The 72,089-nt window shown below is 41.7% G+C and overlaps 1 protein-coding gene across 2 annotated transcripts; it reads left to right on the forward strand.

Moving 5' to 3' along the window:
• Positions 1-15,590: 15,590 nt before the first annotated feature.
• Tert (telomerase reverse transcriptase) lies at positions 15,591-21,107 on the forward strand. 2 transcript variants are annotated; one of them, XM_076781896.1, is made up of 10 exons: positions 15,591-15,840; positions 16,860-17,422; positions 17,499-17,824; positions 17,909-18,102; positions 18,174-18,433; positions 18,579-18,772; positions 19,193-19,399; positions 19,465-19,715; positions 19,795-19,935; positions 20,023-21,107. In XM_076781896.1, exons 1-9 carry the CDS (start codon positions 15,774-15,776, stop codon positions 19,920-19,922), a joined length of 2,190 nt encoding a protein of 729 aa, XP_076638011.1. In that variant the 5' UTR covers positions 15,591-15,773; the 3' UTR covers positions 19,923-19,935; positions 20,023-21,107. The 2 variants fall into 2 exon arrangements, with proteins under 2 accessions (XP_076638011.1, XP_076638012.1); XM_076781897.1 differs by lacking the exon at positions 16,860-17,422 and having other exon boundaries at positions 17,616-17,824.
• The last annotated feature ends 50,982 nt before the right edge of the window (positions 21,108-72,089 follow it).

A 72,089-nucleotide genomic window follows, 5' to 3' on the forward strand; every position in this document is an offset into this window, starting at 1 on the left:
AGTAAGTTTGTTTAAATATCGCGTTAATTCGACAATCGGCGTAATACGTTCCGGGAACAATACCGCATAGAAAAACTTCGAATTTACTTTCAATAACGGTCACGCGATCGGCCCAATAACGGTTCCTATAGAACAGGTGTTACTACGCCAAAACGAAGAAAGGATACAACGATAATAAGAGATAGACAAGAAAATCTGACAACGTCGCGAGACGACAATTTTCCCTCTCGTGGCCGCGATTAAGAATGTCTGTCTCTTCACTCACTCGCTATATGGTTCTCGACGAGAGCGGACCTCAAACGCCGACCTCGTCTGAAGACGGAGATCGATTCTCGACAGGTTAGTTTTGTCTAATTTGTCGTAGAATCATGTGAACGAAGTTGCACGGAATTGAGACTGCAACGGATTAGAAATAATCCTGCCTTGAGTCGAAATATTCCGGCCATACGTTCACGTGCAGAAATCGGTCACCGCGTCGAACGAACCATTTTGAAAAGTAATAAAATCAAACTGATTTTCTTTCCACTAAATTACAAAACAACCGATGGCTGAAAGTTACCAAGATTACACTCTTATAGTGATTGGTTACAGCCATCGGTGCTAAATAAATACGTACCGCCTCAGTCAGCGGTCGTGTAGAAGTGGAAAGGATTAAAATCAGACTGATTATCTTTCCAAAAAATTAAATAGCAACCGATGGCTAAAGATAACTGAGCTTACACTTTTATAGTGATTGGTTACAGCCATCGGTGCGGGGTAAACACGTAACGCTTTAGTAAGCGGTCGTGTAGGAGGTTTCGAGAAAATTTCTCGATCCTCCCTTGATTATTACACGGTGTTAAAATCATCCAATAGGGGCCTTCTGGCGTTTACCCTGGATGAAATCACCGTCCCCCGACCTGGAGACGGGATTACACCCACATAGGGGCCTTCTGGCGTATACCCTGGGTGAAATCACCGTCCTCCAAGGTGGAGGCCAGGATTACACCCACATAGGGGCCTTTTGGCGTATTCCCTGGGTAGTATCGCTGTCCTCCAGGGTCGAATCTGAGCTTGAGATAACACCCCCATAGGAGCCTTATGGGCACATTCCCTGGGTAAAATCCCAACTGTTTTCGACCTGCTCGAGCGTGGTTTCCTGATCGTCAGTGTGTACGGACACTCGACGTAGAGCGACGCTCAAAGGGCACCGTGGTGTAAGCACCTTAATAGTCAGTCGCTTCTGCGTAGTTAAGGGACTGCACCACACCGGTCCCGTACTGACCAGGGGAGGGTGAAGAGCCGCGGAGTGAACCATATTCGGTGCTTTACAACCTCCGTCTGTTGTCCACTCCAACAATAATCAAACCCTGTAGTCAAGGGAAAATCGAGATTGGAATCTCGCCTTCCCATATTGCAATCGAACGTTTCTCAATCATACGAGAAACGTTCATTAATACAATCCACTAACACAGTTGTGTATCGCTGTGTAAGAATCCCGCTCCTGTTTACCGTAAACGGAGTAAGGAGCGTGTGGATTAGAGCGAGTCAGACAACGCAACGAGCGTTGTCAGGTATTAACCGCCGGATTTCGGTATTTCTTTTGGTTACAGAAGACCGAGACGAGAGCCCTAGGGGCCGACGGCGACGCAGGTTTTTTTTCCCGAGCCATCAGCTCGGGGTTTTTCTCTGCATTTTTTAAAATACCAAAGATTATAAATAATTTCTTTCAAATTTCCTTCTTTTGTTTTATTTTGAATTTGAATTTTATTTTAAATAAACGGCCTAGTCCGAATTGGACTAAGTGAAGGAAATATTCAGTGTAGAACTCACTTTCCCACACAATTCCAGTCCCTCGAAATTCGGACTCCGCGTTAAAGGGTGAAAGATCAGGTCACGGGAGAAAAACCCCATTGACCGTCTCGCACCTATTTTAACAAAGTTGTTACGACGGTTATATTTTTAAGGGGTCATGCTCATGTAAATGATGTAAAACTTATCCATTTTTATTAATTTTTTTAAAGTAAACATTACAATTAACGTTATGACTCATTTTTGCGTTTACTTAACAATCTTTTGGGAATATAAAATGATTTTGTTAATAATTATTATTGACTTTTCATGTTGTTATCATGCCCGCAGTAAACATGTCTTTAAACACTAGCGTAAGTGATTGCAGCTCTCAAGGTTGACTAAACCAAAAAAATCAATAACATTCTTATTTGATAGGTTTACTGTTATCGCCTGAACGAAAATAATTAATTCCTGTTAAAAATTAGCCAAATGGCGAAAGTTTTAATTAAAAATTGCAAAATTTTATCATTTTTTTCGCACCTTTTTAATAAAAGAGTATGATAAATTCATTGTAAAAATATGATTTTGGTTCAGACGAGAGCCATTGATATGTGGAGCAACGTGTAAAAATTTTAGAGCAATCGAACGAATAGTTTTTGAAATTTTAACTACGTAAATTAAGAAAATTACATTTAGAGAGAAACGCATTTCAAGTCTACAAGATCCTATTAATGAATCCCAGCTCCATACAGAATTTCTTCTAGGGTATTGGCAACGAGATGACACAAACGCTACTTTTAAACACAGCAGATATCTCTTGACCCTGTCGTACACCTCTCGAAATAGCACTGTCTGGGCTGTACAAGGTAATCGCCCGTGAAAAATCTGGTAATTATCGTGAAAGTTATACAAAAAAGGTTCAATCCACAATATTTGAATTTTATCTCTCAAAATTTAACAGTACATTCTTAAATATACGGGGTGTTCGGCCATTTCTGGAAAGAAAATTTGTATGGGCGATTCTAAAGGCAAAATAAGACGAAATTCAAGAATAACAATTTGTTGAATGAGGCTTCGTTAAAAAGTTGTTAACGTTTTAAGTTCCGACTGTGTAAGACGGCAACCTGCGAACAGCTGCGTGTGCGCGGAAGATTTCGGCAGGACGGATCTAGTGATTCTCAAGCAGTATGAAAAATTCTACTTACAACAGCCTTAGATTTTTGTGTCCACTCATGAAAACGCAAACACCTTACGTTGAATGAGATTCAACCTATCTTATGCAAATCCAGAAGGGCATATCAAAACTCGCCCGACAAAATTTTCACAGAGAGAGGTTGAATGTCATTTCCAATACACAAGTTGTGCACAAAAATCATCCAGGCGCATGTAACTTAAAGTAGACACCTCGACTGGTCATCTATATTCCACGCACTCGTTTGGTTGTCCAGGCGGCAGGGGAGGTGAACCCCTACGTGGCGCGTCCCCAGGTGGCGGATAGGGGTAGCCGCTGGGATGGGGTGCGGGGATGGGGTTACCAACCTAAGAAGGCTGGTAGCCGCATCCTCGCATGGTATCCCGGAGGTCGCAGTGAAAGCTCCCGCGGACCAAACACCGGTATGAATGCTTTGCGTGTGTGAATGTGTGTGTGAGTGGCCCGGAGCATGGGATATTTGCCGCAGGTTTTACCTAAGGCTGCAGGTTGGCCAGTTGGCTGCGGATGAGTCCTGCGGCCAACGTAGCCACCCGGCCGGCAGCTTAGTCCCATGTCACGGGGCCGCGGGCGCTGGTGACCAGACACCTGTGGTTGAGTGGGATTACGATGGGAGGAGTGCCTCCCACCGAGAGGGGCCTGAAAAGGCACGACGAGGCGGGGGACTCTGTGATGTCTCACTACAGTTCCCGGTTCCATGCCAGGCGTCTGAGGATGGTCACCGTGAGGTTTTAGCCGGCAAGAGTCCGGCACTACCCGCCGGCCCGGCCTTCGGGTGGACCCGCGGGTGTCCATGAGGATTTCCCCACGTACAAAAAAAAAAAGTGTGACCAGATCTGGCATAATTGAGTACATCGACGTCGACATTAATAACGACGAACTTCCTTAGCGTCTAACGGAGTGGTGGGGATAGCAGGCATATACTACCGCACGAGCCACTTACACGTGAGCTTGCCACTTCGCACAACTTCGGCAAATCGATAGAGAACACGAGTGTAAGCCTTTCCTTCTTGCTCTTGTAACAGCTGAAATAATTATATCGCGATAATTGGCATTGGATTCCAAGTCTCGACTGCCCCAGCATTTTTACTTTCCGATCTATGTAGGTATAAGAAAAGTACCATGATGAAAGAAAAATTTCGAAAATTTTTTTTAGCGGAAATACACGTTTTAAGACCCCCCTGATCATATTGTGACTATTATAAAAAAGGAATTTTTTTTTGTTCCTACGCTATTAAGATGATTGCGTCTAAACGGCTGAATGGATTTCAATGAAACTTTATACTTAAATTTTATGTTCTCGTTTCAAGATCTGATTAGATTTTGAGCATGAGTTAAACATTATTTGTAACAAATTTTTAAAATGATTTATATAAATCTTAAGAACGATTAAAATCAAATAAACTTTTCTTCTATCTTTTTTAGAAGGGAAAAATTAAACGAAATCTTATACATTGTATATCTACTTAAACCACATTAAAAACGCATTCCACAAATATTTTAGAATAACATTGTTCAAAGCAGTCTCGCTCGTAAAGGGTTAATTAAAAAATAAATATTTAGAAATTGAAATAAGTAAAATTTATTAAAATGAAAAACCACTCTTAATCAATACCATGCACGCTGTAACAATCTTCAGTAACAAATATTTTCTAAAAATATGATCTAAATAGGAAAATTCATTGCTACAGAAATAGATTAATACTGACTTTTCCCGCTATGTTTTTCAATAACCGTATTAATTTGTTACACAGAATCAAATGTTATACAGGGTGTTCGGCCACCCCTGGGAAAAATTTTAAAGGGGGATTCTAGAGACCAAAATAAAACGAAAACAAAAATATCAATTTCTTGACTGAGGTTTCGTTAAAAAGTTATTAAAAAATTAAATTAAAAAATTTCAAATCATTCTGAAAACATTATTTTTGGTTGCGGGGGTCAATTATAATCATTTTTAGTGAATACATATACCGCTGAAATCCTACGCATTTTCGAGGAAAAAATTCAGAAAGCAGGTCAAATTTTTTAATGAAAACCAAAAAATTTTTTCTTTTTTAATAGTCACAATATGAACAGGAGGTCTTAAAACGTGTATTTCCGACAAAAAAAATTTTCGAAATTTTTCTTTCACTATGATACTTTTACTATGAAAGTAAAAATGCTGGGGCAGTCGAGACTTGGAATCGTATGCCGATTATCGCGAAGTCGTATTTCAGCTGTTACAAAAGCAAGAAGGAAAGGCTCACACTAGCGTTCTTTAGAAGTGCCGAGCTCACGTACACGTGATTCGTACGGTAGCATATGCCTGCTGTCCTCTCCACTCCATTAGACGATACCGACATACTGTTGTCGTCTAGTGGTGGTTCGTCGATCGAAGGGATCAGAGAACCCATTTGAGTCACCCGTCTAGTGTACCACATAAAGTACACCGACTGGTGGAGAGGAGGTTTCGACGACACGTTGAAGCTATACGGCGTAGGAGCAACCGGTAGGTAAATACTCAGGTACTGGTATCACCTCGTGGTGCTTTCCGTGCATCGGGCTTCGGAGAACCCGCTCCAGTGATCTCGTCGTGAAGTGACAAGGTTGAACACAAGCGAACGGTGGAGCAAAGGGTTCAAAGAGCCTTCCTTCCACCTCTACACCCACTACCAACTGAGTCGCCCACACTGGGCTGTGACCATAGGGTGGTTGGTGTTGCAGAGAACTTTGTCCTAATCCTGCAAGCCGCAGGATAGCTCTTCGTTCAATAGGAGCCACCGTCGAGGTACCCCTACCAGGACAAGAAGTCCTCTTGCGTCAGTGGCGTCCATACGCCACCCGCATGGTGAGCGTACACGCGGGATATAGCCTCTTAGAGCCTTACAACCTCAATTTGGTTTCCCGTCCGTGGCATTGCTAAGCGAACCTGGTAGATCGGAGGAAAACCTCGTCTACCCGGTTGTGTGCGTCGATGAGAACGTGTAAATCGAATATTACCGACCAGAAAGCAAATTAATACAGTCCACTTGTTACTGCGCCAAATTGGCAGTTAGCTCTCCCCTCCGAGTACACCAGACGGTCGCTTAGAGCGTGAAGTAAGCAGCTGACAAGCACGTTAACATGAAAGCTGTCCGCAAATACTTATACTTTGCTGTAAACTTGTGTTACAGAAAGCCTCCACCAAAGTAAAGCGGCAGACGAAAAGAGTAGACGAGGCCGAAAAGAGAGCTGTCATCATTTTTCTTTTAGTTTCTGTTTTTCATTATTTTGGCGTTCTTTAATAAATTGTATTTTTTTTTGTTATAATATTTTGTAATAAAAAATTTAATTGAAAACTTGTAACAATTTCTATACTTGTCTATTCCCTCATCCGGGCCCACGTTAGAGCCCCTCAATACTCTAACAGTATTCTTGATTTTCGTCTTATTTTAGTCTCTAGAATCTCCCATTAAAATTTTTCTTAGGAGTGGCCAAACACCCTGTATAACTATTCATTAATATCTATAACGCGACTATTGTTTAAAGATTGCATAATGCCGAGCGATTGTCCTCGGCCGCGATTACCGTTAATCCTGTTAGCGTACAATAATCAGGAGATTATCTCTAACAATAAGAGCAACCGCAGATCGATGGTTGGGCTGTTGCACTGCACTGCGTTTCGACGCATAGACTCAGTGGACAGACTCACAGGAAAAGTGCACTCCACTTGCAACCCCGTCCACTAGGTAATCGACTGCAAGCGGCGTAGATAAGAAATTAATTCTTTTTCTACACCAAAACAAAAACAGTCCACTAGCGAATTCGTATGTTACGAACAAGCGAAATTCTCCGCTCCTGTACGTTCAAATAACGAAGCCAGGAGCGTGAGGATACAAGCGTGGCATGGATACGTATAACGTGTTTACGTGTGTCTAACACATAGCCGTATTTTTCTGATTATAGGAATACAGGCCTACCTCAACCTTGCGAATTCGGCGACTGGCACAGGCAACGACGAGGAAGATAATCCTTGATTTTCGTTCATTCCTATTTTTCTCGTTATTTTTCATTTATATATTATAATTTATTTTGGTTTTCTTGTTGTTTTTGTTCATATTTTTATGTTTGTAATAAAAGGTCGGCATTAAAGGCCGACGAAAAGAAAACCATACGCTCGTAATCACTTTCCCTGATAACTCCTGTACCTCTATCCGGACTTCGTCGTTAGAAGCGTCAGCTTTTTAACAACTATTAATAATTATTTATCGACTTATCAAAACAATAATTGCTATACAAATATATAATCCCAATTAATATACATAAAATTTATTATTTATATACTAATAAATATATAAATATTTGTTAATATATGAATAAAACGACGCTCGAACAGGAGCTGGTACATTCAATAATACAGTATTAATTTGTGATCAACTACTTCAAATTACCAAGAAGAGGGGTTTTGAATTAACACAATGGTCATCGAATGATCTGCGGTTAATTCGTTCAATCACGAATCACACAGAAAATAATTACACAGGGTGTTCGGCCACCCCTGGGAAAAATTTACATGAGCGATTCTAGAGGCCAAAATAAGACGAAAATCAAGAATACCAATTAGTTGATGGAGGCTTCGTTACAAAGTTATTAACGTTTAAAGTTCCGCCTGTAGAATGGCAATTTGCGTACAGCTGCGTTCGCGCGGAAGGTTGCGGCAGGCCAGTGCTAGTGGTTCTCACGCAGCATGAAAAACTCTACTTACCGACGTTATTGACAGTCTTAGATTTTTGTCCACTTATGGAAATGCGAACACCTTACGTTGAATAAGATTCAACCTGTCTTATGAAAATCCAGAAGGGCATATCAAAACTCGCCCGACGAGATTTTCACAGAGAAAGGGTGAATGTCACTTACAATACCACAACGTTGTGCACAAAAATCACCCACACGCGATCATACACGCCCCACGATTGTCTACACTGTCCGCAAGTATCCACAAAATAATGCTTTCAGGCACTAACCATTATGCAATTAAATGAACACGCACCGCGATTATGTTATTCGTGAGTGGCTATATGTACGCGTACCACGATTGTTCCGAGTTACTTACGAATAGAAACGTTCTTAATTTTTCAAATACACTACAATTTAAAAATGTAAAAAGGAATCGTAGGATAAATGAAATTTTCGCATCGATTTGCGTTCACGTCGAAGAATGTAACGATACTAGCAGCTGACTGTGCCATCGATCGACGATGTTCTGAGAAACAAATGCCGAAAAGGACCCCGATTCTACGTCACTCGCCTCGCTTATCTCTCTCTCTCACACACACACATACACACAAACACATGCACTCTACACTCAGTGGAGACAAAGGGCAGCATCGGCACGTGTTCGGCTAACTAGTCAGTTGTAAAAAAGAATCAGTCAAGACAGTTCACGCGACACATTTTAGAGATATTTCATTCAGTTATGTATTATCGAGCATGTAAGAAATACAGTGATATAAACAATCGGCGAATACTTATTAAATTCCTTTTTACATTTTTAAATTAAAGTGTATTTGAAAAATTGATAACAGTTCTATTCGTAAGTAACTCGGAACAATCGTGGTACGCGTACACATAGCCACTCACGAATAACATAATCGCGGTGCGTGTTCATTTAATTGCATAATGGTTAGTGCCTGAAAGCATTATTTTGTGGATACTTGCGGACAGTGTAGACAATCGTGGGGCGTGTATGATCGCGTGTGAGTGATTTTTGTGCACAACGTTGTGGTATTGCAAGTGACATTCACCCTTTCTCTGTGAAAATCTCGTCGGGCGAGTTTTGAAATGCCCTTCTGGATTTTCATAAGACAGGTTGAATCTTATTCAACGTAAGGTGTTCGCATTTCCATAAGTGGACAAAAATCTAAGACTGTCAATAACGTCGGTAAGTAGAGTTTTTCATGCTGCGTGAGAACCACTAGCACTGGCCTGTCGCAACCTTCCGCGCGAACGCAGCTGTACGCAGATTGCCATTCTACAGGCGGAACTTTAAACGTTAATAACTTTGTAACGAAGCTTCCATCAACTAATTGGTATTCTTGATTTTCGTCTTATTTTGGCCTCTAGAATCGCTCATGTAAATTTTTCCCAGGGGTGGCCGAACACCCTATATAACAATTGTTCCAAACGAAGTGCAAAAGACACTCTTTAATGAAAAAGAAAGAAACTTTACTTTGGGGTCAAGTAAAGAACATACTTGGTTATACATTAAAAAATCATGAGCCTTTAAAACAGATAAGAAAATGTACAATTTTGTCTCGCGTCGTTAATTTGTTTGATCCTCTTAGGTTGCTGGGACCTACTATAGTAAAAGTCAAAATTTTCATACAAAAACTTTGACACCTCACAATTAATTAATGAATTAGGACGAATCATTACCAGAAACATTACATTTAGAATGGATAGAGCTTGAAGCACAATTGATTAAAATCAAAAACCGTCTATCCGTCGCAGAATCTGGCTATCCAGCCATCTCTCTACGGTACGTACTTGCGTACATAGGCACATTAAAAAGAAATTTCTTTTTTCAGTAGTCACAATATTGTTGCGACGGATTGAAGATGCATCGTTGCGGCAACGTGAAGGCTGTTCCGCAACGATGTGAAGCTGCCTCTTCGAACGAGCGGAAGCGAGGTCCCGTGTCTTCCGGTTGCTAGAGGAACCGGCAATGATTTGAAAGAGAGTATCGCGAGAGTCCTCGTAGAGAATGGTCGTTCTATTTGTGGGTTAATAAAGTTGTGGGTTTCTAGTTGTGTGTTACGTTGTATTTCTGGTGTTATTATGAGTTTATTGAGAAACGCCTCGCCCCGGCGCAACAATATGATCACGGAGTCTCGAAACGTATATTTCCGTCAAAAATATTTTGGTAATTTTTTTCATTATGGTACTTATATCTAAATAGGTTGGAAAGTAAAAATGTTCGTGCAGTCAAAACTTGAAATCATATACTGATTGTCGCAAGGTTGAATTTCACTTGTTGCAAGAGTGAAAAAGAAAGACTCACACTCGTCTTCTTTCTCGATTTCCCAAAATTGCGCGAAGTGCCAAGCTCACACACACGTAGTCCGTACAATAGTAGTATGTGTCTGTTTTTTCCACCACTTTGTTAAGGGGATAGACACGGGTAATGCAGCGCGCTGTATACCGACAAAATTTGGCCTGAAATATGGGTTTACGAAATAAGAGATTTTGCCCTTATATGAGCAGATTTTGGGTCGGATGAGGTCTCATTCGAAAGGGGAAGGCCCAATGCAGCGCGCTCTGGTCAGGATCGAATGAGATTGTGTTCACATTTATTAATATGAACGTCGAAAGTCGAGAAAAAAATTGACAAAATACAGCCACAGAATCGAAGTCTTTTTAGGTTACTAAAAGAGTTGTGCGACTCCAATACTGACCAGAGCGCGCTGCATTGGACCTTCCTCTTTCGAATGAGACCTCTTCCGACCCAAAATCTGCTCATATAAGGGCAAAATCTCTTATTTCGTAATTGCATTCCCAAAAGCGAGTTCCGCCATTACATGAGTAATAACAGAGCAAGTCACGTAACAAATTTAGTTCAGACAGTCGCTACGAGATGGCACCCAATCAGAAGGGCTGTGAAGGTGAAACCACCGACGAGGTATACGAGTAGACCTATCACCTAATGTATTTTTTCGGCCTGATTCTCTGGGGCTCTAGAGCCCCATTACCATTTCCGTGTCACTCGCAACGTTACCAACAGATTTAGAAATGAACAAAAGAGGAAGTGAGACAGAAAATAAAATTTCAGAAATTTTATTATTTTTTAACGAAATGAAACCTGTATGGTCCATAATTGGACATTAATCGATTAATTTCATTGGAGTAATCAATCGATTAAGGTTATTTAAAAATTTCAAGATTATTAAAATACCTAAGAATGTATCTCATTGATACGTACACCGCAAATCCTCTATTTTTTATTTTAAATTGTAATACATCATTTATTTAAAAAATAACTCAGCAAAAACGTATTTGCAACTCGAAATCAGTATTATCAAACCGCGCATCGGGGGCCCCAGGAACTCCTCATTCCACTTTCGCACACTATGCCCAATTGCGTATACGTGAGCTCGTAGAGTTTCGCAAGAGGCGAGAAGAACAGGCTGATACTCGCTTTCCTTCTCGCTCTTGCATCGCTGACGTCGCTTACATTTCCCGAAAGCAGGCCTGGCATCGCCAATCGCCACACGTTCGGATCGTCAGTAAACGGCAAAAGCCATCGTGACAGACCTTGACTTTCCATACGAAGCGACCACGCACTATATATATAAAGTTGTATAGCTTTCGCCGTATACCTACTTTCTAATAATATGGGAAAATTTTTAAATATAAAAAAATGTAAGAATACTGTAGAATTTTTGCAATGGAGAATTATTGAAGGAAAATGAATTGATTATATCCATATGTATATATCGGACACATCCCTCGCAAACACACCGCAAACAATGAGAAGAAAAATGCCAATCTGTCTTTTTTAAAAACCCTGCAACTGATCTTTGGCTTGCAACTCGTCCTCCTTATTTAGCAATTATTATAAACGTAGACTCATTAAAATTCGTAGAAGTAACAAAGTTATAGTCATTTAAAGGGAAGAGTACCCAGCGGTTAATAATCATATCAGAAATTTTAAATGCGTTTTTCTTGAAACCATATTTTCGAAACTGGCTGACATAATATCACAAATTCAAATTGATTAATGGATTTGAAATTTATAGAAACATGCCTGTAAATATAAATTAATTGGAAATAAAACAAGTTAATCTACATTCAAAGAAGAAAGGCTTGATGATGAATGAAGAAGACTGAAGATGATTTTTCAAGTGTTTGAAATAAATTTTACATAATACAGTTAACTACAATTTATCCCTATCTTCTGCAATATAGAAAAATTTTATATTGTATATTTAATTTTTATTTTGATTTTAATTTCAAACTTTAGCCTTTGGGTGACTATGTGGAGCAAACAAAACACGCATGCTGTTGTTAGGGGTCGTGTCTTTTTATTTCATACGGAACCTCGCGACTCTCTCCGTTATCCAACTAACGCGTTTCGCGTTTTCGATCGCCTCGCTCGCGTTTCTGGAAAACAAAAACCGATCCCCTATTTCGGAGGAACGTCCATGCGTCGTGTCCAACCATTGTTGCCGTCATAGATGCCAGATTCAGCACCCGGTGCGATACTCACACATGGCAGATCACGCGTACGTGAGCTCGTGGAATTTCGGAAAGTCGACAAAGGCAAACTGACACATGCCCTCTTTCTCGATTATTCCGAAGCTGCCCGAAGTAATTTCGGTCCGCCTCGTGGGAGTCGAGAGAGAAAGGCTCACATTTGCCTTCTCGCTCTTAACAACTGAAATCCGACCTCCCGTCTACGGCATACGATTTGGAATCTCGAGCCGTGATTTTCGACTGCCCAGGCATTTTTATTTTCCGACCTATTAGGCGCACATAAGCAAAGTACCCATAATGGAAAAAAAATTTTGTAAAATTTATTTTACGGAAATACACGTTTTAAGACCCCCTGATCATATTTTAATTATTGAAAAAAAAGAAATTTTTTTTTATTATTCCTATGTATGAGTGTACATATGTATATTATTAATACGATTGAGTATAAATGGCTGAATGAATTTAAATGGAACTTTACATTTAAGTTTTATGTTCTCATTTCAAAGTCCGATTAGTCTTTGACTATAATCAGCCCATGGATAATAATGATTATATCTCTTGTTTCATAGTTGTTCCGATACATAGGCGTAATTTATAAAAGATCTTTTAAGTGTTTCATATAAATCTTGGGAAGAATTCAATTTTATGTAAAAAAAATTAAATAAACTTTTCCTTTATCTTCTCTAGAGAAGAAAAACTTAAATGAAATCTTATACATTATATGCTTACTTAAATCACATTGAAAACGAATACCACAAATGTTTTAGAATAATGTGCAAAATGGTTTTACTCGCAAAGGGTTAATTGAGGAATAAATGCTTGGTAATTAAAAACAGCAGTAAGCAGCTTAACCGGCTGGGATTTTCGCTAAAACAAATTGAAAACTCGATTCTAATAAGGGAAAGTTGAAATGGTACCCGATTTTGGGTTAAGTTTTACTGCAAGATATTATTAAAGTTATTACAACTACTTATCTTCAAAAATAGAACCAAATTCACCAATAAGTAGTATGGTGTGAATGATGGGGTGTTTGGCTGTAAGTTCGAGCTTCTTTTGCTCTGCAGGTTCGAATCCTGCTAAAAGAAATCTTTTTTTTTTTAATTATATTTTAATCGTATACTAAATGTGACATTATATTTTTGTCTGATCTTCGAATATTTTTTTTTAAAGTTGAATTTACCAATTACATTTAACATGTGTTATTTTCAATATATGAAGTACATGAATCTGGATGGTATTTTTCGTAAAAACAGTCAAAACATAAAAATTTTAAACACCACGTACATCTAATGAAAATTCTGTTTTCACAGAAATTACAAAATTTTGTATTTAACTCTGATGGAAAGACCGCTTCATTTACATTGATATAATGTGAATGATTTTCGGATTTCGATTTACTTGTACCTCGTACTTTTTACCTTGTACTTCAGGTAAAAAGGGATATAACTGGCTAAAACAGTTTTATGATAGTACCTGCTAACTCATGTTACTGTTCTAAAATGAAACGCTATGTTTTGTACCTTTAAAAATATTCGACTATGTCCTTTTCAAATTTAAAATCCAACCCATACTTTGTATCATACTGGCAAACGGGATCACTATTCCTTTGTTTTTAAACGGTTTGATGGTGGGGATCTCGTGACTATTTCTCGTATGTACATTAATCAAAAATTAATGTATCTACGAGCTCTTTTTTCATTACATTAGTTTAAACATTTCAATATTGCACATTGCATAATTAAATAACAATTTTTTACATTTCCCTTCTGATGGAAGAGACCACCACTTTCCCGTGGTTACCATTGAACGGTATCGTGCACGTTATTAATTTTTATGGATCGATACAATCATTTTTTTATGCAAAATTAAGCCAAATCAAACATATAATATTTAGTTCGTCATAACAAATTGATACGGTTAACTCAAAATATATCGAGGAAAATCATTATTAATTAATTTCCGCAACTATTAATTCTACTTTTTTGTTTATGTTATAAAAATAAGAACTCTTATTGAAAAATGCCACAACGTGCACGATACTGGCAAAGAGTGGACTCTCATTTTAATTTATTAATTTTCAATCTTAAAGAATTTTGGTTTTGAAAAATCGTATTATTAATATGCATATGTACGCTCATACATGGGAATAATAAAAAAAAATTTCTTTATTTCCAATAATTAAAATATGATCAGGGGGTCTTAAAACGTGTATTTCCGTAAAATAAATTTTACAAAATTTTTTTTCCATTATGGGTACTTTGCTTATGTGCGCCTACATAGGTCGGAAAATAAAAATGCCTGGGCAGTCGAAAATCACGACTCGAGATTCCAAATCGTATGCCGTAGACAGGAGGTCGGATTTCAGTTGTTAAGAGCGAGAAGGCAAATGTGAACCTTTCTCTCTCGACTCCCACGAAGCGGACCGAAATTACTTCGGACAGCTTCGGAATAATCGAGAAAGAGGGCATGTGTCAGTTTGCCTTTGTCGACTTTCCGAAACTCCACGAGCTCACGTACGCGTGATCTGGCATAGTGTGAGAAAGCACCTTCGGTGCTTTTCTGGCATCTCTGGTTGCCATGGCGAAATCGACTTTTTCACCTTCGCCTTCGAAAAAGATTCAGTAAAAGAGTTTCCTTCATTGAAAGAAGAAAAATTTTCCAGTCTTTTATTTTAATATGATTGATTTTAACGAATCAGCGTTTTTTTAAATTGCTAAACAAAGAGGACAAATAGGACAGTATTTCCAAATTTTTCCAGATTTAAAAATTTAAAATTACATTGAAATTCATTTGGTTGTTTAGACTCAATCGCATAAATAGTATAAATATATGAACGCACGTCCATAAGCATAGTAAAAAAATGTCTTTTTTTTAATAGTTAAAATATGATTAGGGAGTCTTGAAACGTGTATTTCCGTAAAAAAAATTTTGAAATTTTTTTTACATTATGGTATTTTGCTTATATGCGCATATACATATAGGTGGGAAAATAAAAAATGCCTGGGCAGTCGAGATTCGATATCGCATGCCAGTGATGCTAGGTCGAATTTCAGTTGTGTTGAGAGCAAGAAGGGTAGACTCACATTCGCCGCCTTTCTCGAATCCTCGAAGTTATACGAAACGCCAGAACTCATATACAAGGTGGTTGTGCATTGTGTGTGTAAGTGGAGGGGCAGTTTCCTTTGGCCACAGGGGCTTGCCGTCTGATAATACTGCACTGTCAACTCACATGTATTTACGCACACACTACAGCTTTCTGCCCACCAATACTAATTCAGTGAATAGTTTCTCAACTGACCGCCATCCATGAGAAGAGGCCGCTAAAATCACCTCCAAATTTTCAGGTCGGTATGGCAGTCAGATTCGGCCGCGAAAGTCCATAAGGTGATTGGTCTACTCGTATACCTCGTCGGTGGTCACGTGCCGTGTCTACCCCCTTAAGCATCGTTACTAGAGTCTTTACAATCCAGTTCGTTAAGGCTACGAAAACAATATTGTGATTACTTTGAAATAATTTATTATTTTGTGAAGCATTTTGTGAAGCCTTTTAATAGTTTATTGATCGACGAAAATTTGGATAATGGCTGGAAATTGTGCTTTCTGGGGTAGTACCGTAAAAAAAAATGTCTTCAAACGACGGGCTCAAGGTAAGATTATATTTAAATAATTATTTTTATACTTTTATAATCTGGTAAATATTTTGAACTGTGTCTCTATTATCTGTAGAGTATAATTATCTCAAGTTCATTTTAGTTGTTTATTGCAAAGAAAAATATTATAGGATGGTCAAAGTATATTTATTTACTATTTAATTATTTCTTAATAAGTAATTAAAATATCAGTTTTTAAATTTATTTAATACATTTTAGAAAATCAAAATATCATGAACCATTGAAAAATGTTGCGACATTCAAGTTATTTCTTGAAAACAAATAAATTAAATGTAATGTGGTTATGTTTATTTTCTAGAGCAGTTTTTAGAAAAGTTAATATACATTAAAGCTCAAGTTATATATTTTTAGAAATTTCTCTTTTAATCTCTGGTTGAATCTCAGTATAGACAAGATATTAAATTCTCCCATACAAACTAATTAATGTTCCGTTACATAAAAATGCAGAACTTTAATTTACAATAAATTTTTTATTATGGTACTATTTACTTGTTATTTTGTTAACCTTTTAACGAAGTTACTCACATATATGTGCATATATGTAATCAGTACATATAACTATGTTAATAATAATTCGGTGGTTCACTTATTTTAGACATTCATTTCTACATCTCCCTTCATGATATTTTACACTAAAAAGTATAGAGTTTATTCTGATCATTTCTTACTTTGATTTTGATAAGGCAAGTGTTAGCATACTTAAAGAGTTAGCTGTACTGATTTTTGTGACAGCAAACATTTGTAATAAGGATATATGTGAGTTTAAAAATATATTTATGTTTTTTTAGTAAATAAAAATTAATTTTCATCATATTAAATGCATGACCAAATACTTTTTAGCTATAGTAGGATTATTTATATTTGAATAACAAAACCCTGTGATCTTGGTAGCATCAGCTATAAAAGTATTATTCTTTTGTATATTTATATTATAAAAACACAAATTAAATATAAAAATGTATGCAAAAATTATAATTACAAAATTATTATTTCAGAATCATATAGGAAATGTAAGACATATGGAAAAAAAGGACCAATGTTTTATAAAAAAACAACAGATAGTTCTTCCAATTTATTTCTTACCAATTTAGATTTACATATTTACTTACATAATACATCTGCAGTTTTACCTACTCATACAACTCATACAGTTTCAACAAATTACGTTCTAAACACAGCCAAAAATGGAAATGAAATGTTTAAATTTATTATACAGGAAACTTTGAAAAATAATGTCATTATTGATTATGAAACTTGTATTCCATCTATTTCTTCTCTCTTGGAACAGTTTCAGAAGCGACATAAAAGATTTCATTACTCTAGTGTTTTGAAACAGTTGACTAAGGAACAAAAATTTGATCAAAAACCAAAGTGTAATTATGCAATCAGTATAAAACAGTTAAAATTGTTCTTTAATCTTGTATTTACTAAAGTGGTTCCATTAAATATATTTGGCAAGTTAAAAAATTATAAAAAGATTAAGAAGGCTACATTTCACTTTTTAAATACACCACGTTTTAAGTCCTTCAATTTGATGCCACTTGTTGAAAAATTAAATGTATGTACAATGTGTAATTGGTAAAAAATGAATTGTGAAATAAATAAATATATATAATACAATTTATGCATTGTAGATCCCTAGCATTACATGGTTAAAAAATATACAAAGCACACACATACAATTGCTTGTTATAGCAAAATTTGTAAAGTGGTTTTTTACTGGATTTCTTATAAAAATATTACGTACTCAGTTTCATGTAACAACTTTCTCTTCAACCAATAATGAGAGATTATATATTACACGCTCAACATGGCACAGTATTCAAAAGAAATTTATCAGAAAAAAAATACATTCAAATTGTTTACAACCCAATATTATATTTAACAGATGGCAACCACCAATAGGTGTCTATAAATTATGTCCCAAACGTTCTAGCATACGGCCTTTATTTGTATCAGTGTAAGTAAAATACTTTTATGCTATAATAAATTATTGAAACTCAAAATTCATTGAAACTTTATTTTATAATTTCTTATTTGTTAGGCATCAACCAAGCGATCAACGTAATTTAAATATAATTTTTAAGTTTCTAAAACAATTACACAACACGGAATATGGATTAACTAATTTTAAAGAGGAATGGACATCAATTATTCGCCACAAAAATGATTCAAATATTGAAAAATTGCATATTGTGTCTAGTGATGTAGTGGATGCATTTGGTTCAATAATACAGAGTATGACTTTTTTAACATCAAGTATTTTTTGTGTATATCAATATATACAAAAATAATTATTTTATATTCAGGTCGCTTGTATGATATTATACAGTTGCTTTGTGAAAAACTTCCTAATCAGTTAATGCTAAAACAGTATGGAGTTAAAAGTAAAAATTATGTATACAATGGTAGTGTATGTTACATAGAATACTTTTCTGGTCCACATTTACAATTGCCTATAGCACTTGAGAGACTATTTGAGAGACCATATACAAATGATAGCAACTGTAAAGTCGTATTAAAAAGTTGGTTGCTAAACAAAATTAGAAATTACATATTTCATCAAAGGGTACAGAAAATTAATTGAAACAGATGTTATATAGAAACTATTAAATTTAAATAAAGTTCAATTCTTTATAACAACATTTACAACTAATTAAGCAAGCATTATTTAAAACATGATATGTTTAAAATATTGATATTTTAATTTGCAGGTCAAAATACGTACTAAAATTTATATTATAGGAAAAGGAGTTGTCCAAGGTGCCATATTATCACCTATTTTGTCAGACATTTATTATAATTTTATATTGCATAAACATATGTCAATATTCATAAACTGTGGTAAAATTATAAGATATGTAGATGATATTTTATATGTAACAGAGAATGAAAATTTTGCAGAACAGTAAGATATGAAACTATCTATTATTTCATCGAAAAAGGACTTTATTCAAAATCAATGAAATACCCCCCCCCCCCCCCCATCTTCGTGGACTAAAACATTTTACTCTTTATAAAAAAAATACTATTAACAGATTTTGAAAAAGCTATATCATATATGTATATGTTATCAGTGCTCTTGTAAATTACATAAGTTGTAAGATGTTGGTGTAATTTTTTTTGATGAGAATCATCAAAATATCATCGGGATGGTATATAGGAACCTATAGATTAAAATAACAAAGGAAATTGAGATCAACCACATAGATGTGCGAGTATGCAAAATTTAAAACAAAACCATGCTGTGAAAGATTTGTTGATTTTGAATCAAGTCCTTTGTCAAATGTTGTATAAGTTTAATTAATTTATTTATTTTATTCAATAGATTCTTACAACTAACAAAGACGGGTATACAACAATATAATTGTTACTTTCAAGAATCAAAAACTCAGTGTAACAAAACTACAAACAGTATTAGTTATATTGGTTATAGAATCAATTGTCACACTTTGGAAATAGTACCTAAATATCAGAATACAGATATAAGTTGCTCAATGTCACTGTCTTTAAAAAATAATAAAACTCTTATAGAGTAATTAATTTTTTTATACATATATGATGTATTCTTCATGAATTTTAATTATAAATTTTGTTTAGAGCTCTGAAACAACGATTACATAATACAGCAACCTTAAAATTATCGAAATTCGTTTTAAACAATGCAATTAACTCTAAAACTACTATTAAAAATATATTACACAAGGCATGCTTACGGCAAGCAAGTCGTGCTTGCATTTTAATAAAAGAAATACCTGTTTACAAACGAAAGAATGTTCAAGATATACGTAGAATCATTAAAAGTAGTAATTATAAAATTGCGAGAAATATTACAAAGTATTTTTTAACATGTAAGATATTTTACAATGAAAAATTATTTATTAATATGTTGTAATTTATGAAACAATGACTATTAATTTCTTATTTTAGTTGAGGGAAAGATGAGCACGTGGAACCTAAGTGCATGGAACACAGACATTCTTCGTATGTTGTGGAAATCTTACAAAAATGTTATTAAGAAGGACAAGGTTTTACGAAAATATTTCCATTTCAGTTAATATAAAATAAATGGTATTAATTATAATTACTTATTTACAAAGAAATAAATATATATTTACTTTATTAAATATTACTAACATATTTTAATGCTATTTTAAGCCACAGACATGGAGTTAAAGTTTCTCAGGGTCAGTACCGACCGAGGATTATCATATCACCGACGAGGTATACGAGTAGACCTATCATCTAATGTATTTTTTCGGCCCGATTCTCTGGGGCTCTAGAGCCCCATTACCATTTCCGTGTCACTTGCAACGTTACCAACAGATTTAAAAATGAACAAAAGAGGAAGTGAGACAGAAAATAAAATTTCAGAAATTGTATTATTTTTTAACGAAATGAAAGCTGTACGGTCCATAATTGGACATTAATCGATTAATTTCATTGAAGTAATCAATCGATTAAGGTTATTTAAAAATTTCAAGATTATTAAAATACCTAAGAATGTATCTCATTGATACGTACACCGCAAATCCTCTATTTTTTATTTTAAATTGTAATACATCATTTATTTAAAAAATAACTCGGCAAAAACGTATTTGTGACTCGAAATCAGTATTATCAAACCGCGCATCGGGGGCCCCAGGAACTCCTCATTCCACTTTCTCACACTATGCCCAATTGCGTGTACGTGAGCTCGTAAAGTTTCGGAAGAGGCGAGAAGAACAGACTGATACTCGCTTTCCTCCTCGCTCTTGCATCGCTGACGTCGCTTACATTTCTCGAAAGCAGGCCTGGCATCGCCAATCGCCACACGTTCGAATCGTCAGTAAATGGCAAAAGCCATCGTGACTGACAGACCTTACATTTCTCAAAATCGGACCTGGACGCTTTTTCAAGAATTATTGACTTTCCATACGAAGCGATCATGCACTATATACAGGGTGTTTCGCCACCCCTGGGAAAAATTTTAATAGAGGATTCCAGAGGCCAAAATAAGACGAAAATCAAGAATACCAATTTGTTAATGGAGGCTTCGTTAAAAAGTTATTAACAATTAAATTCAAAAATTTCAAATCGTTCTGGAAAAATTATTTTCGGCTGCGGGGGTCAATTACAATAATTTTTGGTGAATACACATGTCTTCGATATCCTATCCACTTCCGAGAAAAAAAATCGGATAGGTGCTGAAATTTTTCGGCGAAAAAAAGACTTTCGATTCGTCTTGGAAAAATTATTTTTAGTTGCAGGGGTCAATTGCAAACATTTTTGGTCAACAGACATACCCCCGAAATCCTACTCAGTTTCGAGAAAAAAATTCCTTACCGAAAATATAATTTCTGACCAGAAATGTCTGCCCGAATTTTCATGCGAATCTTTAAAACGTCATAACTTCTGAACGGATTGGACGATTTTAATGTTTACAAAAACAAACTACGGGTATTTTGATGGAGAATATGTACAAATTGCACAAATATTCGAAAAGTTGGTCCTTGACCCCGCAAAATGAGAAAAACCCCATAAAAATGGTCCAATTTTCAAACAGCCATAACTCCTACAATTGTGAATATATTTCAATGAAACTTTTTTCTGAAGTAGAGCTCATGGGTACCTACAAAAAAGTATTAGACAACTTTTCTGTAGGGCGTCAAACAAAAATACTAAAAATGAAAAAGGAATTTTTAAGAAAAATCGATAGGGGGTAGGTGCCTAAATTTTTCGACGAAAAAAAAAAATATCAAATCGTTCTGAAAAAATTATTGTCGGTTCCGGGGGTCAATTGCAATCATTTTTAGTGAATACACATACCCCCGAAATCTTGCGCATTTTTGAGAAAAAAATTCAGTACTGTCGGAACTTTAAATGTTAATAACTGTTTAACGAAACCTTCATCAATAAATTGATATTCTTGATTTTCGTCTTATTTTGGCCTCTAGAATCCGCCATTAAAATTTTTCCCAGGGGTGGCCGAACACCCTGTATACATATAAAGTTGTATAGCTTTCGCCGTATACCTACTTTCTAATAATATGGGAAAATTTTTAAATATAAAAAAATGTAAGAATACTGTAGAATTTTTGCAATGGAGAATTATTGAAGGAAAATGAATTGATTATATCCATATGTATATATCGGACACATCCCTCGCAAACACGCTGCAAACAATGAGAAGAAAAATGCCAATCTGTCTTTTTTAAAAACCCTGCAACTGATCTTTGGCTTGCAACTCGTCCTCCTTATTTAGCAATTATTATAAACGTAGACTCATTCAAATTCGTAGAAGTAACAAAGTTATAGTCATTTAAGGGGAAGAGTACCCAGCGGTTAATAATCATATCAGAAATTTTAAATGCGTTTTTCTTGAAACCATATTTTCGAAACTGGCTGACATAATATCACAAATTCAAATTGATTAATGGATTTGAAATTTATAGAAACATGCCTGTAAATATAAATTAATTGGAAATAAAACAAGTTAATCTACATTCAAAGAAGAAAGGCTTGATGATGAATGGAGAAGACTGAAGATGATTTTTCAAGTGCTTGAAATAAATTTTACATAATACAATTAACTATAATTTATCCCTATCTTCTGCAATATAGAAAAATTTTATATTGTATATTTAATTTTTATTTTGATTTTAATTTCAATCTGTTGCTAGGGGTCGTGTCTTTTTATTTCATACGGAACCTCGCGACTCTCTCCGTTATCCAACTAACGCGTTTCGCGTTTTCGATCGCCTCGCTCGCGTTTCTGGAAAACAAAAACCGATCCCCTATTTCGGGGGAACGTCCATGCATCGCGTCCAACCATTGTTGCCGTGGCGAAATCGACTTTTTCACCTTCGCCTTCGAAAAAGATTCAGTAAAAGAGTTTCCTTCATTGAAAGAAGAAAAATTTTCCAGTCTTTTATTTTAATATGATTGATTTTAACGAATCAGCGTTTTTTTAAATTGCTAAACAAAGAGGACAAATAGGACAGTATTTCCAAATTTTTCCAGATTTAAAAATTTAAAATTACATTGAAATTCATTTGGTTGTTTAGACTCAATCGCATAAATAGTATAAATATATGAACGCACGTCCATAAGCATAGTAAAAAAATGTCTTTTTTTTAATAGTTAAAATATGATTAGGGAGTCTTGAAACGTGTATTTCCGTAAAAAAAATTTTGAAATTTTTTTTACATTATGGTATTTTGCTTATATGCGCATATACATATAGGTGGGAAAATAAAAAATGCCTGGGCAGTCGAGATTCGATATCGCATGCCAGTGATGCTAGGTCGAATTTCAGTTGTGTTGAGAGCAAGAAGGGTAGACTCACATTCGCCGCCTTTCTCGAATCCTCGAAGTTATACGAAACGCCAGAACTCATATACAAGGTGGTTGTGCATTGTGTGTGTAAGTGGAGGGGCAGTTTCCTTTGGCCACAGGGGCTTGCCGTCTGATAATACTGCACTGTCAACTCACATGTATTTACGCACACACTACAGCTTTCTGCCCACCAATACTAATTCAGTGAATAGTTTCTCAACTGACCGCCATCCATGAGAAGAGGCCGCTAAAATCTCCGAATTTTCAGGTCGGTATGGCAGTCAGATTCGGCCGCAAAAGTCCATAAGGTGATAGGTCTACTCGTATACCTAGTCTGTGGTGATAGATCTACTTGTATACCTAGTCTGTGGTCATATAATAGGCATTGTTAAAGTACCAAGGGACTTTAACGTGGGTCCGGATGAGGAAACAGACAGGTAGAGAAATTGTTACAAGTTTTTCAATAAATTCTTTATTTTACAAAAATATAAATGAAAATTCAAGTACAAAATGTAAAAATAAACGGAAAACAGAAAACAAAAATCTTGGACGGTGGCTCTTCTTTGGTCAGGCGTCTTCTATTCTTTTTTGTCTCCAATTTCTTCTACTGCGGAGGCTTTCTGTAACAAAAGAATCCGCCTAATAAATACTTTTGCGGACAAGTCAACAATCGCGCGCTCGTCAGCTGTTTCTCGCGCTCCAGCGACAGTCTGGTGTGCTTGGAGGGGAGAGCTGGCTGGCTTATCTAGCGCTCTAGCTAGTGGACTGTATATTCTTCTCTTTCTGGTCGATGAGATTCGTTTCCTACGATCTCACTGACGCGCACAACCGGGTAGACGAGCTTTTCTCCGTTCTACCGGGTTCTCTTCGCAATGCCACGGACGGGAAACCAAATGGAAGTTGTAAGGCTCCAAGAGGCTATATCCCGCGAGCACGCTCCCCGTGCGGGTGGCGTTTCTACACCACCCACGCAAGAGGACGTCTTGTCCTGGTTCGGCTTCCTCGAGGGCTGCTCCTCAGGAGCAACCTGCGGTATGCTCACGTGGTTGCCAAGCCGGCGATTCCTTCATCAAAAGAACGCCCGGCAGCCAGCCGTGGCTACCTCGACGGAGCCTCCTATGTTCCGAGGAACTGGCCTGCGGCTCACCGGTTCAGGACTCAGTCCCCTGCAACTCCAACCACCCTACGTTCACAGCCCAGTGTGGTCGACTCACAGCTGGTAGTGGGTGTAGCGATGGAAGGAAGGCTCTTCGAACTCTTTGCTCCACCGTACGCTTAGGCTCTACTTATTGTCCCCTCACGACGGTATATTGGAGCGGTTTCTCCGACGCCCGATGCACGGAGAGCACCACGAAGTGATATCCTTCCTGAATACCTATCTTCCAGTTGCTCCTACGCCGTATAGCTCTAATCTGGTCGTTGAAACTTTCCACCCCACCGGTCGGTGTACTCTCAGTGGTACACAGGACGGGTGATTCCCGTGGGTTTCGTACGACCTCTACGAATGGTGAACTACCACTAGGTGATACCAGTATGTCGGTATCAGCCTTCCAGTAGCTCTAACCGGATAATTGGAAGAAGACTTAAGGCGATCCACACCCAATCTCCAGTCGCGTCCACGACCTGCAACGTTCAATCACAATCCTGCGTCTACGATCGCTTCACACCCAGCGTGCCGTGCGATCGCTACAACAGATTGTCCTGTCAGGCAGATTGTCCTATCTCTGGGAAAATCTCAAGTCACTATGACGAGATTTTCCAATAAATTGTTTGTCCGCAAACTGATTCTATTACGAGGAGTGAGATCGTCTCATCCTCCTCGGAGCTCGTAGGTAAATGGGAACGCGATCGTCACAAGGTCCGCTCTCGATCGCGGACGGCTCAAGAATGAACCGTGACGATCTGCAAGCAGCGACGGCCGCGGCCGGCTTCGTCGCGCAAGCGCAGAACCGGATAGCGACGCCTCGCGCTGCTGGGCCCGGGCTGCTACGCGCTGCGTGGCCACAGCGCGGCGCTGCCGCGTTTCGTCTATCGATCTTTCTCCGATAGATCCTTTTTCTCTCTCTTTCTCAACGCTAACAACACAATTCCTAGAATTTGTTCCAAAACTCGAGAATTTCAGTGAAGCTAGCTTGAAAAAACACGTAAATAGCCGCGGTATACTAATGTGAACGATGGAAAATTTCCATGTCAGCACAACCATCTAGAATTACGCGAATTCAATATAGGTACGGGCATCGCGGCCGAGTTTCTACGTCTCGGACTCACGCGATATTTAAACAGGCATTATTATCGCAATTTCTAACAGCACTCTTCGAATTTTTCTTATGATCTGGAAATATGACGACGATGTGAATTAAAAGAAAGATTGTCATTTTAATTTATTAGAAATGCGACGTTTTTGATTTATGAATTCAAACTCGATTGTGTATTTGAAAAAATTAACGTGACATAAGCGGAATATTTTTCTTAATTTCTACTTTTTGAAATATTGGAAGATTTGAAAAAATCATTTAAAGTATTGATTTAACGTTATCTAGAATCCAAAATTTGCGGAATTATAAAATTATACGACAAATGCAACTTTACAAGTTTTAAACATATATATATATTTTTTTTACGATTCGCGCATTACAGTTTCTTATACCTCACATAACTTTATACAGGGAGTTCGGCCACCCCTGGGAAGAATTTACATGAGCGATCCTAGAGGCCAAAATAAGATGAAAATCAAGAATATCAATTAGTTGATGGAGGCTTCGTTACAAAGTTATTAACGTTTAAAGTTCCGCCTGTAGAACGGCAATCTGCGAACAGCTGCATACGCGCGGAAGGTTGCGGCAGGCCAGTGTTAGTTGTTCTCACACAGCATGACAAATCCTACTTACCGATGTCATCAACAGCTTTAGATTTTTGTCCACCTTACGTTGAATGACATTCAATCTGTCTTATAAAAATCCAGGAGGAAATATTAAAATTCACCCGTCGAAATTTTCACTGAGAGAGGGTGAATGCCACTTCCAATACACAACGTTGTGTACACGACCCACGATCGTCCACAATGTCCGCAAGTATCCACAAACAATTCTTTCAGGCACTAACCACTATGCAATTAAATAAACACGCACTGCGATTATATTATTTGTGAGTGACTATGTGTACGTGTACCATGATTGTTCCGAGTTACTTACCAATAGAAATGTTCTTAATTTTTCAAATACACTACAATTTAAAAATGTAAAAACGAATCGTAGGATTTTCCTATCGATTTGCGTTCACGTCGAAGAATGTAACGATACTAGCAGCTGACTGTGCCATTGATCGACGAGGTTTTCAGAAACAAATGCCGAAAAGGACCCCGATTCTACGTCTCTCGCCTCGCTTACTCTCTCTTACACTCACACACACATACACATGCACTCTACACTCATTGTCAATTGAGACAAAGGGCAGCATCGGCACGTGTTCGGCCAGCTAGTCAGTCGTAAAAAGGAATCAGTTAAGACAGTTCACGCGACACATTTTAGACATATTCCATTCAGTTGTGTATTAAGTTGCATGTAAGAAATACAGTGATATAAACAATCAGTAAATACTTATTAAATTCCTTTTTACATTTTTAAATTAAAGTGTATTTGAAATACTGCTATGTACACGTATAACATAATCGCGGTGCATGTTCATTTAATTGCATAGTGATTAGTGCCTGAAAGGATTATTTGTGGATACTTGCGGACATTGTGGACGATCGAGGGGCGTGTATGATCGCGTGTACGAAAAACGATGCCTTTTTCACTTTTTTTGTCTTTCAATAATAAGTCTTAATTTTCCCTTCTTCATTTTATTGTTCATGTTATATGTTTTATGACTGCATAATGTTGAGCGATTATCCTCGGCCGCAATTATCATTAATTGTAGACAATCTGAGAGGTGACAAGAACTTGCTCTTCTCGGCGATCGGGGCCCTGGCTTATATACCCCTGGTCCCGATCGTCCTTTGGTTTTCCTTCGCACTGGGTGCAAAAGTTCTCGGCGCGTGCCGTGGAACATTCTCGGTCCTACGAGAACGATGTTCCGCGACACATGCAGTCTACCGATTTTGCACCCGGCCAGAATCAGTTGCACACGGCACCGCTTCTAATGGGCCTCAACATATGCGGAACATAAAATTTGGTACTCTAAGAATCTACACCCGTAGCGGGGTTTTTAAGTCTAGCGGTCTACATAAGCTTGTTTGCGTATGTGACAATCCTGAGATTCTCTCTAGGAGAGTTCGTACAGCGAGCAGTGATAGAAAAACGCGGTTGTTACTTGTTTTTTTGGCATCGGTAACGGTTCATTACCTTCGACTCGAGTGTTCCAATGGTGTTGATGACGAGAGAGTAGCGCGCAAATAATTAGACGGAGAAAGACTGCCGAAATATAAGACAGCGCTAACTTAGAGACTAAGACTAATTAGAGTAGAGAGAAGGAACTTTAACAAAGCAGACTGGACTGAATACAAAGACTTTCTTTGCACAGAAAACGCCGACCTAGTAATACCTAATGATAGAGACCTCTCAAGACAGGAAATAAATACATATCTAGAAACATTAAACAATAACGCGGTCCCTCTAAGTAACAATAGACAAAACTCCACAGATAAATATATTGCGCCCCGCATCAGGAAACTGAGAAAAATAAAAAGCCATATACTAACTCAATTGAACCATCTCTCTAGACAAATCAACCAAACAAATTTAGTTAAGCAACTAACCACCATACTCAAAAGACTGCTTAAGGGCATTAGGTATAACATAAAGGCTGCATTCCAGGAGTCGGTTAGTAATCACTGAAGGCAAAAAATATCAAGCATATCGATCCATAATTCTAAAGACATGTTCCCCAAAATAAATAATATTTTCAGACAGAAAGAATGCAAAGATGTAAAGACGCTAAAAATTCCCAATCATACAAATGATGTAATACATAAAGCCAACATAGACATCAATGCACTAAGAAAAGAAAACAACGACAACTTCATCATCAGTAACCCTATAAACAAACTAGACATCTTAGGTATCTACTTCCAGTCCATACACACTCAAAATGGTCACCTAGGCAAACCACAACTCACCAATATAATCAATCAAAAAATAGATGAACTAATGAACGAAATAGATACTGATAGACGTAGCGACGCTTTGATTTGCAATTTTTCAACGACAAACAGCAGATAACCCGGACAAAACCATTATACCGCCAATATACTTTACAAACCTAAATAAACTTGAGGGGGCTAGGGGGTCAAATAACAACCCAACAAGCTACCCCACAATTATTAAATGTTTTTATTCGCGAGTGATGTGGGTAACATGTAGCCACACGTAGGTTAATGTTATAACAATGATCTGAACTATAAACCCGTCTTTAACAGACTGACACTGAACGACGTCTTTACCAGACTGAGCTTTGACAACGTCTCTTACGGACTGCCTTTCTTTCTTAAAAGTCTCCTCCCTATACACATAACCTTACCCTAATAGTAATGGGAGAGAAAAAGAGATAGGACAGAAAGACGGAAAACGAAACTGGAAAATACTTAGTGTAGGGAAAATTTAGCTAGAGCGAAAGCGAGTAATAAAAGTCAAGAGGCTCGCCGGGCCCGGATCGGGGTGATCCGAGGCCCAGGCGAAACCTTGAAGGAAAATAGGCACCTCGTACGGCTCTGGTCGCCAAGCAGGACGACCAGGCTCGCACGAGACCCTGGGAAAATGGAAAAATAGAACGCTTAAAACTATCCTTACATTCCATTCCCATTCATACTCTGGCAAGGGCGTAGTGGCTATACCATGGCCGCTACAAACTCAAGACCATTTTCCAAAAATTAAACAATAAAAAATTAGCTAGCTTTGATAAAATTCCGAATATTTCCCTAAAAAAACTACCACCTTGCTATATTTATTTTCACACAATTCTATTTCATAATTGCCTAAACAGCATGTACTTTCCAACGAACTTTTTTTTTTTTTTTTGTACGTGGGGAAATCCTCATGGACACCCGCGGGCCCACCAAAAGGGCGAACCGGCGGGTAGTGTCGGACTCTTACCGACTAAAACCCCACGGTGACCATCCTCAGACGCCTGGCGAGGGACCGGGAACTCTAGTGAGACATCACAGAGTCCCCCGCCGCGTCGTGCCTTTTCAGGCCCATCCCGGTGAGAGGCACTCCTCCCACCGCATTCCCACTCAACCGCAGGCGCCTGGTCACCAGCGCCCACGGCCCCGTGACATAGGACTAAGCCGCCGACTGGGTGGCCACGTTGGCCGCTGGACTCATCCGCAGCCAACGGGCCAACCTGCAGCCTTAGGTAACACCCGCGGCAAATATCCCATGCCCCGGGCCCCCCCCCCCACACACACACATTCACCCACACAAAGCATTCATACCGGTGTTTGGTCCGCGGGAGCTTTCGCTCCAACCTCCGGGATGCCATGCGAGGATGCGGTCACCTGCCTCCTCAGGTTGGTGACCCCATCCCCGCATCCCATCCCAGCGGCTACCCCTATCCGCCACCTGGGAACGCGCCACGTAGGGGTTCACCTCCCCTGCCGCCTGGACAACCAAACGGGTGCGTGGACTTTCCGACGAACTGGAAAACGGCTAAGTTCGTAACAATAAAAAAAAAAGGATAAAGATGGGAGCAATCCAACCAGTTATCGCCCATCAGTCTGCTACCCAATATAAGCAAGATGTTCGAAGTACTAATTAACAAAGCAATTGTTAGGATAAGTAGGAGTAGTAGGCGCCAGAGGGCCAACGCCCCCCATGTCAACCCTGGCTGGGCTGGTGAGCGACACGGATGTAAACGTTTACATATAATAAAAGAGTGAGTGCTAATCAGGTGTTATCGAGACAATCGCACTCCCATCGCTGCTTCCTGAGAACCCGACACGACAGCAATACTATTCCATTGTGAAGAAAATAAAATAATCCCCGACTATCATATCGGATATTTGCTGGGCCAGGAACGCAGGTGACTGTGCTGGCGCTCGTTTTATTGACTTATTGTTAGAAAAGGCTTTTAACACGGTATGGCTCGACGGTTTATTTTTCAATTTAATAAGAAAAGGCTTCACAAAACTTCTGATCAAAATGATCTGAAATATGCTTAATGAGAAACGTTTTTACGTAACGGATCTAAACAGCAGATCTTCCAGATCATTTGAAATCGCAAACGGGTTGCAGCAAAGAACGGTAAACTCCCCCATTCTGTTTTTTATTTACACAAGTGACCTCCTCCAAATGTACGGGCTAAACTCCAGTCCAAATAAATCCTCCATAGCTTTCGTAGATGACTTCTTAGTGTACATAAGAGGCAATAAACCATTAGAAATAAAAACTGAACTACAAGAATTATTCAACAAAATACAGGACTACTTCAGAATATGGAAATTAAGAATTAATACACTCAAGTGTGAAACAATACTTTTCAGACCATATATTTTGTTAGAATCTAAGGGTTATAACCGGGGTCCGGACGAGGAAATTAACAGAGGAAGTCAATTAACAAGTTTTGTTAATAATTTTCGCTTGTCGCTTATTTAGAAAAATAAAAAAATTGAATATAAAAATATAAAAAAAAGAAATATATTCTGTAACAAAGGATCGACTGAATTAAATACGTGCGTACACGTATCGCAAATACACGCTCGTCAGCTGTTCGCCTCGCTCTCTTAGCGACTATCGGTGCGCTTGGAGGGAGAGATCAGCTGTGGTTTAGCGTAGTTAAGTGGACTGTATATATTTGTTGCTCGCTGATAGTTATTATTTAAACTATCAACGAGACTTTTGTCTTGGACAGAGGAGAATTCACTCGTATCTGTCGGGGACTCTGCTTCGTCACGGACGGGTCACCAAATGGAGGTTGTAAGGCTCCAAGTGGGTCGATCCCGTGAACACACTCACCGTGCAGGTTGACGTATGAACGTTGCGCAAGGAGATTTCCCCAACATTTTCTAGCTACTGCACAGCGACCGTTAATTCCGGGGACTGTGACAGTAAGTGTTTTTTGCAGAAAATCCCGAGCAGGTCCAACCGCACTATAAAGCCTACCCAGCGACCGTTTGCACGGGGACCGTATGTGGTAGGCAGCGTGACGGAAGGGAGGCACTTTGAACCCGAACTCCTCCGTTAGGTGTACGGTCGACTCGTACACCGACGGGTTTTCGGAGAGGGTTTGCAGTGGCCTTTGCACGGAGAGCACTCCACGAGGCGGTACCGATCTATCGGTCGGACCTTTGGGAGGTTCCAAAACCGTATAGCTTTAAAGGGATTCTGGGTGTGTGCACCCTGATTCTCTTACGTCGCGATCGCGGCAACGACTGCAACGTACAATCTATCCCTTACGTCCGCGGTAGCGTCACGCGCAGCATGCTTTACGACCACTTTTCGGTACGGGAGATAGAAATCTCGAATCGCAGCAACGATGAGAATTCTTTTCATATAGTCCAATATAATTTGCGCAGAGAAGCCTTTTTGCTTGCTTTGCGGGGCACGTACTTATGGAGTGAGATCATCTGGGATCCGCTGCCGATGGTAGTCGGCTTGTGAATATTACAAGATTCGTCGAGCATCGACAGGCGAAGACTCGGTCGCGCATTGTCGTTGTTACGAGCCAGGGCCGTGCAGCGCGCGTGGCTGGCGAGTGCGAGAGGGAGTATGGAATATGGTATCAATTTGTTAGTTAGGTACACGGACGAACCCGATGCGAAAACGGGGAGCCGCTAGGATAGTTAATAATGTAGGATTTAACGGAGAGAATATATTTGAGGAACAAATATACAAAGAATATAATTTTAATAAACGAATTAGGAACACACAAATTAGCAATTAATAATTAACAACACAAATTCAAATCACATTAATTGGCAACACAACTTATAATCACGTCTCTCTTTCACAATCACTCGTTTCCCACTCCTCGTTTTCTCGCTGTCCCTGGTTACCCATTCCTTCTCGAACAAAACACTCCCAAACCTTTTGCACATAAATTAACATTTAACAAAACTACAGCGTGGCACAAATATTCAATACAAATCTCCTACAATAACGAGGACGAACCTGATGCGAAATCAGGGAGCCTCTGGGATGGAGTCACGTACGGACGAACCTGGTGCGAAACCAGGGAGCCGTAGGAAGGTGAAACGTCGTGAACGAACCCGATGCGAAATCGGGGAGTAACTAGGATTGTTGATAACAACGTAGACGAACCCAATGCGAAATCGGGGAGCTGCTAGGAGGTTGGAACAAACGCAGACGAACTCGATGCGTAATCGAGGAGCTGCTGGGAGGTTGGATAAATCACAGACGAACCTGATGCGAAATCAGGGAGCTGTAGGATGCGGACGAACCTGATGCGTAATCAAGGAGCCGCTAGGATGGTAATAGATTGCGTGGACGAACTCGATGCGTAATCGAGGAGCCACTAGGTTGTAAGAATTTGTATTTGAATTTGGGATGTGTTAATTGAACTCGTAACTATGAATTATTAAATATAATATAACCCAAGCGGTAAGGTTATATTATTATGGGAACGTTTAACTAATAATAATCGCTTTATATAATTATGGGTTAAAGAAGTTGGGTAACTCTGATTTGATAATAAAAGTAGATATATTCTTAAATCAACAAGTAAAATACAAGTGTTTCGTGTATCTTATGTCGCGATCAAAGAATGATTATATTTACCTACAATGACCTTGCACGGTGTTGACGCACTGGCGATGCGGGGGTAAGTTGGTTGAATATAATGGCCGCAATAGAATTTATGCCGGTTCACGGATTCTATATGGTTTAATATTGATACGAAAGGGTACGGTAGCCCGATCTCACAAGATACAACTGACTATCAAACCGTATACGCGTGACGAGAGACGTGACGTTGACTCTAACGTGACGGTACGATTATGATCCCCCGAGTAAGAAAATCAAGGTTTATATACCCAAAAATCCGTGCGGGAGGATTCAAATGCACGTTAGACATTACCATATTTGGTAATCTCCGAATTGCGTTAGTCACCGAGCAGCTGCATCTCGTGAGAACTGACTCTACATTCCAAAGGGTAGATAAGTAGCAGGGCGTTTTCCTAATGCACGCAAGTGGTACAGAAAAATTGGGGAACGAAACGTTCGGCATACGTAACATCGTCGCGACGTGGCGCTGCCGAATCCAACCGTCGATTTGTTTTCAATAAATGATACGGTTATCTCTCTCGACGCTGACGTCACGATACCGTTTCAACCGGTGTTTGAAGCGAATCTTCGCGTGAGGTCTGCGTAGAAAAACACGTAAACAGCCGCAGTTTTAATTTGTCCGTACGCCGAACGAACTCGGCGCCAGCTTAACCCGTTGAAGTGTCACGTACACAAGCAGATACGGAAATCGCGGCCGAGATTTATTTTTCCGGGCGAACGAGATTTTTAAATAGATTTAACATATTTAAACATATTTCAAAAATCTCTGATGCAAATTGGGATGTACGACTCAAATCCAAACTCTTTAAATTGCACGTTTCAGACAACACAATATCAAAATACCACATAAACAAACAGTTCGATATCTAGGAATTTGCCAAAAGGTTTTCTGGTACACAAGAAGCTTTTCAACTGTAAAGGCCTCTACAGCTCAGTAAAAATTCTCTGCTACAAAACCCTGATTAGACCTATTATATCTTATGTCTGTCAAACATGGTTTAATATAGGGCCCCAACCAAGGAAAAGATTAGAGGTTTGAACGAAAGTGCATTATAGCATGTCTAGGCAAATACAGATCACCTCAATCAGGTTTTATCAAAATGATTAGTAACCATAAACTGTACGAGGAAGCTAAGATAATTCGCATAGATTTATTCATATTAAAGTTAATCAGAAATCACTGGGCCAATAGTGACAGAAGATCGACAAATTCATTGATGGCGCAATCTCTCTACCCAAACACCCTCTACTTCAAGCGGACAAGACACACAGGCTATACCCCTCCTGAGTCATTTACCTATATAGATGGAGAGGGTTTTATTCAAAACCAGAACAATGTTCCATTAATTTACCACGTCAATAGAAAAGCGTATGACAAAAAACTACTCTACGACTTAAACATAGTCCCTGATGACGAAAATTTAAGATTCATGTACAGATTATCTAGTTTTGATAAAAACGATAAACATAGAAAGAATGTTAAGAAGTATTGGTGGCTGCAATAAATAGTACAAAAAGAGGATCAAAGTTAGATTCCGTTATATGTTCACTATATTAATAGGCACAAATGTTACTAGTATAAATGTATAGGGTGTTCGGCCATTCCTGGGAAAAATTTTAATAGGAGATTCTAGAGGCCAAAATAAGACGAAAATCAAGAATACCAATTTGTTGATTGAGGCTTCGTTAAAAAGTTATTAACGTTTAAAGTTCCACCCGTATTAAATTTTTTTCTCGAAAAAGCGCAAGATTTCGATGGTATGTCTATTCACCAAAAATGATTGTAATTGACCCCCGCAATCGAAAATAATTTTTCCAAAACGATTTAAAATTTTTTTTCCCGTCGAAAAATTTCACACCTTCTCAATTTTTTTTTAAGAAAGTGGGTAGGATTTCGGGGGTATATTTATTCACCAAAAATAATTATAATTGTATAACGTCCGCGTAGCGCACGTCCCCCCACTCTGTCCCTTTCTCTTCATATTTTGTATAGTTAGTTACTAGATAGTAAGTAATTAGATCACGGAAACCGGTCGTAACATCACAAAACATTATAACTATATAGTTCATTCACTAGTAATTATTATATTCAAGCACTAGGTATGATATTTAATCCTATTCATGTATTAATCGTTATGTTACTCGTTGTTAGTTATTATATTCATTTCGGTCTTATAAAAAGCCATAAAAGTTAATTAATTAATGTTATGGAGTTGAACATGTGTAGGATTAAGAAATATATAATAGATTTTATACCTTCGAAGCGAGCTGTTAGCCAAACCCGATCAATAAATTAATGAATGTTATCTACATCTGGCGTAAGGTGATCGGAGGAATATGGGAATTTTATACCTTCGAAACGAGCTGTTAGCCGAGCGCGATCAATAAATTAATAAATGTTATCTGCATGCAGCGTAAGGTAACCGGGGGAATATGGGAACGCTTCTGGGCGCGAAGTCTCAGCCAGTGATATCGGGAATACCTGGTATCACAAAGAGTTCGGACCACCGGGAAGGGCTCCCACCCCTTTGTTTATAAGGAATAAAAGGAGCATCTTCTCCCGAGCGAGATTAGAGAGAAAGAGTGGAATGAGTGGACATAGTTGATATGATTGATAACTGAAGAATTCGAAATTAATAAGCCTGCTCGGCTAATGGGCCGTGGAGACCTCTTTCCGGCAATGTAAACCGTTATACATTAGAGCCGCGCAAAGGCTCCCATTTCGGAAATAATAAAGTACAGTGTTCAAATTCAGCCGTGAGTAGTTCATTCCTCTCCCTGAATCCGCCTCCTTCGCTTGTAAAATTGAAACGCCAAAAGAACCTGCTGCGCCGGCCAACGTTAACGGAAACGCCGCCCGGGCTCAGCCAGCCGGAATTGAAACTCTCGCAGCCAGCCCGCAACGTCGCCTTGCCGCAGAAGAAGCTACCTGACCCCACCAACATTTCCGGGAGCGATCCATGATGTCAGCGCAAGAGGGAAATTCACCGCCGGAGCGGCACGCCACCCCCGGAAGGAAAGCTAACTGGGTAAATCTGGGGGAATCTTTTCCTACCAATGCCGACGGAATTCCGACGTAACAATTAACCCCCACAACCGAAAATAAGTTTTCCAGAACGATTTGAAATTTTTTTTTTCGTCGAATTTAGACACCTAATTAGATTTTCGGTAAGGAATTTTTTCTCCAAAGTGCGTAGGATTTCGAGGTTATGTGTAATGATAAAAAATAATTGTAATTGACCCCCGCAACCGAAAATAATTTTTTTAGAATGATTTGAAAATTTTCTTTTTCACCGAAAAATTTCAGCGCCTACCCGATTTTTTTTCTTGAAAGTGGATAGGATTTCGAAAGTATGTGTATTCACCAAAAATGATTGTAATTAACTCCTGCAAACGAAAATAATTTTTCCAGAATGATTTGAAATTTCTGAACTTTATTGTTAATAACGTTTTAACGAAGCCTCCATCAACAAATTGGTATTCTTGATTTTCGTCTTATTTTGGCCTCTAGAATTCCCCATTAAAATTTTTATGTATATACAGAGTGTTCCGTAAATGGTGTAAGAACCGGAAATGTGGAGTAGCTGAGACGATTCTGAACAACAATTTCCTTTGCAAAAATGTCGGATAGGGCTTCGTTTTTGAATTATTAATGAAAAACACTGACGAATCACGGCGCGCGCTTTCCGCGCGCTCAGGATCGTCCGAACTAAAAAAGCTACCATGTTAAGTAGCAAGATGTGCATCGAAGATACGTCAAAGAACGAATACTGTTAGAATAAGGAGGAGTCGTTTTCTGACCGCCGAAGGGTACGGACGTGTTCGCTCGCTGCTCCGCTACCTGAACCGCTCGACCGAGGAGTCACCGCCGCGTGGGTTTTTCCCGCCTACCTGGCCGTAATTTCCAGAGTTTTTGAGGAGTTTACGTGTATTTTCGTGATATATTCGCGTTTTCTGTGCGTTCTCCGAAGTGAAATTTCAGACACTCTACGAGATTTGTAATTTCGGAATCTTCGGGGCGACCGTGCGGGTTCGTCGCCGAATATCTCAGCCGTCGGGCTAGGTATCGGGGTAAAATCGCGGCAGTGAGCTGTGTGCATTATTACGAATAGAACGTCGGCTTTAGATTTAGAATCGGACGATTTTCCGAATTTTGAGAGCACTTTACGTGCACGGGAGTGACGCGTCGGGGCGTCGCCGGCCGTGGGTTTTCCCCGGGGAATTCCGCTGACGCGACGGGATTTCCAGCGCCTACGGGGAATTTACGGGCGTTACCGCGCTGTATTCGCGTAATACAAGATAGTGCTGTGGATTATTCGCGTTGTGCAGCGGTTTACTGTGTGTTTCTCCGGGAGTGAAATTCAAAAACTCTACGAGATTTGCAGTTTCAAAATTTTCGGGGCGATCGTGCGGGATTGTCGCCGAATATCTCAGCCGTCAGGCTAGATATCGGGGTGAGATCGCGGCAGTGAATTGTAGACACTATTGCGAACAGAACGGCTGTTCGAAAATCGAAATCGGTACAGATTTCGATTTTTGAGAGCAGTTATAAGTGCACGAACGTCGACCGTGGGGGAAATCTGAGCGGGCTACGTCAGCACCGCCATTTTGGGTCGTCCGCGTGGCACGTAGCCAACGCCCAGAGACGTCAGCAACGCCATCTTGGATCGACCGCGTGGCGCGCGACCAACGCCCGGTGAAGCAAACACGGCCATCTTGAACCGAGCCGATGGGACCCAAGCGCCGAGGAGGAGTGGGGACGAGTCCCGAGTGCTGCAACCGGCCGACCGCACCCGAGCGGACCCGACGGGACCCGAGCACAGAAGAGGAGTGGGGGACGGTCCTCGTGTCAGAATGGCGCTGACCGTGCCAGCAAAGGGAGGCTCGCTGAGGCCAGTAGTGAGCTTGTTGGCGGTCACAACGACGCTGCCAAAGACCACCGGATGCGCGCAGCCGACCACGGCTACACGCAAGGCCAGCACAACGCCGGTCAAACCTACTGGCGTCACTAACGAGGCAGCCGTCAAGGATGCTGCGAAGAAAATAGAGGGCCGCATGCTAACCTACTGCATGGATCGTGACAAGAAGGTCACGAAGGGACAGGTAACGGCCATAATGCGTTTCTTCAAGGAAATGCGGGAGGTCGTGCAGGACGTGCTGCAGGAGAACAGCTTCTTACAAAGGAAGCTAGAACAGGCAACGACCGACCACAGGAAATCGGGGGCGACACTCAGCGGTGTCGTACAAAAATCCCTCCAGGCAACCAGGAGTCTGGAGAAGACAGTGGCGAAGAAAGCGGACTCAGGCCAGCCTCTCTCCTACGCGGAGAGAGTGAAGATGAGTGCGACGAAGGTGACCCCGACAGCGGTAAGACCACCCAGGAACCAGGAAGACCACCTAGTCTATCCGAACAAGGAGGAGGAAGAGATCAAGACCAGTGAAGAAGCCAGACAGGCCGTGTTTATGCTAGTGAACCCAAAGAAGAGAGGCCTCCAAGTGAAGGCCGTAAGGAAGATTCCCGGCAATGGAATCGCCATAGAGACATCAACCGCCGAGAGATTAAAAGCGCTCACCGAGAGTGAAAAATTAAAAGGAGCTGGACTGACCGTCAGGACGCCGGTCGCGAGGAACCCGAAAATACAGATTTTCGACGTCCCGAGGGAAACGCGAGCGTCTTCAGCGATGAATACGTCAGTTGAGTGAAGTTTTGCTTCAGGTCTGGAAGGAAGGACGGAGATGAGACCATCTGGGTGGTCGAGGTTTCTCCAAAACTCAGGGCGAAAATGATCGAGGCACACAAGCTGTTCCTCGGATGGAATGCTTGCAAAGTGCGGGACTACCTGACGGTCAGCCGGTGCTATAAGTGCCAAGGATTCGGGCACATAGCGAAGCACTGTCGTCAAAAGGACGAAGTATGCGGCCACTGCGCGCATACCGGACACGGCACGAAGACGTGTCTAAACAACAGCAAGCCTGCAGTCTACGTGAACTGCAAGCGAGCTGGCAAAAAGGGAGACCACGCCGTATCCAGCACGGCATGCTCAAGCTACAAAAAAGCAGTAGAGAGGTCGGTAAGTCGAACCGCTTATGAATAATAACGCGACTTTAGCCGGCCGTGGGCTCACGATCCTGCAGTTAAACATGCAGAGATCGAAGGTCGTGCCACACGAGGTCAGGCGACAAATGAAGAAACAAATGCAGACATCTTGCTTATGCAGAAACCGTATAGTTTCAAACGAGCTTTTCCGGGTTTCGGGAGTGGCACTACGATAGTTTTCCGAAACCACGTAGATGAACCGCCGCTGGCAGCCATATACGTGAGAAATAGAAAGTTTTCCGTGCTCGAAATCGCAAACCTGTGTACAACGCGATGCGTCTGTGTACAGCTTTTCCACGGTAGCACGGAAGTGTACATAGTAAGTCAATATTTTCCGACGTCGGAAAATATTGAACTCGGGCTCACCCATCTCGACATAGTACTAACAAGACTGCGGGGTAAAGTAGTCATAATAGGCGCGGACGCGAACGCGAAGTCGCACGATTGGCACAGCGGCCGTACCGACGAACGTGGGAAACTTTTACTAGATCTAGTTATTAGACACGACTTGTTAGTACTAAACAAGGCGGGACATCCCACCACGTTTGAGAATACGCGAGGATCGTCGAATATCGACGTCACTCTCGCGACCTGGAAAGCGATACCGTTCGTACACGGCTGGAAAGTGTACGAGGACGGAACCTCCAGCGATCATAGAATCCTGGAGACGCGCCTGAACCTCGGCACGCGAAGAGGACAACCGCCGCCGCCCCTACAGCCTTGGTACAATACCAAGAAGGCCGACTGGAACAAGCTCCAAAGGACTCTCATCCAGGAGAAGCGCTCCTTGACGAACGTCGACTTGAACAGTCGACAGGATGTCGAAGTAATGGCGGAAACCTTGGAGCGGGTAATATTGACCGCCTGCGAAGCGGCAATGTCCACAAAGAAATGGCACCAGAAATCTGTACCGTGGTGGACCGAGGAACTCACTAGAATGAAGAGGGAATCGTACAGAGCTCGAAGAGTCTACCAGGGGACACACGATTCCCCAACGAGGGAACATAGGAAACAGGAATACCAAAGGCTTAGGAAAGCCTACACGAAGAAGGTGACGAGCGAGAAGAACCGCTCATGGCGCCAGTTTGTCACCGAACAAGGAAACCGGGAGCCCTGGGGTATCGCGACGAAGATGTTACGTATGTCGAACGTTTCGTTCCTCAAATTTTTCTTGCCACTTGCGTGCATTATGAAATCGCCCTGCTACTTATCTAACCTTTGAAATGGGGGTCACTTCCGTCGCGATGCAGCAGCCCGTTAATTAATACAATTCGGAGAATAGAGCAGCCCGTTAATTAATACAATTCGGAGAATAGTGCACACGGTGATTTCTAACGTACTTTTGAATCCGCCCCACACAGATTTTTTGGTATATAAACCCTGTGATTTCATTACTCGGGGGATCATAATCGTACCGTCACGTTAGAGTCAACGTCACGTCTCTTGTCACGCGTATACGATTTGATAGTCAGTTGTATCTTGCAAGATCGGGCTACCGTACCCTTTAGTATCAAACCATATAGAATCCGTGAACCGGCATAAATTCTATTGCGGCCTTTATTTCCAACTGACATACCCCCGCATCGCCAGTGCGTCAACACCGTGCAAGGTCATTTTAGGTAAATATACTCATTCTTTGATCGCGACATAAGATACACGAAACAATTGTATTTTATTTGTTGATTTAAGAATATATCTACTTTTATTATCAAATCAGAGTTACCCAACTTCTTTAACCCACAATTATATAAAGCGATTATTATTAGTTAAACGTTCCCATAATAATATAACCTTACCGCTCGGGTTATATTATATTTAATAATTCACAGTTACGAGTTCAATTAACACATCCCCAAATCCAAATACAACCTCTTACAACCTAGTGGCTCCTCGATTACGCATCGAGTTCGTCCACGCAATCTATTACCATCCTAGCGGCTCCCTGATTTCGCATCAGGTTCGTCCGCATCCTACAGCTCCCTGATTTCGCATCAGGTTCGTCTGTGATTTATCCAACCTCCCAGCAGCTCCTCGATTTCGCATTGAGTTCGTCTGCGTTTCTTCCAACCTCCTAGCAGCTCCCCAATTTCGCATTGGGTTCGTCTGCGTCGTTATCAACAATCCTAGTGACTCCCCGATTTCGCATCGGGTTCGTTCACGACGTTTCACCCTCCTACGGCTCCCTGGTTTCGCACCGGGTTCGTCCGTACGTGACTCCATCCCAGAGGCTCCCTGATTTCGCATCAGGTTCGTCCTCGTTATCAACTATCCTAGCGGCTCCCCGATTTCGCATCGGGTTCGTCCGTGTACCTAACTAACAAATTGATACCATATTCCATATTCTTTCTCGCACTCGCAGGCCACGCGCGCTGCACGGCCCTGGCTCGTAACAAAGACAGCTTTAGGAAAACTCAGGAGAGAGGAAGCCACTTCCTCCATCAAGCTGCCACAAGGAAGTCATACGACCTCCTGGAGAACGACGGTAGAGGCAATGCTGACGGTACTCGTCCCGGAGAACGACGTTGGAGCCCATACCCCGGAACAAGGGAGGATACGAGAGGAAGTCCGGATCCAGCCAGCAACGGAGGGCAGCCCCCCATTCCGGTGGAAAGAACTGAGTGCCGCAGTAATGTGCCTCAGGAAAGGTAAATGTCCGGGACCGGACAGGATCGAGGTGGAAGTTATTCAGAAATCCTGGGGATGTCTCCACAAGGAGCTCCTCAGGCTCTGTAACGGATGCCTCGAATGGGGAGTATTCCCAGCTCATTGGAAGGTGGGTAATATTATTACAATACCCAAGGGACCGGACAAAGATAGGAGTAGCCCGAAGGCATATCGACCAATTTGCCTACTCTCGATGGTGGGAAAATTCCTCGAGCGACTGATAGCGAAAATACTCGCGAGTATTTTTCTGGATCATGTTTTAACCTCTGATCGACAATACGGGTTCTGACCCGGACGGTCGACGGAGGAAGCGATCATCAAGTTCCGTAGTATTCTTAGGGAAAGGGAATTCGCGGAGGCAAAATACGTGGTCGCAATAGCGTTCGATATTTCGGGCGCTTTCGACAACATATGGTGGCCAAATGTCCTGCACGAACTCAAGAGAAGGGACTGCCCACGAAACCTTTACAGACTAGTGGAAAGTTACTTCTCGGAGAGGGTAGTGCAGATCGTGGAAAAACAGGAATTAGTCCGGAAACCCGTTACCAGAGGTTGCCCGCAGGGCTCGACATTGGGTCCAAGTTTTTGGAATCTAATTTTCGATGACCTGCTGGCGGTTCTCACACCCGACGAGCTGGAGTGCGAACCGGTTGCCTACGCGGACGACGTCCTTGTCCTGATCTCCGGTAACTCGAGAGAGGAGCTGAGAAGGAAGGGCCAGGAGGTCGCAACCGCGATATCCGAGTGGTGCGGAAGGAGGAAACTGGAACTCTCAGCAGAGAAGTCGGAGATGCTTCTGGTTAAAGGATTGTTCGATGCCAAGCGTCCACCGACCATCCGCATCTCTGGCAGAGGCATAAGTATGAAGCCAGCAATCCGATACGTAGGAGTATATTTTGACAGAGGACTCCGGGTTAATACGCATATTACGAAAACCTCGGAGAAATGTAGGTACCTGTTCAATAGCATCGCGAAAGTCGCCAAAGCGAACTGGGGACTGGGGCACCGCGCTCTCCGTCTTTCATACGGGGGGCTCTTTGTATCTATAACCACGTACGCAGCGGCCGGCTGGAGCGACCTGTTGAACAAAACAACTAGAAAGATGCTGACTCGTACTCGGAGGCAGACTCTCCTTCGCGTCACCAAGACGTATAGTACGACGTCAACGGACGCACTGCCGATGATCGCGGGCGTACCCCCGATCGACTTGGTGGTGGACGAAAGAGCGAGAAGATACTGGATTCGGACTGAAGAAAGAAGAGGACCGAACAACAACGACAAGGGAGAAGAAGGCCGTGACTACGGCGAAGAAAGAAGACGGGCGGCGGAGGATACGCTGGACGCCTGGCAGGAGCGCTGGCAGGTTTTGACCCGGGGCCGGACGAGCTTCGAGTTCTTCGCAGACGGCCGGCAGAGAACCCGGGCCACTTGGATAGAACCGGACCTTCTCAATACCTTCGCGCTAAGTGAAACTGGAACGTGCGAATGTGGAACGGATGAAACGTCCAACCACATACTTTACGACTGCCCCAGGCACGAGGAGGCTAGGGCAATCCTGAAGACGGCACTGCAGCTTAACGGTTGCAAATGGCCGGTTACGGAAGCGGAGATGGTCTCTAAAGACAATTTTCGACACTTCCGTAATTTCACACGAGCCACGCTGAAAGCCAAAGAAAGGCCAGCCAACGAGGGACCACAACAAGAAGACTAGGAAGAAAGAAGAACGAAGAGGAAATTTAAGAATCAAGGACATGCAACGAAAAGAAGAGGAACATTCTGACGTGAAACCGCGAGACCGCGACACCCCGAAACCGAGGACCTCTTTTTTTTTCTTTTCTTTTCGACTTGCGACAACAACTGATGCGCGCGACCGCGATTACAGTGGCGAAAGTGTAAGTGCATCAGAAACATCAAGAAAGAAGAAGGAAACATCAAGAGGAAACAGGACAAAGATACACAATCATACATCCATACCTACGCACGCAAACATCTACACGAACAAATGAATCAACCAGGACTACAACGTAAGGACTGGGACACCGCTACAAGAAGAGGACAACATAGCATCGAGGGACAAACTGTAGGACGTATATCCTGTGATCACCGGTGCAGGAAGACTTCTGGACAGAAGGCTACGGTGGTTGCAGGTAACAATCGGCTCATGCCAACCTGCTGGAATCGAGCGAAAGCTGGCAGCTCCGCCTCCTCGCGGCCCCCGCTGGTAACGACGCTGCAGGTTGCTTCGCAGCCTGGAGGGTCAGTTAAGAGAGCTGCTTCCCGGAAGAGTAGATTCAACTTGTCCAAAGACCTGCAAGGCGAGGACAGGGTATTTCCAGCCCAGAGTGCGGTAAAACACCTACACCGTACGGTTCTCTTCGCGGTTGACATAGGAAGTAGATAGAAAACTGCTTGGTTCTGGGAGTATGCCCAGCCTTAGTGCAGGGTACAGGCACTCCAAGGCCCATTCAGGGCGAAGCGACAACACTTTGTAACGCGTATATCCCCACCCGGTGTCGCGAACCAAGCACCGTCGCGGCCGAGTCCCCGCGACCGGTGGTTCACCGCGCGAATATTAATACCGGGCCACCGGCCGAATTCGGGGACTCGTGTCTTGCTCATCAAAGTCAGATAAAGTAGCGAGAGATTGCGTACGAACCACTACGAATCTACACGAGCTCCGCTTTTTTAAACACGAGAGTGCGAGGGGTACCCAGGATACCCTGGATACTGGGTCGAACCTATCCTACATTTTCTACCCTGGTCCTACCGACATCGCGGCCTAGTAGCAGCGTAGGTAGGGTATTGCATGTCGTCTTCTCCCTCCGCCGAGCGCACGAACGCTCACCGCGCCGCTGCCGCCGAGCGACCAACAGCTCGCCGTACACGTAAGTTAACCGTTTAGTATTAAGCTGTAATTATCAACCGTTTAGTATTAAGCTGTAATTGTCAACCGTTTAGTATTAAGCTGTAATTGTCAACCGTTTAGTTTTAAGCTAGCAATAAAGCTACGTTAAACCACCAACACCGCCTCCGTCACTCACGGCGTCGAACCCTAGACAGCCGACTGGGTCAGCAAACACCACCTTCCTCCACGTCCCCCCCGAACCGAACCGTCCACGGGGGACGGTTATAACTTGTTAGAATAGGGAGGGTTCAAATATTTTATTTGAATACCTCGTCTAACGGAGGTCCGGATCACGAGGAAAAGGACGTCGGAAAAGTAATTATTGCACGATTAATGTATTTTTCGCTTCATCGAATTATCGACGAAGCCGTTTATTTCCGTTCAGTACAAACAAAAACATTGACTCTTAATATTATGTTCTTTCGAAGACCAAAACGTCTGGCCGGCGTCTGGCCGGAAAAACCCGTCCGCTCGGTCATCGGCTGGCGGTTCGCGTCACGCTGTACTAAAACAAGAGAGACGAAATTAGTGTTAAGAGCCAGGACCGCGCAGCACGCGTGGCCTGCGAGTGCGAAATCGGGGAGCCGCTGGGATAGTTGATAACGAGGACGAACCTGATGCGAAATCAGGAAACCTCTGAGATGGAGTCACGTACGGTCGAACCTGGTGCGAAACCAGGGAGTCATTGGAGGGTGAAACGTCATGAACGAACCCGATGCGAAATCGGGGAGTCACTAGAATTATTGATAACGATTCAGACGAACCTGATGCAAAATCAGGGAGCTGTAGGATGCGGATAAACCTGATACGTAATCAGGGAGCCGCTAGGATGGTAATAGATTGCGTAGACGAACTCGATGCGAAATCAAAGAACCACTAGGTTGTAAGAATTTGTATTTGGATTTAGGATATCTTAATTGACCTCCTAACTTTGAATTATTAAATATAATATAACCCAAGCGGTAAGGTTATATTATTGTGGGATCGTTTAACTAATAATAATCGCTTTATATAATTATAGGTTAAAGAAGTTGGATAACTCTGATTTAATAATGAAAGTAGATATATTCTTAAACCAACAAGTAAAATACAAGTGTTTCGTGTATCTTATGTCGCGTTCAAGGAATAATTATAAATACCTAAATAGTTCTTGCTCAGTGTTGACGCACTGGCGATGCGGGGGTATGTCAGTTGAAAATAAGGGCCGTAATAGAATTTACACCGATTCACGGATTCTATATTGTAAGCAGAGGTTTATAATGAATGAATGCAGTTACGATGTGTGAGAGTATTGATTGAGTGCATTGCCGACTGTGTGCGAGTGTTTCGTGTGAAGTGTACGTTTTAAAGTTGTTCATGTAATTTGTTAATCTTTTGTTATAAATAGTTCAATTAGTTACGGTTACGATCAGTTTAGTTTTTGGGATACAAAAATATACGGAAATATTTTACAATTATTAGCACAAAAATATCTTACAGTTATTATCAGAAGTGGGATAAAGAGGCCACGTGTGCGCTTTATCAGTTAGAGGAACTACGTGTTTAAGCCGGTTACTTTTTTAAAAAAAAAAAAAATTTTCCGCTCGTTGAGTGAATTTTATGTACTTCGGTTCATCCTTTAGAAGTACCGGTGCACGAGTCATTAATTCATTTATTGGAATTTAGTTATTTGCTTATTTGCATTTTGTGAAAAAATGAGCCAAAACAACATTACTGTGGCGCAATTAAGAAATGTCGCAAAGCATGTGGGCATTTCTGTCTCAGGCAACAAGGCTGAATTGTTGTTGAGATTAGAAGCTGCTTTTCCTAATAACGCATGGAAAGAGATGATGCCGGAAGTTGTTCCTGAGGTGCAAAATCTGAGGCTGGAGGAAAATCTGCCAGGATCGGGTGATGCACTGAATGAGGCTGAAGGACACTCGCTGGCCAGGGAAATGGAATTTATGCGGCGAGAAGCAGATTTGATGAGGAGGGAGCTTGCACTTGCCCATCGGGAAAACGAGATATTAAGGAGTTCTCCCCGGACTGTATCGCACGTTTCTGATAGGCCAAATGTGGGCATCAAAGCAATGAGTGACTTGTTGAGTAACTTCGATGGCTTAGAATACACATTTCCTTCCTGGGAAAAACAGGTGAGGCTATTACGCACTACTTATGATTTAGATGATAATACTACCAGGGTGTTGATTGGGACCAAATTACGGGGCAAAGCGTTGCAATGGTTCCATTCGAAAGCGGAACACATTCAAATGGATATTGAAACGCTGATGTTTGAGTTGAAAAAAATGTTTGATCACCCACCTAATAAATTGTTTTTGAGGAAAAAATTTGAGGAAAGAATGTGGAGAACGAGTGAAAATTACAGCGAATATCATCACGATAAGGTTATCATGGCCAACCGTATATTGATAGCAGAGGATGAGTTAATAGATTATCTGATAGATGGGATTCCCAATCCGTTATTGCGAAACCAGGCAAGAATGCAAAGTTTCAAGTCTCCTCCTGAATTGTTGACTGCATTTGAGAAGATTAGTTTATGGTCTGACGTCAAAAAGAATGCTGCCGTGAATTTGCAACCAAGAAGTAGGAATGGTTCCAGCGTTATGGAGAACGTCCGTGCAAAATCAACGAAATGCTTTAATTGTAATGAAGAAGGGCATTGGTCGTCGTCTTGTCCTAAACCGAGGCGAGAAAAAGGCTCCTGTTTTACGTGTGGAATATTGGGTCACACCTTCCAAAATTGTCCTAGAGCTGCAACTGGAACTCAGAAGAAACCGTCCAGCAGTGGAACAACCGCCCTTATCGATCTGCCCAATAGACCATCGTCTGAGAATTTGCCCTGTACCGCTGAGCAGAGTAGAGGACCACCAACCAGGACTCCGCTGACAAAAACCACCCATGGATGCTGTGTGTTGGTGACCGAAGCATCGGAACATGATTATTTTATTGAAGCTTTGGTAGATACCGGTAGTGCCATTAATATTGTTACAGAGAGTACCTATTTAGAATATTTTAGTAGTTATACGTTGTTGCGGGAAAAATGTGGAACTAATTATGGAGGGTTAAATAAGTCGCCGCTAGTAGTACATGGATACATTATTTTAGGAATTCGCATCAAATTAATACCTGATCATATTTTTACAGTAAAATTTGCTGTTGTGCCTGATTCGACTATGACATATGCTCTTTTGTTGGGCCGAGAGTTTCTATTCCAGCCAGGGTTGACGATTACTTTTAATGAGACAGATTCTTTGAAATTAGAATATGATGAATCCGTTGCTAATATTTTAAATATAGAAATTACCGAATACAATAACGAATTAGATCTAATTGCAGATAGTTTGGATTCTTCACTCTCCTATGAAACCAAAGATGAACTGTTGAGGTTATTAGATGCTTATATGCACGTTAAGGGTGGCACTGGTAATGTCGATTATGAATTTAATATCAATCTTGTAGATACAGGTAAGCCATTTTATTTCACTCCTAGGCGTCTGTCGTGGCATGAGAGAAGTGAGGTTAAGAAAATTATTGACGGGTTATTAAAAAAGGGAATAATCAGGCCAAGTAACTCTAATTTTAGCAGTCCAATAGTGTTAGTTAAGAAAAAAGATAATAGTTACCGATTGTGCGTCGATTATCGCACTTTGAATAAAATAACACTCAAAGATAGGTTTCCCCTCCCGTTGATTGAGGACCAAATTGCTCGTCTAGCCAATAGTTCCTATTATACTAGTCTCGATCTTAAAGATGGATTTCATCAGGTAACTATGGCTAAGGATTCTGTCAAATTTACTTCGTTTGTTACTCCGGATGGACAGTTTAAATATCTCAAGATGCCATTTGGATTGGCTAATGCGCCAGCCGCTTTTCAAAGATTCATTAGTTTAGTATTCAGACCTTTGCTTGATGTAGGCAAAATTCTTTTGTACATGGATGATATTTTAATTGCCACTGGCACTGTTGAGGAGAACTTAGATATTCTTCGCGATGTTTTAAAATTGTTATCGGAATACGACTTGAAACTCAATTTTCGGAAATGTCACTTCTTGAAACAAAATATCGAATATTTAGGCTACAATATTTCAAAAAATGGGGTGACACCGAATAAGGCCAACGTTGAAGCTATTCAATCTTTTCAGCAACCTACTACTGTTAGACAAGTACAACGTTTTCTTGGCTTAACTAGCTATTTTCGTAAATTCGTGCCAGGTTTTGCTTTAATTGCTAGACCTCTTTATAACCTAATTAAGACGGATGTACCTTTTAAATTTGGTGCGGCAGAGTTGAATGCGTTTGAAACACTTCGCAATCGATTAGTGAGTACACGGGTATTAGCTTTCTACAATCCAACGGCAAAAACTGAGTTGCATTCTGACGCGAGTTCTTGTGGCTACGGTGCCATTTTATTCCAACAACAGAAAGATTCACAAATGCATCCTATTATGTATTTTAGTCGACGAACAACGGAGACAGAAAGCCGGTACCATAGTTATGAGCTTGAGATGATGTCAATTGTCTATGCGTTAGAGAGATTTCGAGTTTATTTACAAGGAATAAACTTCACTATTGTGACCGATTGTAGTGCTGTTAAATTAGCGCTTAGCAAAAAAGATATTAATCCACGTATCAGTCGTTGGGCGATGATTTTGCACAACTATTCCTTCGAAATTGTACATCGAGCATCAGATCGTATGCGTCACGTGGATGCGCTGAGTAGAAATATATTATTTATTGAACCTTTGTCATTTGATCAAATTTTAGTCTATAAGCAACTACAAGACCCTGTAATAAAAACTATTCATAGAGAGTTAGAGATTTGGGAAGATGATAAATTTGAGTTGAGAAACGGCGTTGTATATAGAAAGTATGATAAAAATCTTTTATTTTATGTTCCCGAGTCAATGACTCGTGAGGTTATACAAAGATGTCATGATGATGTTGAACATGTAGGTTTGGAAAAGACCATCAGTTTAATTATTAAAAGCTATTGGTTTCCAGGCATGCGTGTGCAGGTGAAGGAACACATCGATAATTGTTTCAAATGTTTAACATATTCTGTTCCTACTGGAAAGCTTGAAGGTCAATTGCATATCTATGATAAAGGTATTCGACCTTTTGATACTATTCATGTAGACCATTACGGCCCACTGCAAAAAACAAGTCGAGGCTTTAAGTATATTTTTATTATCATAGATGCCTTCACCAAATTTGTAATAATGTACCCGGTTAAGTCCACTGCGGTTAAAGAACTTATCTCTTCTTTGAAACAGTATTTTCATCATTTTGGCTCTTGTAAACGAATTATCTCTGACAGAGGCAGCTCGTTCACATCCAGTGAATTTTCGGATTTGTTGTCGGAATTAAGAATTGAGCATGTTAAAGTAGCTAGCGCGACACCCAGAGCCAATGGCCAAGTTGAGAGAGTCAACCGATTTCTACGATCGATATTAGCTAAAATGAGTGCGGACGAGACCTGGGATCAGGCTTTGATTAAGGCTCAGTTTTCTATAAATAATACGTACCACAAAGCTATTGATACCACACCCAGTTCATTACTATTTGGCTGTGAACAGTATGGTTTCACTGATAATGATTTACGCGACTATTTGCAATCTGTCACTGACACAGAGATAAATCGTGATGAAATTAGAGATAATGCTATTTCACAAAACCGGCGCTTACAAGATTATAATAAATTTATGTACGACAAAAAGCGTAAAAAACCGCGAATTTATACTGTAGGTGATTATATAATGTTAAGAAATGTTGTAACTACTCCAGGTGTAAATCATAAGCTATTGCCTAAATTTAAAGGCCCGTATATAGTAAAGAAGGTACTCGATAGGGATAGATATATCGTTGGCGACATTCCGGGATTTCAATTGACTAATAAGCCTTTTACTGGAACCTTTAGCCCCGATCGAATGAGACCATGGATACAATGTGTTGATCTCGACTCGGAAACTGAATCTGAGAGTTTTGATAATGTGCATGGTCGAGCCGACCATGAGGTCAGGATGGCCGAAGCTGTAAGCAGAGGTTTATAATGAATGAATGCAGTTACGATGTGTGAGAGTATTGATTGAGTGCATTGCCGACTGTGTGCGAGTGTTTCGTGTGAAGTGTACGTTTTAAAGTTGCTCATGTAATTTGTTAATCTTTTGTTATAAATAGTTCAATTAGTTACGGTTACGATCAGTTTAGTTTTTGGGATACAAAAATATACGGAAATATTTTACAATTATTAGCACAAAAATATCTTACAATATGATTTAATATTGATACGACAGGGTACTGTAGCCCGATCTCATGAAATACAACTGACTATCAAAAACCGTATACGCGTAACGAGAGACGTGGAGTTGACACTAAACGTGACGGTACGATTATGATCTCCTGAGTAAGAAAATCAAGGGGTTTATATACCCAAAAATCCGTGGGGGAGGATTCAGATGCCCGTTAGACATTACCAGTATTATTTCCTGTCCACGTTTATGAATTCTTTGGTTCGAATTGTAAACAGGTTACGGAAGGATTCACGGTAAGGGATTGATTGACAATCCGTTCTCGTATTGATTCCTTTCCTCGTTTACGATTTCTTTGGTTTAAATTGTAAACGGGTTGCAGAAGCGTACACAGTAAGGGATTGTTTCACAACCCGTTCTCGTATTACTTCCTTTCCACATTTACAATTTCTCCGAAAGTTCGAATAATTCGTAACTATTTGGAAGTATTGAAATGTCCGTGGAGCGGTGACGTATGCCTATGTGCTCCCCGCCGGTTCCCGATTAAGAGTGACGGATGAGCACGGATAGTCAAAATGTTCGCTCGCGGGGTGAAACCTCCGAGGAGCAGTGCTGTAGACGTTTTTTGAATCCGTCTTTGTCTAATATAAAATTGACGTACCTTCTCTTGACGCGCGCGTCGAAATTTTTGTTCGAAATTGTGCGTTACGTGGTCGATCGCGTGATGTTTCGAAAAAACCCGAGAGCGACAGTTTTTCTATCCCATACTGTTTTCGCGTAGCGGACACGATGATCGAGGATCCTCTGGTCTGTTACATACGCCGAAAAACAATACCGGGTGGCAAATTTTATTCTATTTTAGGATACATCGAAATTACTCCGATATTTAAACAAATACAAATAATTAAAAATACTACCACTGCGAATGTTACCTTTGCGGATTGGATGAATCAGCCAGCTAAATCAAATTTATTAATTATGTTTAAATATCGCGTGAGTCCGAGACGTAGAAACTCGGCCGCGATGCCCGTATCTAGATAGTTGTGCTGGCGTTGAATTTTTTCATCGTTTAGATTAGTATACCGCGGCTATTTACGTGTTTTCTTAAGCTAGCTTCACTGGAATTCTCGGGTTTTGGGAGAAATTCTAGGAATTGTGTTGTTAGTGCCGAGAGAGAGAGAGAAAAGAGATCTATCGGAAAAAGATCGATAGGCGGAACGCGGCAGCGCCGGTTCTGCGCTTGCGCGACGGAGCCGGCCGCGGCCGTCGCTGCTTGCAGATCGTCACGGTTCATTCTTGAGCCGTCGGCGATCGAAAGCGGACCCTGTGACAGTCGCGTTCCCATTTACCTACGAGCTCCGAGGAGAATAAGTCGATCTCGCTCCTCATAATTGAATCAGTTTGCGGACAAATAATTTATTGGAAAATCTCGTCATAGTGACTGGAGATTTTCCCGAGAAAAAGGACAATCTGCCTGTTGTTGAAGCGATCGCAGTGCACGCAGCGCGTGACGCGATCATAGACACAGGATAGAGATTGAACGTTACAGTTCGTTAGGGATTCGGTGTGAAGCACTGAGAGTCTTTTCCGAATTAATACGGTTTGAGTCACTGGAAGGTTGATACTGGTATCGGCTCGTGGTGGTTCACCGTTCGAAGGGATCGGAAAACCCACTCGAATCACCCGTCTTGTGTACCATATAAGGGATACCGACCGGTGGAGTGGCAGTTTCGACCCGTTAGAGCTATACAGCGTAGGAGCAACCGGAAGGTAGATATTCAGGAAGGATATCACTTCGTGGTGCTCTCCGTGCATCGGGCTTCGGAAAACCCGCTCCAGTGATCCCGTCGTGAGGTAACAATAGGTTGAGCACAAGCGTACGGTGGAGCAAAGGGTTCGAAGAGCCTTCCTTCCACCTCTATACCCACTAACAGCTGTGAGTCGACCACACTGGGCTGTGACTGTAGGGTGGTTGGTATTGCATGCAGACCAGTTCCTCGTGCAATGGGAGCCTCCGTCGAGGTAGCCACGGCTGGCTGCCGGGCGTTCCTTTAAGGAAGGAATCGCTGGCGAGGCAACTGCGTGGGCAGGCCACAGGGCGCTCCTGAGGAGCCGCCGTCGAGGAAGCCAAACCAAAACAAGAAGTACTTTTGCATGGGTGGTGTTCATATGCCACCCGCACGGTGAGCGGGCTCGCGGGATATAACCTCTTGCAGCCTTACAACCTCTATTTGGTTTCCCGTCCGTGGCGTTGCGAAGAGAACCCGGTAGAACGGAGGAAAACCTCGTCTTCCCGGTTGTGCGCGTCGGTGAGATCGTAGAAAACGAATATCACCAACCAGAAAGCAAAAATACAGTCCACTTGTTATAGCGCTAAATAGCCAATTGGCTCTCCCCTCCAAGCACACCAGACTGACTCTGAAGCGCGAGATAAGCAGCTGACGAGCGTGCGATTGTTGACTTGTCCAAGAAAGTATTTATTTGCCGGAATCTTTTGTTTCAAAAAGCCTCCGCAGTAGAAACAGGAGACTGAAAAGAGAAGACGGGGCCGAAGAACGAGCCACCGTCTGGAATTCTTTTTTGTTTTCCTTTTTCTTTTGATTTTTACATTTTATACCTGAACTTTTCGTTGATACTTTTGTAAAATGAAAAATTTATTGAAAAACTTGTAACAATTTCTCTCCCTGTCTGTTCCCTCATCCGGACCCCCGTTAGAGTCCCTAAGTACTCTCTAACAAATTATTTGTATTCGCTGTTTCCAAGGAAGAAGGAATAAAATGTGGGAAGATGCTCTCGGAATTTTTAGGAAATTAATCCTTCGCACCCAAGTAACGCTTCTCGCCAGAGTGTTTTAAAATTAAAATAAGAATTATTTTCAGAAAATTAAAATAAATACGGTGTAACGTGTATATCCCTACCCGGGCCGCGAACCGAACGGTAATATGCGCCGCGCGGATATTAAAACCAGGCCACAGACCGGATTCGGGAACTCGTGTCTTACTCGCTGAAGCCAGCTCTAGTGGCGAGGGGCTCCGTATCACCATACGGGGTCCACACGAGATCCACTTTTGGTAACTCGAGAGTGCGCGAGGCATTCTCGCGACCGATCCGCCGTGCCTACCGCAAAATGATTCTGGATACTGGATCGAGACCTCTCCTACTAATTCCTACCCGGGCCCTTCTACCAACGCCAGCCGTGTGGCAGCGTCGGTAAGGCATTGCTTTTCCGCCCCCTCCCCGAACCGCCGAGCGACCGACCGACCGCACACCGCAACGCCTTCTCCGAGCGACCGACCGCTCGCTACGCCGAATCCGCCGGAACGTCCGACCGTTCCCCGCGCTAGCCTGTAAGCTTTGTGAAACGTCTAATAAAACGCCTTTCAACCGATACCAACCGCCTCTGTCACTCACCGCGCTGAATCCTGGTTAGCCGACTGAGTCGGCAAGCGCGACATTCCTCGCAGTCCCCCCGCAACCAAGCCGTCCACGGGGGAACGATTACAACGGTAAGAACCATTTGTAACCGTTTGTTATTAAGAACTGTACTGGAAAAGCTGACTGGATTTCTGCGTACCGAAACATCCATCGAATGCAAAGGGTTAATAGAGAAATAATTGAAATTCGACTTACCCATTTACCTGCAAGTTGACCTGCCGCGCTGACAATAAGGCCCTGTTAGTGCACCGCTGTCGATTACGACAAGGTCGAAGACGCCAAGAAAAATCAGCTGATGGAACGGCCCGGTCACTGCACCCGCTTCTTACCCCCAAAACACTTCACAGCACGGTCACTGGCACTTTTCACTTTCACATTTTCGGAGTGAGAAGCGGGTGCAGTGACCGGGCCGTCCCATCAGCTCATTTTCGTTGGGATCTTCGACCTTGCCGTGATCGACAGCGGTGCACTAACCGGGCCCTATTGTCAGCACAGCAGGTCAACTTGCAGGTAAATGGGTAAGTCGAATTTCAATTATTTCTCTACTAACTCTTTGCATTCGAGGAATGTTTCTGTTAGGAGGAGGAGGTTTGAATACCTCGCCTAACGGTGGTCCGGATCTCAAGGGAAGGAACTGAGGGAAAATAAGCGATACAGTTAGAATTTTAATTTTCTCTTCGCCGAAAGATTCGGCTAATCCGTTTATTTACGTATTAGAGACGGATGGCAGGTGAAAAAGTGTCGGCGGCTGCCAGACGATACCCTGTAACAGAAAGAGATACGAATAGGCGTGAAATACCTATTGACGTGAGTCTACTTACTTTATGAGTCGCGTTCTACGCACAGTGGCCGTATAGGACTGGCAGTCAGTGAACAGCGCTCTAGCTGATCGCCGGAAGCTGGACTTAGAATAACTCGTCCCACGCTTCGACTGGAAGACGGCAAGTCCACCCAGGGTATATCCGCCACGAAGGCCCCTATAGGTGGGTGCAAGACCATTCGATAATCAAGGGAGGATCGAGCCCTAATCTCGATGCCTCTCACACGACCGCTGTTTGCAGCAGTCCGCGGAAATGTCAGACTGACATGAAACTAAGTTCACTGCTGAAGGGAAATCTCGTTAATATCAACATATAACGAACATATCCGCACCCGGGACCACGATCCCAGCACCGTCGCGACCGATGGTTCATCGCGCGGCCGCTAGGCGTCCGCGCCTTCTCGCCGCTAATAACGCACCGCGCGAGTATTAAAACCCGAAAAGTTGGCCAAAATATGAAGTTCTTCAATTTAGCTAAAATTTGTAGGTAGGGGGTTTCGAGGTCGCTGATTACGAATCAAAAGTCATAATTAGAAAAAACAAAATGAATAGGTGAGAAAGGAGAGATCTGGACAAGAGGGTTCCGAGGGGGGTGTGGGGGAGGGGGGGGGGGGAGATGAGAATGAGGGGAGGGGTGATGACGGGAGGGGGAGGGGGTCTGCGCGTCGGAGTGGGGGGGGGCCGTGGTTGGCCCGCCGGGGGGGGGGGTCCGGCAGTCGGGGTGGGGGGTCGGTAACTATTACCGACAGCCGATAATTGGTATCTACGGTCGGTAATTAGTATCTATGGTTGGTAATTAGTATCTATGGTCGGTAATAAGTATCAATGATCGATAATTGGTATTAACGGTTGGTAATTAGCGGTATTAACGGTTGGTAATTAGCAGAGGTTAGTAAAAAGAAAGAGGGTAATTGCCTGGTATCGGTAAAAAGAGAAGGGGAGAGAAATTAGATGCATCTGGTAAAAAGAAGTGGTAATTATCAGAGGTAATTATCAGAGGTCGATAAAGAGGAGGTGGGGAAAGAAATTAGACGCCTTTTGACTATTTCGAAAAAGTGATATATTTAATTTTTATCACAATTCAGTGCGAGTATAAATTGTGTAATTCTATTCTACAAAATTAGATACAGTTTTTTATTTTTAATTATTAATAGCATCATATAAAATGTTATCCAGCGCATATGCCAACAGCTCGCAATCTGCAGGCGAATTTTTATCATAATATTCACGAAGGATTTTGTCAGCCTCACGTTTACGCATAATACTATTCCGTGTTAAAATATTTGTAAATTCTTGGTATTTCTCACCAACATAGTGCGCATTTTGACATAGCCACGAATATGCATGCTCGATGCACTGTTCCAGTTCGAATAAAAATAATAGAGTTGACGGTTTCATATACATGCAAGCATCATGTAATTTCACTTGTACAATGTTCATATCATGCATTGCAACAACCGTAAGCACCAAATCACAAATTGATAACGATGTTGGAGAAGGAGCTGGTAGCACATGTTGTTTGATATCCTCGCGTTTCTGAATAAACACCATCCATGTTGAGTAAGACAGCAACAATGTATTTTCTCGAGTATCGCCAAGAATAATTTCCATGGTGGATACAGGTCCTACACCGATTGCAACATCCAAATACTTGTATGCTGTGGATGTGAGGGCAAACCTCCTTCCCAGTACATGAGGCGTTGAACGCTGTTTCTTGCTACTGTTACATGTAGAAAAGTAAATAAAGAATAAAAGGTAAGTAATGACAATAAGTAATGATGATAAGAAAAAATCGATAAGAAAAAATGGTGATAATAATACTTACTCTTTACTTGTGCATGCTGTATCGCAAGGAATGCAATAATTCATTTTTTCAGAAAAATTTGTACGTAGAATTCAATAGATAATGTTTCACGATGATACTATCAAACGAGTGTGAATATTGTGTAGCACTTAAATGCAACGTTGCATCATATGTACCTGAGGAAGCGGGTGGCGCGTAGTGGGGTGAGGAATTTTTTAGATCACGTGTTCTTCTTCTGTGAAAGTGCAACTTTTGCAAAAATGTCTTTTAGATTACCTTGAACACGTCTAAACGTGCAACTTCTGCAAAGCGTATAACCGGATGGCGCGTAGTGGGGGAGGAGGAATTTTTTATATCACGTGTTCTTCTTCTGCGAAAAGTGCAACTTTTGCAAAAAATGTCTTTTAGATTACCTTGAACACGTCTAAACATGCAACTTCTGCAAAGCGTATAACATTACATTCGCAGGATGATGCAACCAAATAATATTCTTCGCAACATAGGTCATTTTTACGTTCACACTGTACCCAATAATTTTTATGGGATCCACGAATTGTGCGAGCTATTGGATCCTAACCATTTTACGTACACGCTGTTCATCTTCTTATTTTATGTCGCATGTTCTTCTTCTGTGAAAAGCGCAACGTTTTTTTTGCAAGGCGTTTTAGATTACACTGAACACGTGCAAAAACGCAACTTCTGCAAAACGTATACATTGCATTCACAGACAAAGAATTCTGTAATATATAAAGTTTGGGTCATCGTTTGGAACAATGGAGTCATACTATCGCTGGAATGGAGTAGTGAGAAATTATGTGCGCAACAACGCTCTATGTATCAACTTATAGAAAGCTCTCACATGGTAGCGTGTATAAATCCTGCTGTTGTATAGGTATTCGTATCTCGTTGTGTCGCATCATCAAGTATTTAGCGTGGGATATTATATGCGGTGCTCGTACGATGACTCGTTATCTATGTTTCAATGTCGTCGCGATCCTGATTGCGTATCATGGTTTGTGAGGCAACTTCAAGATTTGTCACATTGTCTAAAGTCCATTTTATCGATCAATGTACCTGTAGCGGCCATTGTATAGCCACTACGCCCTTGCCAGAGTATGAATGGTAATGGAATGCAAGGCTAGTTTTAAGCTTTCTATTTTTCCATTTTCCCAGGGTCTCGTACGAGCCTGGTCGTCCTGTAAACACTTGGCGACCAGAGCCGTACGAGGCGCCTGTTTTCCTTCAAGGTTTCGCCTGGGCTTCGGACCACCCCGATCCGGGCCCGGCGAGCCTCTTGACTTTTATTACCCTCTTTCACTCGCTAAACTTTTCCTACGCTAAATATTTTTCAGTTTCGTTTTTTCATCTTTCTGTCCTATCTCTCTTTCTCTCCCTTTGTCTATTAGGGTAAGGGATGTATATAGGGAGTAGATTTTAAGAAAGGAAGCTCAGTCTGTTAGAGACGTTGTCGTTACGCAGTCCGTTAGACTCCGCGACGCTGTCTGGTAAAGACGCGTCGTTGCAATTTATATTCACAATCAGTATTAACTTAACCTACGTGTGGTAGCGTATGCCCTACACCACCATCACTCGCGTGTTGATAATAAATAATAATAATTGTGGGGTAGCCTGGTTGAGTGATCATTTTACCTCCTAGCCCCCTCATTCCCATGGAAAATTTATCAGCTGAACAATTACGAAATTTTAATACGGCAATACACTGTCATATATGCGAAACACCGTTTACGCGAGATGATAAGCGGGTACGCGATTATTGCCACTTAACCGGTCGATACAGAGATCCTGCACATTCAAATCACAATCTAAATTATAAAGACGCGTTTGCCATCCCCATAGTCTTTCACAATTTATCCGGTTATGATTCACATTTTATTATCAAGGAGATGGCCACAGCATTTGAGGGTGATGTCACTGTATTGCCGATAACAAAAGAGAAGTACATTTCATTTACAAAATACGTTGAAAACGCGAATGAAGAATCAAACTTGAAATTACACGGTCCGAGTTTCAAAAATTATCTGCGGAAGATTTTGATTTATTGACGCGAAAAGAGGTGTTTCCGTACGAGTACATTGACTGTGTCGAAAAGTTGGACCAATCATGTTTACCATCACGCAATTCATTTTACAGTTCCTTAACTGGCGATACAGTATCCGAAAACGACTACGCACACGCTGTCAACGTGTGGAAGCGGTTCTCCATTGAGACGCTCGGCGAGTATAGCGATTTGTATCTGAAGACGGATGTCTTGCTGTTGGCTGATATTTTTGAAAATTTTTGCAATAGTTGCATCGCAAGTTATGGACTCGACCCCGCACACTATTATACTTTGCCTGGTTTTACGTGGGATGCCATGCTGAAGCATACACGTATCAATTTCGAACTTCTTACCGATATCGACATGGTCCTATTTATCGAACGTGGTATACGTGGTGGTTTGAGTCAATGTTCCAACAGACGCGCGCGAGCCAACAACAAGTACATGCAGTCGCACGATCCATCGCAACCGTCGTCATATTTAATGTATTTCGATGTAAATAATTTGTACAGCTGGGCAATGTGTCAACCATTACCATACGCCAATTTTCAGTGGACCAACAACAAAGATGTAGATGTAATGGCCGTAGCGTTAGACTCATCGACGGGGTATATTTTGGAAGTCGACCTGGAGTATCCGCAACATCTGCATGATTCGCACACTGATCTACCGTTCTGCCCAACACATGATAAACCGCCTAGCAAGCGCCAGGAGAAGCTCCTCGCGACTCTATACGATAAGAAGCGTTACGTAATACACTACCGCAATCTGCAGCAATGTATTCGTCATGGCCTTCGCGTAACTGAAGTTCACCGCGTATTACAGTTTTCACAATCTCCATGGCTTTGCGATTACATGGAACTAAATACAAAGTTCAGAATTCTTGCTACAAACGATTTTGAGAAAAATTTATATATGTTAATGAATAATGCAATGTTTGGCAAAACCATGGAGAATGTGCGCAATCATGTAGATATCAAATTAGTAACGAAATGGGGAAGGAGATACGGTGCAGAGGCACTGATCTCTAAGCCAAATTTCCAGAGTCGCAGCATATTTTCGGAAAACTTAGTTGCGATCGAATTGCGTAAACTGTCCGTGAAATTTAACAAACCAATCTATGTAGGTATGTGCATACTAGATATATCTATGGTCGATGGTAAGAAAGATACGAAAAAGGTGAAAGGTGTCAAGAGTAATGTTGTAGCGCGAACTATAACATTTGATGATTATGTGCAATGTTTGATGGGTGAAGTTGAAAAGATTTGTCACCAATCGTGTATAAGATCCATGTTGCATGAAGTGTACACGATATCAGAAACAAAAATTGCTTTGAGTCCATACGATGACAAACGATATATCGTACCATATTCAATTAAGACGCCATGGGGGCATTATAAAATACCGCTTTAGACATACCAGTATACATATGTTTGTAACACCATAAAAGATCTAAGAATGCAAAGTTTGCAGAATGCTGTGGCAATGCTGTGCCACAATATATTATATTGTAGCAAATGTAGCGTGCAAGTATATAAACTTGCTGATTCGCTACACAGCATGGGATGTGTCGAAGCAATCCAAAAAATCCCGCTACATAAAATATCAAGACAGGCGATAATAGTTTGTGAAAAACTTGTATTAATAATTTTTATATTTTTTATTCATTTTCATTATATATATATTTTTTATTCATACTTTTATTTATATTTTTATGTATGTAATTATAGTACGTAATAAAACAATTTATATACATGGTATCATGACCAGTATCTCTACACATCTCCCTCACCCCAATTTGTTATTAATTTTACATTATGAAAAGTTCACAGTAAAAAAAAAAAAAAAAAAAAAAAAAATTATTTCTGATATTTCAATCACCCGCTGTATAATTTAAATACATTTTGTAAAGCACAAGTCTTTTCATGGTTGTTGGATCGCAATGTATTAGCACGATCGAGATTTTTCAAACACTTGATATCTTCGTAATCGGTATCAATGGTTTTAGATTTATTCTAAAGTTCATAATTTTTATAAAAAGATACATTTATTTCCAGTATTTCAACCACCATTAACTAGTATGAAAGTTCATAATTTTATAAAAAGATACATTTATATCCAATATTTCAACCATTATTAACAAGTACATGTTTTTCAGAAGCTTACAAAAACATTAAAAGATTTTTTTAGACATATTCTGTAAGTTCATAATTTTATAAAATTGCTAGGAAGGAAGGGGATGGGGAAATTAGATGTATTTTTAAATGACATAAATTGATTTAAAAAGATACATTTATTTCCAATATTTTAACCATCAATTGTATAATTTAAATACATTTTTGCAAATCAAAAAAAGGTACATTTATTTCTGATATTTTAACCACCAATTGTATAATTTAAATACATTTTGCATAGCGCATGTCTTTTTATGGTTACCACATCGCCATGTGTTTGCACAATCAAGATTTTTTAAGCATTCAATATCATCATAATCAACATCGATGTTCTCAGCATTAATATATTCAGCCACCATGTTGGTTAACCAATCACGCTTTTGAAGCCCTTTTACATATACCATTGGGTTTGACTCATCTACTATAGCCGATGTAATAAGCGCTTTGGCCATGCTGTAGGATATAAAACCATCGTCCCACGACAGTCCGTGATGATTCTTCGTCACCCAAGTAGCTCGTGATTTATCGGGTGCAGATAATAAACACCAAGGATATGGACTTTGGAAGATATAATGCGCTAGAGTGCTTCCCTTTTTCAGCACTGCCATTTCCTTTATAACAAACTCTGTGTCGCTAACGAATCCTTGTATGTCGACAAATGTTGGCACCATCATGAAAATATCTTTGAAACTATGCTGCAATGCGGTGTGTCCGCCTGTTATATACTATATTACAAACATTGCTGATGTTACAGTTTATGTAATCTTGCGCACAACGTTGGACAGTGGACAGTATTCGACAACGCGATCATGCAAAATAAGGCAATACGCGATAGTATTTGCTGGCACGTTTTCTTTACAATCAAATTCTATTCGCACATCTATGTTAGCGCTCTTGATTGATTCGTTCTGTCTCGAACAATCGATGACTACAAACGGTCCATACAACGAAAAGTTCTCCCTGTTGCAAAGCGTTTCGTAACAGTCGTATCCGTAATAAGCTTTACGAAAACGTGCATACATATCAAAAAGAATAGCATATCTGTTTTTATCAAAATCAAGATTCAAGTCATCATATGGATAAAAGTCAGAGTTTAGATACAGTTTCACATTGGTCAAGTTACATTCATCGAAATTGCTTGCATCTTTAGACATGTTGTTCTTCCGACCAGTCTGTAGCGCAAAAATGACGTATGGCGGCTTCTCCAGCTGAGTTGCAGTTTTAACAGCCCATGAATGTTTTGTTGTACTTTGCAATAATGGGTACTCGTACAGGTCCCACGAACGAAAACTCATGCTTAGGTATTGTCCGCTTTCCAAAATCCGCAACATCGATAGTTTATTCGTATCATTCAGTATAATGCGCGGCATTCGCCACTGTATCTTTAGTAATTCGATCTCCGGCTCCAGCGCGAAATTTGCAATGATGCAGTTGTTATCATTGCGAGCGCGTATAAGGATGAGTTCATGTCGAGCGTTGACTACTATACGCTTGTAATCTTCGCAAAATCCCAACAGCATATTGAGCAGTACACAAAAGTTGAAGTAACCTGTCGGCATGTTTGATTGTGCGGCCCACCCAGCATTCCGTAAAATTAACGATTTGTCATATGTTGAAGACACAAATGTTTTGATGGTACTTGTTATCCCAACGTTTCTGTTATGATCGATCTCCACACCATTGAGTTCATATCGAATTTCATCAAACATAAACGCAACACAATTATTTCCGAGGAATGCATCCAACTCATTGTTTGGCTTCTTTACTATGAATCTTCCTTCAACGTATAGAAAGTTCTCACATGGTAGCGTGTATAAATCCTGCTGTTGTATAGGTATTCGTATCTCATCGTTGTGTCCAAACGTTGTGTTGGCGTATGGGTTGTACGTGCGAGTCTCAATCTTGACAATGCGATCGTCAAAGATCGGTTCGCTTCCAATGTTTAAGATATTAGTCATTTCGTACAACAAAACCCAACGATTTCAGAAATTCAACATTCGATGCAGTAAGTTTTGTGGGTGATCGAATTGTCCTCTCGCCTGATGGTTTTAGACAGTCAATATTCGATACAGTGTGGTGTGCAAGCGATTGAATTGTCTTCTCTTTATTTTCACGCGTTGTCTGTTTCACTTGCTTCCCTTCGTTCAGCACAAGCATCTCCCATTACAGTCGTTGTCTCCGCACATGCAGTCGAACGGTGATCTGTTCCCCTCGAAAATCGAGCAATTGATCAGCTTGATTCACAACGCGAATCGTCAATTCCGAAATGCTTCGTGCAGTAATCGGAAGGTAAATGATCTGTGTTGGTCTTTCCGATATCTTATATCCTGGTGGAACGGTAGGCGAAAACTCATGTATCGTGTGCGCACACTTGTTATTGCTGTAAGCGCCAGCTGTCACGTTGCATTCAATGCGAATGATATTTACATTCATTATATTAATTGATGTATCCGATTCGTGCCATTTTCGTGGTTGTAGCACTCGATTCGTTGAAAACCCCAGCAACGAGCCAATAGTATTGGGTGTGGTAAAATTTATGCTATAATTACACTGATTTCGCTCTTCATCGTATTGTTGTTAGCTCTACGCATCAAGGGTGGGTCCCCTTCATTATCCCATGAAAGCGATCGTTGCAAATACATGTGAATGTCGTTCAGCTCATAAGGTCCCTCAACCGAAATATCGATATCTAGAAAATATATTCTCATCGATAGATGAAATTGGTTATTTTACATTTTCGAATAACAGCGATGTCGTTCCGCCGAGCGATGCACTTCCGAATTCCATTTTTATCTTTGATGATGTGGCATGTGATAAGCAAAACGTGGTAAGAGAATACTTTGCAATGGGTAGGCACTCGGACGTTGACTGTTTCTATCTTTGTCAGACATATGCAAAGATACCGAAGCATCTGATATGCGACAACGCGAACCTGCTGATCATGTTCAAACAAGATGGTACAAATCTAAAACTTGTATACAACGATCATGTTATCACTGACATGTCATTTGAGAGTTTCTGCAAATTGTGTACCGCTTGTTGGCAAGAAAAATATGGATTTGTAGTGATTGATAAAGACAGCGCATTATGGAATGGTCGTTATAGAAAGGGATTTAATGACTTTGCAATATCATAACATGTTCAGTTATTTCCGATACGTTGACAAAGCAGTGTTCCGACATGAGCAACAATATTGAAGATTGTGAGAGGATAACGAAACAGATTGCAAGAACGAGTGATTTGATTCGCAAAAAGTATCGTGAATTGAAAACTGGTAAAATTGAGGAAGAGATTGCGCTGGAAAAACACTTTAAGCCTGTTACTGAACCGCTGAAAGCAATTGTCGACAACGCGACAAAAAATTATGATCTATACAATAATACAGATATCGGAAGCGAACCATTAGCCACTCCGAATATCAAGGAATCGAATAAAACACAATCAAATTACTGGTTAAATCTTTCGAAATCATCAAAAATAAAAAAACCAAGATTAAGCAGTTTACTCGATATGAATTCCATAATTTCTACACCGGCCTCTACATCGATTAAGATAGTACCAACAATAAAAACCTCAGCAAGATTAAGCAGTTTACCTGGTATGAATACGATGACCTCTATACCAATTAAAACAGCACCAGTAACAAAAAGCTTAGGAAACAAAGATACTTTTGAAAGTTCAAAAAGCTTAGCAAACGAAGATGTTTTTGAAAGCCCAAAAAGCAGTTTCTCAACGTCTGTTCAAAGTCGGTTGCAAACGTCGGAAGGTGAAGAAACGTTGCGGAATCACCTAGGTTCGTTGAGCCAAAAATACATCGCGCCTGTATTACGTGGAGACATAGAGGTTGGTATGGATCATGTGTATGGTGTTTATCTCGGTAATGATGGACCGATGCTCGGTAATAAACATGTTGATGTGGACAATGCCGATAACATAATTATCGATGGTATACGATATTCTGGTACACCCGGCCTTTATGAATTGATATTTAAGAAAATTCCAGATAACGACATTTATACTGAGGCTGATGAATGCAAATATAGGGACGTACTGCTGACAACGAGTGCACAGAAGTACAAGCATGATTCGTATGGTAAAACATTAGGCAACAAAGGATACAAGTATAACTATGTAATCAAACCTTTATTGAAAGATAGAAAAGTTGGAAAGGGTGTACCAAGCTCGATGAGATTAACCAGCAACAAGATTGATTACGTTTACTGGTATGATCCTAACGAACTCGTAGATCGGCTTCGATTGCTCGAGGCTTTGCGTCAAGCCGGTCACAATGCTCACGACAATGAGATGTTATCGATTATCGAGGAACTTCGCGAGGCAGAGCTCATTATAAATTAAGCTGCACTTTGACGATACAGTCAATCATTATCAAAATGTCAGTCAACAAGTTTGGGTCATCGTTTGGAACAATGGAATCATACTATCACTGAAATGGAGTAGTGAGAAATGATGTGCGCAACAACGCTCTATGTATTGTTGGTGCCGATTATGATGCAAAGTCGCGCAAGATTCGTCGAGTAGCACCACCTGTAGAGGATGGCGATGCTATCAACAAACTATACTTTTTTTTTTTTTTTTTTTTTTTTTTTTTTTTTGTCGTGGGGAAAATCTTCGAAAGACTCCCTCCCACCTCCTTGGGGAGAGGTGGGAGGAGTGTGTGGGATTCCCCGCGCCCGTACAACGACAGGCGCGGGACCTACCCACTAAAAACCCCACGGTGACCCTTCGGCACGCTTTGGGAGGATACCGGGAATCGCTCGAAGCATTCTTCCGGTATCCTCCCCGTGCCCGCGCTTTCGCGCCCATCCCCCGGGGGGACAATCGGTCCCCCCAGTAGACACACTGCCTCATAGCGGCGGGACGGGGCCACTCCATCCCGCCGCTATCCGTCCCGGGGCCGCGTTTAGTGGCGGCTGCGAGCCCCAACTCGCAACCGCCCGCGACCCCGTTTCCACCCCTCGGCGGCCGGGCGTTCATGGCCGCACCAGACCGACGAGGGTGCCTCCCCTTGCGTCGGACCGGTAGGGGGAGGCACTCCTACCCCCAACCGGTCCGACCCAGCGCCGCCTGGCGGGAGGAGGGTCCCCTCAGGACCCCCCTCCCAGCCTAGGTCATCCGCCACGCCGAGGCGGCCGCCCGCGACGCCTCGCGACCGGGCGACGACCTCGGGCCACCGCACGAGCGCGAGCTTCAGCGCGCCGCTGAAGCTCGCGCTCCCTCCCCGCGGCCTCCTTCTGCAACATTACGTTCTCGCAGAAGGAGGCCACGGCCCTCCACTTCTCCTCGCTGCCGAGCATGGCGCGCACCACGCCCGGCAGCGAGACATCCCGCCCGACGACGCCGACCAGGACACGGCGCTCCCCCTCCCACGCGGGGCATACCTCCAGGGTATGATCCGCCGTGTCCTGCTCAGCGTCGCAGTGGCAGCAACGCGCCGTCGGCTCCTTCCCTATCCGGCACAGGTATCTTCCGAAGCTGCCATGCCCGGAAAATACCTGTGCCAGCCGGTAGGTGAGGCTGCCATGGCCTCTGTCCAGCCACTCCTTCAGGAGTGGCCGAACAGCCCCGACAGTCCGGTGCCCCGCGGTTGGCAGAGCCAGCCGCTCCTGCCACGCGAGCAACACGGACTGCCGGGCCTGGCGCTTCAAATCGCCCCAAGCAGGTTCCTGCCCGCCCGGGACCGCCCCCACCCCCGCGCGACGGTCGACGCGGTGCCGGTACATCACCGCGTGCGACCGCGCGAGCAGGTCCATGGGCGGCATCCCCGCTAGAACCGTCGCCGCCTCATGTGACATGGTCCGATACCCGCGGACGACCCTGAGCGCCATGCGCCTCTGCACCCGACGCAGCATAGTCATGCCGCGCCGGGAGGCAGCCAGGTCGTCCGCCCAGACGGGGGCCCCGTATAGGGCCACCGACTGGACCATTGCCACATAGAGGCGACGAACTCGGCCCGCCGGGCCTCCCAGGTTGGGCAGGATCCGGCCCAGAGCCGCAACCATCCTTTCCAACCGGGGGACCAGGCAGCGGAAATGCTCCTCGAAACGCCAGTGGCTATCGAGGATCAGCCCCAGATACCTGATCTGGGGCTTCACCTCGATGTCAGCCCCACCCACCCGGATCAGAGGGGGTGGCGGATCCTGCCGAGGTGAATGAAACGCAATCACCTCGGTCTTATGGACCGCCACCGTCATCCCCATCCCCCTGATCCGGTCGACGACGCGTTGCGACCCCTCCTCCGCGCGACGCATGGCCCTCCCCCAGTGCGCCCCGACGGCCAGCACCAGTGTGTCATCCGCATAACACACCGTGCTGACGCCGTCGGGGAGGAGCCTTTGATGAGCTTGCACGACAAGTGCCGACTTTGCTCGAAGGACCAGCGTTGCACGTTATGTGCTGCCAAAGTTCGATTGATGCGTTGCACGTTGTGTGCTGCCAAAGTTCCAATTACTCAATACGTCTGTTGTACATCTGACCTTAGATTACAAAATGCGGCGGCTTAAGTGTGACTTCAGGTGTCAGCTGCTAGCCAATCAAAAAATTTCCTTTTCCTGATTGGTGTGGTGTTACTTTTGATTTTTGCACCCAAGACGGTGGTCGGCACGTCTCAGGTAGCGGCAGAAAAACCCTGACCCAACGGTGATGTCAGGCCGCGCGGTCACTTAGTGTCGTTAATGGCTTTAGGGGGTCCATTGCCTTAAAGGCACTAACGAAATTGCTTTACAATCGAAATTTGTATTCTACGCTAAACAGTAATAGTTGCAGTGGTAGTATTTTTATTTGTATTCGTTCCTCGACGAATCTTCGATGCACATCTTGCTACCTATCCGACGCGGTGGCTCTCTTAGTTCGGACGGCCCTGAGCACGCGGAAGGCGCGCGCCGTGATTCGTCAGTGTTTTTCGTTAATAATTCAAAAATGAAGCCCCATCCGACATTTTTGCAAAGGAAATTGTTGTTCAGAATCGTCTCAGCTACCGCACATTTCCAGCTCGTACACCATTTACGGGACACCCTGTAAGTAAGTAAGTAAATTTGCTCAATAAAACAGTATTATTATCAGACGGATTAAGATTATATTGTAAGACTGACATCAGGAGTGCTTGGCAAACTAGTTAACCTAACCTAAGTAGTACAAAATTAAGGTCAAGTTATGTTGCGTTCCAAAAATAATCCATATGTTCGATTCCACGTCGGGGAGAATAGATTTAAATTCGTTTTACTTTACCATACTCCTGTTATTCAGCAATAAGTGCAATTAGTTGTGTAAACCAAAGTGTAGACTACACGTACTCAAATAGAATCTTTAGTCTGTAAGAATTAGCCACATGTTCTTATATTGTACGTTTAAGGATTGTTGTTGTATTGTTGAGTTTGTTGTATATATCTCAGAGGCTTTAATAAACGTATGTTACAAAAAAAAAAAAAAAAAACGTTAGAATACCCGACTGCGGAACCGCTGAAAGTTTTTTTGCCGTAGGTTCGAGTCTCTCTTTTAGACTTAACTATTTTCTTTTATTTAATACTGTTAGAGTACTTAGGGGCTTTAACGTGAGTCCAGATAAGGGAAAAGACGGGTAGAAAAATTATTAGTGTGACACCACCGACGCAAGAGGAGTTCTTGTCCTGGTTCGGGTACCTCGACGGCAGCTCCTCAGGAGCGACCTGCGGCCTGCCCACGCAGCTACTTCGATAGCGGTTCCTATCAATAAAGGAACGCCCGACAGCCTGCCGTGGCTACCTCGACGGCGGCTCCTATGTAACGAGGAGCAACCTGCGGCCTGCCGAATTAGGACAAAGTCCTCTGCAACTCCAACCACCCTACGGTCACAGCCCAGTGTAGTCGATTCACAGCTGGTAATGGGTGTAGAGGTGGAAGGAAGGCTTTTCGAACCCTTTGCTCCACCGTACGCTTGTGCTCAACGATTGTCACCTCACGACGGGATCACTGGAGCGGATTCTCCGAAGCCCGATGCACGGAGAGCACCACGAAATGATACCAGAACCTGGTTATCTACCTACCGGCTGCTCTTACGCCGTATAGCGTCAACGGGTCGTCGGAACCACAACGGTACGCCAATCTGGCACACTCGACGGGTGATTCGAGTGGGTTCCTCGATCCCGAGAAAGGCGAACTCACCTCTAGGAGATACCTGCGTGTCGGTATCTACCTTTCGAAGGTTCAAACCTGATAATATGGAAAGGACTTAAGGTGATCGACACCGAATCCCCAATGTCGCAGTCGCGACAATAAACTGCAACGTTCAATCACAATCCTGCGTCTACGATCGCATCACGCGCGGCGTGCACTGCGATCGCTACAACGTCAGGCAGATTGTCCTTTTTTTGTGGGAAAATCTTAAGTTACAATGTCGAGATTTTTCAATAAATAATTTCTGCTATCCGCTTACTAAGTTTACGAAGAGCGAGCTTGGCTCAGACTCTTCGAAGCTCGGACGGTAACGGCGCGAGAAAGTTAACAGATCTGCTCCTGATCGTCGACGGCTCAGTACTGAACCGTGACGATCTGCAAGCAGCGACAGCCGCGGCTGGCTCCGTTGCGCAGACGCAAATCCGGGTAGCGTCACATCGCGCTGCTGGGCCCCGGGCAGCTACGCGCCACGTAGCCAAGGGGCGGCGCTGCCGCATTTCGGTTATCGATCTTTTTCCAATAGATCACTTTTTTCTCTCTTTCTCTCTCTCGATGCTAACAACACAATTCCTAGAATTTGTTCTAAACCTCGAGAATTCCAGTGAAGCTAGTTATCAAAAACACGTAAATGGCCGCGGTATACTAATCTAAACGACGAAAAAACTCGACGTCAGCACAACCTTCTAGAATTACGCGAATTTAACATAAATACGGGAATCGCGTCCGAGTTTCTACGTCTCGGACTCACGCGATATTTAAACAATTTTTTTCAAATTCTAACTATATAGCAATGTTCTATATTTATTTATAAATTTTCTAAAAGAATTTTACAAATATTTTAACCTGAAATATGTATAAATATAATTCTGGAGCTATTTTTGCGTAGGAGTATTTTTTTATCTCTACATCATTTGAAAATAACTTCAAAATAATTAACGATACATATTATTAAACTATTGCAATATATAATAAACAGTTAAAATCCAAAGAGATTTGAGAATTCGGTTTATGACACAATTTTCTGGTACATTGCCGTTTTTAAGAAACGTTTTCTTTGTAAGATTATTTTAATAAATTGTTCTTGGTAAGAAATTGGAATTCTGAAGTACAATACAGGATATTTAAATCCTTCACTTCTATTCTACATTTGTACTTCAATATCCTTAATACTGATTGTCCTATCATAAACATTAGAATATCAAATCTGTATGAATGAATATACTCACGTTAAGTTCTGAGTGAACCTTTGGTTTGCAGAAGAAATAGACAGAATAGGAAAAAAGGAATAAAGTTATGGATTCAACGTTACGCACTTCGTGACTATACAGCGTCGATGTGAGATTCTAAGCACATCAGGGCGAGATATTGTCATCGAGCCTTATCATAATTCATTAGTCACTCTTGAGCAAGTTACATGATTTTCCTTCTTTCTCTTTTCATGAAATATCATTTTGCTTGTAAAACTTTGACTATCTATCTATAAACCCTCTTTTGGGAATTCTCAGCACTTGGGTTTATGGTACGATTGTCTATACACCGTTTTTAAAAAAGCAATAAAGACTGAAATGTCACTGTGAACGTCCTGGGCTGTCAGTCCAGTACCCTTCATCTCCTTCATAAAGCAGGGAGGAGAATTAATAATTTGTCCCTGTAGTTTCCATCGAGCAATTATACTTCATTCAAAAATAAACAATGAATAATCGAACTGATACTTAAAAATGCGTTTATTACAAAAAAGAATTAATGTTTAAATATCACGTTAATTCGACAATCGAAAAACGTCGGTTAAACCATCGCGTGATCGATAGAAAAACGAACCATTTCTCTGAGGCAAAATACGTTCCAGGAACAATACCGCATAGAAAAACTCCGAACTTACTTTCGATAACAGTCTCGCGATCGGCCCAGTAACGGTTCCAAGAGAACAGGTGTTACTACGCCGAGACGAAGAGAGGATACGAAATTAATAAGAGATAGACAACGAAAATCAGACAGCGCCGCGAGACGACAATTTTCCCGCTTGTGGCCGCGATTAGAAATGTCTATCTCTTCACACACTCGCTATTTGGTTCTCGACGAGAGCGGACCTCAAGCGCCGACCTCGTCTGAAGACGGAGACCGATTCTTGACAGGTTAGTTTTGTCTAACTTGTATAATCACGTGAACGAAGTTGCACGGAATTGAGACTGCAACGGATTAGAAATAATCCTGCCTCGAGTCGAAATATTCCGGCCATACGTTCACGTGCAGAAATCGGTCACCGCGTCGAACGAACCATTTTGAAAAGTAATAAAATCAAACTGATTTTCTTTCCACTAAATTACAAAACAACCGATGGCTGAAAGTTACCAAGATTACACTCTTATAGTGATTGGTTACAGCCATCGGTGCTAAATAAATACGTACCGCCTCAGTCAGCGGTCGTGTAGAAGTGGAAAGGATTAAAATCAGACTGATTATCTTTCCAAAAAATTAAATAGCAACCGATGGCTAAAGATAACTGAGCTTACACTTTTATAGTGATTGGTTACAACCATCGGTGCGGGGTAAACACGTAACGCTTTAGTAAGCGGTCGTGTAGGAGGTTTCGAGAAAATTTCTCGATCCTCCCTTGATTATTACACGGTGTTAAAATCATCCAATAGGGGCCTTCTGGCGTTTACCCTGGATGAAATCACCGTCCCCCGACCTGGAGACGGGATTACACGTGTGGATTAGAGCGAGTCAGACAACGCAACGAGCGTTGTCAGGTATTAACCGCCGGATTTCGGTATTTCTTTTGGTTACAGAAGACCG

This window comes from Colletes latitarsis, chromosome 14 (genome assembly GCF_051014445.1).
Source record: "Colletes latitarsis isolate SP2378_abdomen chromosome 14, iyColLati1, whole genome shotgun sequence".
Taxonomy (NCBI): domain Eukaryota; kingdom Metazoa; phylum Arthropoda; class Insecta; order Hymenoptera; family Colletidae; genus Colletes; species Colletes latitarsis.

What these genes read in the sequence shown, in the direction of transcription:
- Tert (XM_076781896.1), top strand. Translation starts at nt 15,774, where the DNA reads ATGGCTGGAAATTGTGCTTTCTGGGGTAGTACCGTAAAAAAAAATGTC. An exon ending in CTTCAAACGACGGGCTCAAG is followed by an intron (nt 15,841 to 16,859) that starts GTAAGATTATAT and finishes TTATTATTTCAG; the next exon opens with AATCATATAGGAAATGTAAG. An exon ending in ATTACATATTTCATCAAAGG is followed by an intron (nt 18,434 to 18,578) that starts GTACAGAAAATT and finishes TTTAATTTGCAG; the next exon opens with GTCAAAATACGTACTAAAAT.